General features: G+C 37.2%; 1 pseudogene; it reads left to right on the top strand.

Moving 5' to 3' along the window:
* The first annotated feature begins 54,131 nt into the window (after positions 1 to 54,131).
* LOC129073331 (upstream-binding protein 1-like) lies at positions 54,132 to 55,904 on the top strand (annotated as a pseudogene).
* The last annotated feature ends 16,185 nt before the right edge of the window (positions 55,905 to 72,089 follow it).

A 72,089-nucleotide genomic window follows, 5' to 3' on the forward strand; every position in this document is an offset into this window, starting at 1 on the left:
TGGCGTGGCTCAGTTGATTGGGGCATTGTCCCATAAACTGAAGTGTCGTGGGTTCGTGCCTGGGATTCGGGTTTGATAAGCATGTCCTTGGGTGAGGACTTTTAAAAGGAAAAAAAAAAAAGTTGGCTTTCTTGCAGTTCTGGAGGCTAGAAGTCTTAAATCAAGGTGTTAGGAGAGCTGGGATGTAAGAGAAGAATCTGTTCCAGGCCTGTCTCTTTTGCTTGTAGATGGACATCTTCTATCAGTACCTCTTCAAATCTCTTCCCTTTTCTCTGCATCTCTATCTTTGTGTCCATATTTCCCCTCTTTAAAAGGACACCAATCATATTGGATTAGGACCCACCTTAAAGGCATTACCTTAACTAACTGCAGGCATACCTGGCTTTATTGCACTTTGCTTTATTGCATTTCACTGATGTTGCATGTTTTGTTTTGTTTTTGTTTTACAAATTGAAGGCAAGACCCTTCACCAGCAAAAGTGATTACGACTCGCTTTGTTGCAATACTTGCTGTTTTGTGATGGTCTGGAATTGAATCCCCCCTATCTCTCAGGTAAGCCTGTACATCTGCGATGACCCTGTTTCCAAGTAAGGACACATTCTGAAGTACTGGAGTTTACGATTTCATCATGTGAATTTTTAGGGGACACAATTCAACCCATAAGACTCCTAAATATAGTTACTCCTAAATATAGTTCTTTTCTACTTAGGTATCAGACTTTAAAATAAAACTATCAAGGCTCTTGGAACTGTTTTCTAGTACAGAGGGTGAGCTATATTCAAATCCTAGCACTGGCAATTGTTAGCTGTGTGATGTAAACAAGTTGCTTATCCTTTCTGCGCTTCAGTTTTCCCATCTATAAAATGGGAATAATAATACCTATTGAATATGGATGTGGTAAGGATTAAATGAAGTAACAATGAAAATACATTACCAGCTTCAGCTTATAAAACAATTTGTATGATTTTTTTTCTTTACTCTGAAGTAAGAGTGAAACCCAACTGATTGGAATTAATCTGGCAATCTCTCTGAATAGTTACTAAAAAGTACATGAAAACATACGCTTTTAAACTTTCTTACTAGTGAGAGATGAAGCTTCTGCTGATGTTCAGAATGGTTTTTAAAAAAAGTGTTCATTTGGCTGATGGAAAGATAGTGCCACAAAAAAACCCCAACGAAGTCTTGAGTTCTATTCTATCCTGGGCAATTAGCTTCACTCATTATCTCCATGGTTTAACTAATTGAGTGAATCGGTTACAGACCAATTGATATAGATATCACCCATTGAATATACTAAAAACTTTGAAATATAAAATCAGCTTTTTAGTGTTTATAGTAATTTTATCTCTTGGCGCTCCTTGTTTTACAAACAGAAAGCATACTTCACTTCTGAAGAAGAAAAAATGTAACTAGCAACACATTAATTTGATTCCAGCAGCTAAAATTTCAGTTGAATGCACAATTTCTTTATAATTACAAGCAATGTGATGTAGCTGGTCCACCATGCCTTCCTGTGAGTGATAATCTTCCTGTACTGTAATCATATTTTGAGGATCAGTCTGTAGCTAAAAGAAGAGTGATTTGTATTGTTGATGTAATAGAATTACTGTGTGAGTGTAGCAAATTGGAGCTTTTCATTATGAACACTATCATAATTGATCATTTTAGCTATTGGTTAGGGTAACTTAAATATAACCTGTAATTTCCACAACTTGAAGTCAATGGAGTACATTTATTTTTAATTAAATGGATACCAAAATAAAATCTAGAGAAAATGTGAAAATAAAAAACAATAATTTAGTTTTAAGTACTGCATTAGTTGCCTATTGCCATGTAACAAATTACCCACGATCTTGTAGTTGAAAGCATTTATTTTCTCACACTTTCTGTGGGTCAGGAATCTGCGTATGGCTTAGCTGGATCCTCTGCTTCAGGGTCTCTTACAAGGCTTCAGTCAAGGTGCCTGCCACGGTTAGAAACTGATAAGAAAGCTCCGTGGTGGAAGGATCCACTTCCAACCTCACTTACATGGTTATTGGCAGATGTAGTAGGCAGAATAATGTTCCCTAAAAAAGTGTGTGCCCTAATCTCCGGAACACGTGAATATGTTAGGTTACATGGCAATGGGGAATTAAAGTTGCAAATGAAACTAAGGTTGCTAATCAGCTGAGTTTAAAATAGGGAGATCATCCTGGATTATCTGGGTGAGCCCAATGGAATCACGAGGAGCATTAAATGTGGAATTGGGGGGCAGAAGAGGAATCAGTGTGAGAATGATGAGATGTGAAAAAGACTCAGCTGGCCATTGTTGGCTTTGAAGATGGAAAGGGTGAGGTGCTAGCCAAGGAACGTGGGTAGTCTCTAGAAGCTGAAAAAGGCAAGGAAATGGGTTCTTTTTTGGAACCTACAGAAAAGAATGTACTACTACTCATCTCTTGATTTAAGCCCCATGAGATTCATTTCAAACTTCTGATTTTCAGAACTTGTAAGATAATAAATTGTTGTTTTAAAAATGCTAAGTTTCTGCCCTGGCTGGTGTGGCTCAGTGGATTGAGCACCGGCCTGCAAATCAAAGGGTCGCCGGTTTGATTCCCAGTTAGGGCACATGCCTGGGTTGTGGGCCAGGTCCCCAGCACGGGGTGCTCGAGAGGCAACTACACATTGATGTTTCTCTCCCTCTCATTCTCCCTCCCTTCCCCTCTGTAAAAATAAATAAATACAATATTAAAAAAATAAAATGCTAAGTTTGTGATAATTTATTATAACAACATCAGGAAACGAATGCAGCAGGATTCAGTTCTTCAAGGGTTTTTAGGGTGAGGGCTTCAGTTCCTTGCTGGTGGTTGGCTGCCTGGTGGACATCTCTAGCTCACTCATCACAGCAAACACTCAAAGAGTGAGGGCCAGAGAGAAGGTGCTAGAAGATGGAAGTCACAGTGTTTTCTAAGGTGTGAGAGTACTTATGATAATAACAACTCATGACTTTTGGTGTATTCCATTTGTCAGAAGCAAGCCATTAGGTCAAATTCACAATGGAAGAGATGGGATTACACAAGGTTGTGAATTCTAGGAGACAGGGATCATTGGGGGCCATGTCAGAAGCTGCCTACCCAGAAGTACTTTTATAACACTCACAGCATTTTCCTCATGCTTAAAGTCGTGAGAACTTCCTGCTAGCTCACTGTTTTTACTTTATTTAGTTTTCTTTCTCATGTGCTGTAATTTCTTTTGAAAGATTTTAAAATATGTAATATGTATGTGAATATTTAGAAACATGAAGAGAAAGTGAACCAAATAATGAATGTTGTGATCTCTGGTGGAAGGATTTTAAGAGATACTTTCTTTAAATGCTTTTTAAAGTTTTACAATGAATATGTTTTACTTATACAATCAAAATGAAAATTAATTTTATAAAACTATTTGAAAAATTGAAATATAAAACTTTTCACATCTATGACTGCCCCTTACTAATATTGATGTGTGTATTGGGTTCGTTCTTTTTGTTGAGTACAAGTCATATTCTGTATTCAGTGAACCAAGTGTCCCAACACGGTTTTTCATTGCATAATAACTTGATCATAGGTTTCATTGGAAAAATAATTAAAGAATTTAGAATGAATTGAAAATTTGTTATGAAAACACAGAAACCTCTTATGAGATACATAGTGACAGAATTTTGAAATAATAAGCTGATTCTTAAAAACCACATGCACAGGGGTCTTACCTGTTTCTAAGACCTTCAGCTATTTTTTATGGAGTTTATCATGCCCTTCAGAAGTTCCATATTTAGACATATAGAAGCAACTCTCAACTGAAAAAAAAGCCACTTGCCCCCTGATTTGTTATGAGTAAGGAGATTTGTTGTGAGAACACTGAAAATGAAGGATACACTCTGAAGTTTCTCTGAAAGAAATGACAACTTGGCAGTGATTCAAATTAGATATGCGTACGGGGTCGCTTTGAGTGGTCTCGGGGACTGTAGTCCAGCGCAAGCTGGGGACTGGGAGAGGCCCCGTAAGACTTGGCCAGAACACTGGTAATGCGTGATAGGCAGGACCGGGTAATAACTCTGAGGGCCCCTGGGGGAAATCAGGCCTGGAAGTAAATTACACTCCTTGAAGCACGCTTTGTTTCTCCCTCAAGCTCTGGTAATCTTATATCAGATAACCAGCTCAAGGCTGGGAAAGAAATTTACAAAATTCCTGGACCCTGACCCAAATTCCATCTGGCGCCATAATGTTTGCTCATCTCAGACTCAAGCAATTCGGTGTGTTCCTGACATTGTCTTCTTTAAAGGTCACCTGTTTTCTGTAAGCTTAAGTTACTGACGTATTTAGATTACCTATACATTCCTGCTACCTATCCTCTCAATAAAAGTCATTGAGTGCTGGGGCTTGGGGCATTCTCCTTTAGAGAGGCTCCTCTTCCCCTTTCCTTGACAGGCAAACGTGTGTGGAATGACTCATTCTTTCATCTGCTGTGAACCGGGGGACTTCATGGGCCGGAGTCCTCCATAGACAACCTTTTGCCTTTGTCAGAAAAGTAAAGTGAACATATTGATTTGATTTCCTCATATTAATGAGTTACATGGCCAGTGAAACACTAGCAAAGAATAATTAACACTTAATCACATTCCATCCCTGGGTAAAATTTTGTGCTTTATGAAGCTACTTTGAGCTAAGAAAATATTGTTATTTGGAAAAAATATATTCCCAAAATGGCTTTTTGTCATATTTCTCACTTTAAAAATCAAGATATGGTATACATTACTAGATTGGAGTAAGTAACTCACCTTTTCTTCTGACTGCAGTTTGGATTTACACATTGTTTGCTCTATTGTTTGATTAAAATAATTTATAATTGTGTGTGATCTCTCATGTGTAAAATAGATGAGAGACAAATTTTTTTATGAAGCTTAAAATCATCGCTTCTGACCAGAAAAAGTGACCAAATAAACAAATGACTCTATCTGCTGTGGCATTTTGCAAATGCACATAACATTCATTTTCTCTTAATCCCTGTTGACACTTGTAATATTCTGTGCAATGTTATGAGGTCAAAATAAAATGAATACTGCCCAATAATAATGATGAAAAAATGACTGAAGAGATATTTGAAAATATGTTTATCCTCTATAGCATGAGAAACAACATATGATAAGACTACCTTTTATTTTTACCTTTAAAAAATAAATGCAAATATGGATAACATTACTGACGTAAGAGAAATATGTATACTGGAATATTTGTGTCCTCTCGTTGTTACTATTTTCTGTTAACTTAAATGTTTATAGCTGTGGCTTTATACTACACAAAACATCACTCCTAGGAATCATTATAAATATATTCATTTATGTAGATAAAATTTATATTTTGATCACCTAATAGTTTTTAACAAGATTTTTTAAAAGATGTTATTTATTTACTTTTATAGAGAAGGGAAGGGAGGGAGAGAGGTAGAAAAACTGGAATATGCAGGAGATAGGTGGATTGGTTGTCTCTCATGCCCCCAACTGGGGACCTGACCTGCAACCCAGGCATGTGCCATGACTGGGAATCGAACAGGCAATCTCTTGGTTTGCAGGCCAGTACCCAATCCACTGAGCCACACCAGCCAGGGCTGAACACCTAATATTTTAAGTATCTATGTTTTCTGATGATTACATGGTATGATACGCTTTGATAGCAAACTATGCTATGAGATATTAAAAGTTCCCTTCCTACCTAGTGGCTTTACAGTTATTTTCCAGGAGCAGTGATGGACATGGCTAGGAATGTAACAATTAATATCATTAATATCATGATTACTGGAACCAGCTATTTTATTTGGGGAATTTTTAAAACTCTGTTTTGAGCCCTGGTTGGTGTGGCTCCATTCATTGGGCTTTGTCCTGCAAAGCAAAAGGTCACTGATTTGATTCCAGGTCAGGGCACATGCCTGGGTTGCAGGTTTGGTTCCCTGTCAAGGCCTGTGTATGAGAGGCAACTAATCAATGTTTCTCTCTCACATTGATATTTGTCTCCCTCCCTTTATACCTTCCTCCCCCTTTCTCTTAAAAACAAAACAAAACAAAACAAAACTGTTTTGACAAGTGGCCTGGCAAAACAGACAACTGACAGGAAAGAACCTGTTACAGGGAATTTGTAAACTAATGATAAAAAATTCAGTAGTGGTTTGGTAATCCAATTTTTGGTGAATTTACATATTGTTTTTGTTGTTTTAATAATTGAGTAATCTACAGCCTCTTATCTGAATGTTCCTAAGGGTATTTTTCTTTACGATTAAAAAGACCAGTTTGCCAAAATGGGCAGTATTTGAACTAATTGTGCTCATTGCCAGCTACCAAACAAGTAGAACATCTGGATGTCTGCAGCCAACTCAAATTTGCTACCAGCAAATTGGTCTGCAATTAGGAATTCAGGTTTTATTTATTGAAAACCAAAATAAAAAGTGAAAAAACAATCTGCCATACCTTTAGTATTTTTTAAAAATATGTGAATGCAACTATACAGGTATTTTGAAAATATTCAGGTGAAATTTTGTTTCTTTTAATCTTTTAGGCATCAGAGAGATATATCAATTTCATCTAACTACCTGAAGTTTATCATGGATTTTATTATACTTATTTCTTTAAAATATACATCTCTACTACAAGTTTCATGGTTGCTTTATGCCAAAGAAGTATCAACTAATTAAGACATACATCGTTTTAATGTGTTTTGCTTTATTGCCCTTCACAGATGTTGCATTTTTTTTTTTATAACAAATTGAAGGCAAAACTCTTCACCAGCAAAAAGATTCAGACTTGCTTCATTTTGATTCTCGCTTTATTGTGGTGGTCTGGAAATGAAACCACAATATCTCCTAGATATTTCTGTATGTATCATGTAAAAGGTTTAATGTAAAGATTTGCAGTCCTGTGGTATTTTAATATTCTTATTCTTTATTATTGTTATTGTTGTTGTATAGAAACAGTCTGAAGGCTACAGAATTAAGTATAACATATATAGTATCTATTTTTTAAATTATTTACTTTGGAAATTGGCAAGGACCTTAAAGGTCATTGGACATAAGAACATTCTGATGCTTTAGTCCTCTTTGCAACAATTCTCAAAATGATTGTTTGATTTCTAAGTAAACACATCCCCATTATACCCAGGAATTTATAATCTCCAAAGGCAGCAAAATTTCTCTTTATACCAAGATGAAATGTGGTAACTTCTACCCAACAGTCCCAATTTTTTCTTTTAGCAGTTTCCTAAAATAATTTAATATCTTCTGTTGGCTTCTGTTTTTCAGATTAACCATTACTAGTTCCTTTACCTATTCTTCATATAAATTGGTTTCAAGTTCTTTTATCAGTTTGACTGCTTTCATGTAAGTAAATTTTTAAATTAGGGCTCACAGCACTGAACATCATACTCAGGGGTGGTCTGAGCAAGATTATTGACTCCCTTCTTTAACATACGATGCTTGTATTAATATCACGTAAATTGTAATCCTCTTTTTGAAGGCTGATTCGTTTTATATTCATTTTAAACTAAAATGTCTAAGTATTTTTCTTTTCTTTCTTTTTTTTTTTTTAAATATGTATTGTTCCTAAGCCAAATTTTTCCCATGCTGCACTTGTCTGGTTGTCTTTTTGAATCCAAATCAGGACCTTACACTTATCACTATAACAATTCATCTTATTAGATTTCATCTGTCATTTGCCAAACCTTTGATAACCTGTAGAGATCCTGATTTTTTTCATTGAAAGCAGTTTCTCCTTTACCCAGATTTGTGACATCTACAAATTTGCTAGATATACCATTCATACTTTCAGAGAATTCACTGTTTAAATTATTAAACAGACCAGAGACCAGAGATCTTCTTTGGCATGTTGTTGGAGATCTCCTTTTAGGTTAACATTATTCCCTTTTAGGTTCATGGTAGTCTGTTAAATTACATCCTCTGCTTTAGTTATTCAAGTAGTTACATATTTTCTTAACTTTAGCATCACCTGGCCCACATTTCTCTATCCTGTTAAAAATCTGGCAAAAATCTGATATTTAGAGACACTGTTTTGGGGTATATCCTTGGTCTACCAATTATTGACCCTTCCATAAGAAAAAATGAAAATTAAAATGAAGTTTTCTTTTCCCTAAATTTTGTTGAGCCCGCCCAATTTTATTTTTTCTGTTGGCTGCTTTAAAACATGGTTCTTAAAACATCAAGGCGGTGTTTCACTTGTTATTTCATTGCTTCGTGAAATCAAATCAGCTGTTATTTATTGACTGCTTCCTTTATTTAGAGTCATGTGATAGGCAGTAGGAAACCTAAAAATAAGTATGTGATCCTCTTTATGGAAAAACTTACATTGTATTTTCGTAGTCACAGATTACCCTGCTCCAGTGTTAGCTGGTCACCTCATACAATTCTGTGGCCTAAGCACAAGTGGGGCTTTTTGGGAGAGATTACGAATGGCACATTGTGAACACATCCTAACTGCAAAAACCAAAACCAAATCCCAAACTCTAACGTAATGTAGTCCTTTTCAATTTTCTTTTTAAGCACAAAAGAAATGCATTTTTACCTCCATGCCTACACACATGAATATATACGTGTATATATGTATATGTATATAATCATACATGCATATGTGTGTATATAATGCCAAAACAAATATTTCACAATACAGTATTCACCCTCATTGCTGGGTGTTCTAAATTACTTATTTATTAAACTTATTTAAAATTTTTATTTGGTGGCCACTAAATTGCTTTTCTGATCCACAAACAGTATGTGACTGTTCTAAGGTAGAGTTTCTAATGATGGTAGGCCTGCCATATCATCCTTATTCTCGAGGTGGGGAGACATCCACTCAAAGGTAGCAGAGATATATTCTCAGCCTAAGCACTGTGAGAATTTACAGCCCTCCAAATTGTCTAGGCCACCATCTCCTCTATGTGATCTACGTTATGGTTCTTTGTAGATTAGGGCAGTCCAAGGAGAACATTTGTTTGTTTAGTCTCCTTTGGACAAGGATGCAACTGAACGTTGATAAAGTGCCTACCAAGCACTGTTTATGGTATTTGACAAATTCTGTTAATTTGGCCTTCAAAAAGAAGTGAGGCTCAGAGACTGTAGTAATCTTCCCTTTATTAGATTCCTTTAGATTCTAATCTAAAGGATTAGATTCCTTTAGATTAGATTAGATCTAATCTAATTAGATTCCTTTGTCTAAGAAACCTGAATTTAGGCCCAGTCTTTCTGATTTCAAAGCCCATGTTGCATTATCTTCCACTTTAAAATCTGACTTGCTTTTAAGCATTTGAAGCGCACCTTTCTTCCCACCTAATTCATAAAACTCCAATTGCCTTTCTAGCAAGATTTTTCCTTTGGAATGCAGTTTTATTCCAAGTCTCTTCTGTATTCCTTGAGACTCAGATTTGTGTAGTGGTTAATAGCACAGAAACTCTGGAGACTCTGGAGCCAGATATTCTGGGTTTAGATATCCTGGGTTTGTATCTTGGCCCTTACACTTTGTCAGCTGTGTGAACTTGGGCAACTTATGTAGCCTCTCAGTGCCCAGATTTTTCCATCTGTAAAAAGAAGATAGTAGTAGTTCCCTCATAGATTTTGTGTGAGGATTAAAATGAGTGAATAAGGTAAAGCACTTAGATGGTATGCCTTATACAGAGTGCTCTACAGTATAAGTGGTAAGTATTATAAATGCCCTATGTGCTTATGGACAGGGTTCATTTTGTCTCAGAAAAATAGCTAGCTGCCTCTGTGGTACGCTGTGTGAGATACTGAAAGGCCCAACTAGAAGAAAGCTGTCTCTCGTAATGCACTTCACAGTGTCCCTTCCTGTTTGGGTCTGAAATTCTAGTGATTAGAGTCACAAAATGGGAAATACAATGAGGAGGAGGGGCACTACCTCCAGAAGAATGAAGAACGCAGCGACAAAGGTTACCAGGAAACTACTCTCATGTTCTTTGACATTAAACCACACTTACATCTATCTGATTAAACTGGGGACTGGTGTACGATGGAGAGGCCCAGCAGTAGGAGTTTGGCTCCCAGCCCCTGGCCCTGCTTCAAGCACAGGGCTCTTTGCCTTCTCGGCTCCTACATTTTCAGAGGCAAAATTGGCAACCCTCCTCCCCCTAATCAAAGTTAATGACCAAATAGTCAGTTTGACCCATATAATTGAGAGTTGACTTTATTACTCCCATTTTAAATATAAGGAAGCTCAAAAAGTGTAAATCATTTGCCTTATATCAGAGTTTCTCAACCTGGGTATCATTAACATGGGCCAGATAATTCTTTGTCTTAGGGGACTATCCTATGCATCGTAGGGTGTTTAACAGCATCCTTATTTTCTCCCCTATAGCTGCTTATTGCACTCGCCAGCTAAAATAGCCTAAAATGCCTCTAGACATTGCCAAATGTCTGGGCTTAGGGATGGGAGGCAGGGTATAAAATAACCTCCTATTGAGTACCACTGCCTTAGATCAGAAGCTTGTAAGGTGGGGAGCTGGGATTCGAACTCCAGTCTCCCTGCTTCAGAATCACATGACTTGCAACATTATGTGAAACTGTCCCTATAGCATGTGATATAAATAAGCCCTGAATGAAAAGAAGAATAAAAGGGTGAAAGCTACGGAAATTCAGGTCTGGATGTCAAATTGTACCTAACTCACAATTACTGGAAAACTCATCATAAATGGCTTCTTAGAACCTCACACTGCTACATGAAATATAATAAGTGTGAGGGTTCGAGGTTCTTTCTGAAGTGAATGAAAAGAGCTTCAGGACATTAGGCCCTTTAACATTTGCTCCAACTCCCCAAAGCATTTGAAGTAATTCTGCAGGGTTCTGACATGGACCAAGATACCTGGATACATCCAGTCTACTTTATATTTATGCACCAGAGGGACAGTACTGGAGGAACTGAGCGGGCATCTTTAAATTTACTTGAAAATATTAGGGATCTGAAATTCTCCAGCTAATATGCTTAGTTTCTAGAGATAGTTGTATTCTAACCCCTTTCGGTCTTCGAGAAACACTAAAAACAAAACAAAAAACAAAAAGAAGGCACATTTTTGAGCCTGGAACTCTGCATCAAGGCATCTTCCACATGATTTACTGCTCACAGTGCAGGATACAAATAATGGCCATGCCAGCATGTGAAAGCTTAAAATACATTCTAATGAATATCACATTGTGAGCATTGCCAAGGCAGAATAAAATGCAATCAGGATTTAAATGTGGCTAAAATAATATCTCCTTGGATTCAAGCACACTGATTAATGCCAGAGACACTTATGAAATGCTGTCGTCTGGTCATCAGTGTTATTTTTCTTTGGAACACTTTGTACTAAAAGCAATAAAGGAGGACTAATAAACTAAGAAGAGAATACCTTATTCTATAAAATTAACATGGCTCAGGTGAAGTGCTTTAGTTATATATGATTTATGTTCCAAGATTGACAGGTTATCAGCATAACTTATTTTGAAATATGCATATTCCAAATATTTCTGAAATATTCACCTTTCACAGCAGATTCTCTTGCTTTCCTCATGTCTGTGTATAAATGTAAATTTTGTGCTTATTGTATACTCAGCTTTTTTTTAAATTTGAGGAGCCAGAATTAGCTTTAAAGATGTCACTCATATCATTTGATGAGGAAAATGTGCCTAAACTTAAAAAGAACATTGAAGCAGCTCGTAAGCATTTCTGACTTCAATTTCATAACCTAAGACAGTAATTAAATAAACACATGTCTACAAAGACTGACGTGCTTAAAAGAGTGGGTTACAAGAGTTAGTGGTAAGAGTGCATGGTAAATGCTCTCTATTACTATACCTTGTCTGAAACACAAAACAATAATAAGCACAACAGCATAAAGCCCGTTGCGTGCATCCCTCCCATCTCACATACACCCTCTCTTTCTTGTGCACTTAGAGTTGTTAGGGAGCAAGCAGGAACTTGTTTGTACTCATAAAAACAACTACTGGAATGACCACCCATTGCTAAGAAGGAATTGAAATTGATAAAGCTGTTCGCTGTTGCTCTTTTCAAATAACACTTTCATGTAGCTGATACAGTAAGAAAAAATGCTGGTCATGATGAAATTTCTGCATAGTAATGCAGCATTAACTGTATCTCTACTAACCAACTATATCCCCATTATTACCGTTGTGTGGCACAAAGAGGAAGAGCTTAGGAACCAACAGGTAGATGCTAGCCCTGGCTTTATATCTGTTTACACTTTTACTCTGCTTCCATCATTGTAAGGTAAGGTTTGAGGAAGACAAAAGGAGGAATGTAGCTAAAATGAATACATGTAATATTGTAGGAACAAAACAATTGGTAGAACCTACTTATAAAATTATTAATGCAACTAATAGGTTTGGCCTGTTGTGGTATAGTAGGAAGACTACTAGACCAAGAACCAACAGACCTAGATTCTAGTTGTGGTTCTGTCACTAATTAGCTATGTGATTATAAATAGTTCATTTAGTCTTTTCCTGACTCAACTTCTTCATCTTTAAAATGAAGCATCAGGCCCTGGCCTGGTGTGACTCAGTGGATTCAGCATTGGCCTGTGAACCGAAAGGTCACAGGTTCGATTCCCAGTCAGGGCACCTGCCTGGGTTGAGGGCCTGGTCCCAGTTGAGGGTGTGCGAGAGGCAACAGATGGCTATATCTCTCACACACTGATGTTTCTCTCTCTCCTCTCTCTTTCTCCCTCCCTTGCCTTCTCTCTAAAAATAAATACACAAAATCTTCAAAAAAAAAATGTAAAATGAAGCACTGAATCCAGAGGATCTAGGTCCAAGTTTCCTTCCTCTCACACATCTTACATTTCATATAGGAAGGCCAGGTCTTCGTCTTCTAGCTACACACCACTCTATTGCCATTCATTGTGAAATTACTACTAGACTTTAAATGAATTTTTAAGAATTAGCCCCATATATGTGACATATAAAATATTTCAGCATGATGCTCACTGGTAAAAAGCTGAGTATAGCTGTCCTGGCAACATGATGTATTGAACTAGTGAACATGCCCTTTTTTCACTTGTTAAATGAGCCAAAGACGGCCTCTGCATATCGGCCCCTAGGCTGTTTATTCCTACACAGCGGGCTGAGATACCTTAGCCCAAATGCCCTCTGGCACCAAATTCAAATTGGTATGCATCCAATTGTTTTAAACGTACCCCAAATAAACAGATTTTTGGCCATTTAGAGTCTGCCTACTTTGGATACCCTGTGGAACTGCAAGACATCTGTTAGCTGTAGATAAGATAGACCCTGTGGCTATGAAGACTCCCAGTCACTGCTGCCCTTCAGAGCTCTGACCCAGAGACTCCCCTCAGTGCTGCTGAGGTACATCACCTAGACACACGAGCCCCAACTTTGATTCCTCCCCTCGAAGTTCCCTAACCCTCACCTCCTTCTGGATGGTAGCCAGTGCACCAGCACCAAAGCCTTTGTGCAGTATTATGCTGTGAGGAACTTCCCCATGTGCATGCAAACCTGTCAATATGTCACCCAAATAAAGCTTGCATGCGCAACTGCCATACGTGAGAATTTTAAACACCTGAAGGATGAAATTTCTGAATAAATAACGTTCCAAAGAAGAAGCCATTACTGAGATTATAAACTAAAACGTGTAGAATGCAGAAAAGGCAATATTTAGAAGGATGTTTATCGCCTAAAATGAATACATTTGAAAAAAAAGATTGAAAATTGAAGCAAGCATTACTATTGGGTTGGCCAAAATGTTCGTTAGCTTTTTTTTCCATAAGATGACTCTATTAGCGTTTAGTTGTCTTTAACTTCATTTGGAACAATTTTGTTAGATTGTATTGTGACAGTTGTCATATTGGTGTGCATTAAAAAAAAAACTTACCAAAACTGGTAAATTTTTTGTGCAGCCATTTTTATATTGAAGATGGAAGAATATACACCACATTTGTGGCATATTATGCTTTATTATTTCAAGAAAGGTAAAAACACAACTGAAATGTAAAAAGAGATTTGTGCAGTGTATGGAGAAGGGGCTGTGACTGATTGAACATGTCAAAAGTGGTTTGCAAAGTTTCTTGGTACTATTGACATTTTGGTCAAATAATTCTTTGTTGTGGGGCTGTCTTATGCATTGGAAGATGTTTAGCAGCACCTCTGGCCTCTACCCACTAAAGTCAGTAGTGGAAGACAGCCAACATACTCAAAATGTTCAAATCAATAAATTTATTGGTGAAAATGAAAAATTTGTCTTATGAAAAAAACTAAACGGACTTTTTTTGCCAATTCAATAGAAATAAACATAGAAAGCCTAATGCATTCATTTTTTTTCCTGGTTCAAGCTATGTCTGAAGGCTGATGCAGTTCTGCATTTCCCAATAAAGTCTTTTTATTTTTTCTTTTTATTTTTTAAAAGGTGAGCCCTGAATGGTGTGGCTTAGTTGGTTGGGTGTCATCCCACAAGGTGTAAGATTGCTGGTTTGATTCCCGGTCAGGGCACGTGCCTAGGTTGTGGGATCAGTCCTGGGTTGTGGGTTTGTTCCTCAGTCATGGTGTGTATGAGAGGCAACCAACTGATTTTTCTCACATCAATGTTTCTCTCCCTTTTTTTCTTCTATCTTCCCCCTTTCTCTAAAAATATATAAATAAAATCATTTTTTAAGAAAGGTGTGCCAGGAATACTCTGGCACTCTCAGGAACTGAAGGTATGCTTCAGGTTTAGTAATCTCAAACTCTATAACTGGATTACATTAATCTGCATTATTATCTCAAAAGCAAATGCAAATTTGTGGAGGAAGATGACATAATCCCAGGCCTCAGTATATTTTTTAATGATATTAATATACAATAGTCAGTTCTCAATAGAAAACAAACCAGGCACATGAAGATGAGGAGACAAGGTGACCAAAACCAAACAAATTAACAAAATGAAAAAACAATAACTGTCTATCAAAGAATATAAACAGAAAACATAAACAAAAAACTGAAAACTACAAAAGAGAAAAAATTTTAAAACTGAAAAATACAATGAATGAAATTAAGAACTCAATGGATGAGTTTAAGAGATTAGATTAGGTTGAAAAGTTACCTAGGGAAATTGAATATGTTAGAGTAAATATATAGACTGAAGAGCAAAGAGACAAAACAATTTTTAAAACACATAAAAAGAATATAAGGGGCAAAAAGGATACAGGAAAAAGTCTAATACATATGGTAACTGTGCTTCATATTGTGAACAAAAATAGAATGAAACAGAAACAATTTTTGAAGGGATAATGGCAGAGAAATTTCCAAAACTGATGAAAAGCATCAAACCATAGACTTTAAAAGCCCAACGAAAGAACCCAAGAAAGCCCAAGAAAGCCCAAGAAAGCTTATTTGGAAGATTCACATTTCTCCATTTCAAAACTTACTATACACCTATGGTAATCAAGACAATGTGTAACTAGCATAAGGATAGACATATAGATAAATGGAGCAGAACTGAGAGTCCATAAATAAACCCATGCATCTATGTTCTGAGTTTTGATGAGGGGCTAGGACTTTTCAGTGGTATAAGAATAGTCTTTTCCACAAATGGTTCTGGGACAACTGTATATCCACATGCATAGGAATGAATTTCTTTTTCTTTTCTTTTTTTTTAACTTTGTGCTATACTGTATTTAAGTTTTGTTGAGTTCAGAGATCAGAAAGTTAAAATACCTTAAATTCTCTTTGGAACAAGACATTTTCTATAATATGTACAAATAATTTTTTTTCTCTTTTTTCTCATTTCTTAATATATTTGTCTCTGCCTCCCCCACGCCCCCACCACCACTTTCCCTTGTGCCCTCTCTCCTTCCCTCCCTCAGCTCTTCCCCTTTGGTTTTGTCCATGAGTCCTTGCTATATATTCCTTGACTTTCCCCTTCCCTTCCTTTTCCCCGCACCCCCCACCTCCTTCCCTCTTGTTCTGTATTTTTTTGCTGGTCTTTTTTCTTGTTGTTTTTAGGTCCGCTTAGGGGAGGTTGGTTTTTTTTCCCCCCGTTTTCTCTTAACTTCCCCCCCCCCGGGCAGTTTTTTTTTTTCCTTTCATTTTTTTTTTGATCCAATCATCTACTGATGGGCATTTCGGCTGCTTCCAACACTTGGCTATTGTAAATTGTGCTGCTATGAACATTGGGGTGCATAGGTTCTTTTGGATTGGCGTTTTGGGGTTCTTAGGGTATAGTCCCAGCAGGGGAATCACTGGATCAAAAGGCAGTTTCATTTTCAGCTTTTTGAGGAAACTCCACACCGCCTTCCACAGTGGCTGCACCAGTCTGCATTCCCACCAAAAGTGTACTAGGGTTCCCATTTCTCCACAGCCTCGCCAGCACCTGTTGTTTGTTGATCTGTTTATGATGGCCATTCTGACCAGTGTGAGGTGGTACCTCATGGTGGTTTTGATCTGCATTTCTCTGATGGCTAGTGATGCTGAGCATCCTTTCAAATGCCTCTGGGCCCTCTGTATCTCCTCCTTGGGAAAGCGTCTGCCCAGGTCCTTTGCCCATTTTTTGATTGGATCGTTTGTCTTCTTGGAGTGGAGTCGAGTGAGTTCTTGATATATCTTGGAGATCAAACCTCTATCTGATGTATCATTAGCGAATATTTTCCCATAGGGTTGGCTCCCTTTTCATTTTGCTGATGTTTTCTTTGGCCGTGCAGAAGCTTCTTATTTTGATGAGGTCCCACTTGTTTATTCTTTCCTTTATGTCCCTTGCTTTAGGAGACATATCAGTGAAAAAATTGCTCCGTGGGATATCTGAGAGTTTCCTGCCAATGTTCTCCTCTAGGACTTTGATGGTGTTGTGACTTCTATTTAAGTCTTTGATCCATCTTGAGTCCAGCTCTCCCAACACCATTTGTTGAAGAGGCTATTATGGCTCCCTTTGATGCTTCTGCCCCCTTTGTCAAATATTAGATGCCCATAGAGACCTTGGCTTATTTCTGGGCTTTCTGTTCTGTTCCACTGGTCTATGGGTCTGTTCTTGTGTCATACCAGATTGTTTTGAGTATAGTGGCTTTGTAGTAGAGTTTGATGTCTGGTATTTTGATCCCTCCTACTTTGTGTTTCTTTCTCAAAATTGCTGAGGCTATTCGGGGTCCTTTATGGTTCCATATAAATTTTTGAAATGTCTGTTCTATTTCTGTGAAATATGTCATTGGTATCTTAATAGGGATTGCGTTGAATCTATACATTGCTTTGGGTAGTATGGACATTTTGATGATATTAATTCTTCCAATCCATGAGCACGGTATATGCTTCCATTTATTTGTGTCTTCCTTAATTTCTTTTTTCAATGTTGTATAGTTTTCTGTGTACAGGTCTTTTACGTCTTTGGTTAAATTTATGCCTAGGTACTTTATTTTTCTTCTTGCTATATCGAATGGTATTTTTTTTCTGATTTCCTCTTCTTCTAATGCATTGCTGGTGTACAAAAATGCCTTTGATTTCTGAATGTTGACTTTGTATCCTGCTGTGTTGCCAAATTCACTTATTAGGTTGAGGAGTTTTTTGGTAGAGTCTGCAGGGTTCTCTATATACACTATCATGTCATCTGCAAACAATGATAGCTTTACTCCCTCCTTTCCTATTTGGATGCCTTTTATCTCTTTCTCTTGTCTGACCGCTGTGGCTAGGACTTCTAATACGATGTTGAAATATAGGAATGAATTTCGACTCCTACATCACACATACCACAAACTAACTCAAAATGGACCTAGATGTAAGAGTTAAATCTATAACATTCTTAGAAGAAAACACATGTAAATATTTATGACCCTTGATTAGCTCACAGTTTTTTACTTATGGCACTAAAAGTACAATCAATAAAAGAGAACAATAGATAATGTAATTGAAAGCCTGTGTGCTTCAAAGGACATTATCAAGAAAGTGAAGACAACCTTTAGAATGGGAGGAAATATTTGCTCATGATTTATTTGACAACAGACTTGTATCCAGAATATATAAAGAACTGTTACAACTCAGCCACAAAAATACAAACAACCTAATTATAAAATACACAAAGGATCCAGATAAACTTTTTTCCAAAGGAGATTTATAAATGACCAACAAGCATATGAAAAGATGTGTAGCATCAATAGTTGTTAGGAGAATACAGATTTTATCCTCACCCGAGGATATTTTTCATTGTTTTTGGGGGGGAGGGAGAGAGAGAGAGGCATCGATATGAGAGAGAAGCACTAACTGGTTGCCTCCTATTCATGCCCCAACCTGGGGTCAAACCTGCAACCTGGGTATGTGCCCTGATAGGGAATCAAACCTGTGACCTTACAATCTATCAGATGAAACACCAAGCAACTGAGCCACACTGGCCAGGGCCAGATTATTATTTTTTTTTAAGGAAAATAAATGTTGGCAAGGATGTTGCAGAATTTGAGCACTCATACATTGCTGGTGGAAATGTAAAGTGTTGCAGGTGGTTTGGAAAACAGTCTGGTTAAACACTGAATTACTTCTATGGTCTAGAAATTTCGCTACTATGTATGTACCAAGAGAAATGAAAATATATCCACACACAAAGTTGTACATGAATATTCATAGCAGCGTTATTCGTAATGGCTGAAATGTGTAGAAAACCCAAGTGTTCATCAATTAAGTAATGGATAAATACAAAGTCGTATGTCCATACCATGGATTGTGGTTGTTATTTAGCTATAAAACGGAATCAAGTACTGATGCCTACTACAACATGGAGAAACCTTAAAAAAACATGTTAAGTTAATGAAGCTAGCCGCAGAAGGATACATATATTACTCTATTCATAATTTGGGAATAAATACTAACAAATATGAGGTTTAAGTTTGGAATGATGAAAATATTCTGGAATTAGATAGTGGTCATAATTGGACAACATTTTGAATCACTGAAAACCATTGAAGTGTGCATCTTTAAATGGAGAATTTTTTGATATGTGAATTATGTATTTATAAAAATGCAATTAGAAAAAAGTTAATGCAATTCCAATTGAATTCCAATAATTTTTTTACTAGAACTTGACAAACAAATTGTAAGATTTATTTTGAAGTACTAAGGGCCAAGAGTTATACAACAATGTTGAAGCTCAGAAGACTTGGTCTACTTGACATCAACTTCCATTTAATTTTTTATTATTTTAAAAAATATATTGTATTGATTATGCTATTACAGTTGCCCCAATTTTTACCCTTTGCCCCCCTCCACCTGGTATTCCCCATTCCTTCCAGCAATCCCTCCCCCTTAGTTCAGGTCCATGGGTCATGTATATAAGTCTTTGGCTTCTCCATTTTCTATACTGTTTGTAACATCCCCGTCTATCCTGTACCTACTGATTTGTACTTCTTAATCCCTGCACCTTTCCCCCATTCTCCCCCTTCCCCCTCCCAGCTGGTAACACTCCAAATGATCTCCGTATCTATGATTCTGTTTCTGTTCTGCTTGTTTGCTTAGTTTGTTTTTTAGCTTTAATTGTTGATAGTTTTGAATTTATTGCCATTTTAATTGTCATTGTTTTGTTCTTCTTTTTCTCAGATAAGTCTCTTTAACATTTCATGTAATAATGGCTTGGTGATAATGAACTCCTTTAACTTTATCTTGCCATTCTAAATGATAGCTTTGCTGGATAGAGGAATCTAGGTTGTAGGCCCTTGCTTTTCATCACTTTGAATACTTCTTGCCAGTCCCTTCTAGCCTGCCAAGTTTCTTTTGAGAAATCAGCTGACAGTCTTATGGGAACTCTTTTGTAGGTAATTATCTGCTTTTCTGTTGCTGCCTTTAAGATTCTGTCTTTATCTTTAGCCTTTGACATTTTAATATGATGTGCCTTGGTGTGGTCCTCTTTTTGTCCATCTTGTTTGGGACTCTCTGTGTTTCTTAGACTTGTCTATTTCCTTCACTAAATTAGGGAAATTTTCTTTCATTATTTTTCAAATAATTTTTCAATTTCTTGCTCTTTCTCGTCTTCTTCTGGCACCTCTATGATTCGAATGTTGGCATGTTTGAAGTTGTCCCAGAGGCTCCTTAGCCTCTCCTAGTTTTTTTGCATTCTTTTTTCTTCTTGCTGGTCTGATTGAATGTTTTTTTCTTCCTTATGTTCCAAATCGTTGATTTGATTCTCAGCTTCATCCCCTCCACTGTTGGTTCCCTGTAAATTTTTCTTTATTTCTCTTAGTGTAATCTTCATTTTTGCCTGGGTGGTTTTTATGTTGTTGAAGTACGCAGTGAGTTCCTTGAGCATCCTGATTACCAGTGTTTTGAACTGTGCATCTGATAGATTGCTTATCTCTATTTTGTTTAGTTCTGTTTCTGGGGTTTTGTTCTCTTCTTTCATTTGGGCCATATTTCTTTGTCTCCTCGTTTTGGCAGCCTCCCTGTGTTTGTTTCTATATATTAGGTAGAGCTACTTTTACTCCCTATTAGTAGTGTGGCCTATTGTAGAAAAGCATACAAGTAACTTCGATGGGATGGAGCCTTAGGTAATTGCCAGGGTGGGGCAACTTGTGTAAACCAGGGTGATGGAGTCTCTGATATGGTGTTACTGCTCTGTAGCTCTGTGTGGTAGAGGGCTCAGAAAGGCGACAGTGTCACTGCTTGGTCTCTGGAGTTTTGTCCAGGAGGAAACTATCCTCCGGCACTTGCCCTGATGCCGGGCATTGCAGTTTCTCCCCGTATGCCACCGGTACCTTTCCAGCTGCTGCCCTGGTGCTGGAGCCCAGAGGGAGTGAGTCTACATAAATAAGCCCTAAGTCCCTTGCAGGCCCTTTTAAGAGGAGAGGGCTGAGAATCCCACAGTTTTTCCTCTTCCCCAACCCCCACTGGTCTGTACAGCCAGAAGTTATGGGGACTTATTTCCCTGGCACTGGAACCCTGAGCTGGGTGGTCTGGTGTAGGGTTGGGTTCCCTGGCTCCCAAAGTATCTTTCCCGATTTTTACCCACCACACATGGGTGTGGGACCACCTGTTCTGTGTCTCTGTGCATCTCCCCATGTCTCCGCCTCTCCTACCTGTCTGGATGAATGTAACTTCTTTAATTCCTTGGTTGTCAGACTTTCATACAGCTCGATTTTCTGACGATTCTGGGTAATAGTTGTTTTGTAGTTTAGTTGTAATTTTTGCTGTGGCTGTGTGCAGAAGATGAGCTGTGTTTACCTACACCTCCATCTTGACTTCAAGTCCCTTGACATCCATTTTAAAGCTACAGTAATGAAGACAGTATAGTATTGGCATTGGCTTGGACAAAAAGACAAGTGAAACAACGGAGTTGAAAAACATACTTACATATATATGGGCAAAAGAGATACTGTGGAGTAGTGAGGAAAAGACAATATTTTAACAACTGTTGCTGGGTCAATTGAATATCCATTTGGAAAATAAGTAATCTTGGTGTCTCATAACATAGGCAAACTCAGATTCCACATCTAAAAATCAAAGACAAAACTACAAAATATCTACTGGTTAACAGAAAATTGTCTATATGAACTTCAGGCTAGAAAAGATTTATTAAAGAGGACTGAAAAGCACAAATATAAAAGAAAAACATGATAAATATACACTGTTAATAGAGTGAATAGCCAAGACAAAATGTTAAAAAAAGTCATTTATAATTCATGTAACTGAAAAAAGGTTCATATCCAGAACATATAAAGAACTTATACAAATAAATAGGAAAAATATAGGCAACCTACTGAAAAATAGATGGGGAACCCTGACTGGTGTAGGTCAGTTGGTTGGGCATTATTCCACAGAGTGATGGGTTGCCAGTTCAATTCCCAGTTCAGACGCATGCCTGAGTTACGGGTTTGCTCCCCAGCCATGTGCGTACTAGAGGTAACTGATTGATGTTCCTCTCTCTCTCTTTCTCCCTCCCTTCCCCTCTCTCTACAAGGAAAAAAATAGGTGGGTGTTTAAACTGACACTTCACATAAGAAATCATTCAAATAACCAATAAAAATATGTAAATGTGCTCTTCATTAATAATTAGGAAAATAAAAATTAAAGGCACCATAAGATTTTACAACAGAATGACTAAAATGAAAATGATGGGAAATACCCAATATTAGCAAGAATGTCAAACAACCAGCAGTCTGTTGATTAGACTTAAATTGGTACAAGCTCTTCGGAAAATACTTTGGCAGTGTACACTAAATTTCTTCATAGTCATGTAACTCAAGATTTTCACTTTTAGATAAATACCATAAGGAAATATGTGTACATTTGCATCAAGAAATATGTATAAGAATGTTCAAAACCGCATCATTCAGAATATCCCTGAACTTGAAAGAATGCCCATCAAAAGTAGAATTGATAGAGATATTATGCTATATTCACATAATGAATAGTATGCAGTAATGAAAATGAATGAATGACAGCTGCATGTAGCCAATCAAATGGATAAATCTTATAAATATATGTGTGAATGAAACACACCAGGCACAAAAGAATAAACAGTATATTGTTAGAGTCAATTTATAAAAACTACCAAAATATTGAAAAAAACTGTAATGGTTAGATATTAAGAGTGCTTAAATTCTGAGAAGAATGGAGGTGTAGTGATTGGAAAGGAGTAGGATTTGAAGAGATCTGGATTGGGTAGGAGCTAGATGTTCACTTTGAGAAAATTCATTTGAGTTGTTCATTTCTGTTTTGTGCACTCTTGTCCAGGTGTTTTAACTTCACATTAAAAATAAATAAAATGGAGCAATTCAACGTCTGACTATATATATAAAAGAATTGAAAACAGTCTCAAAAGAGGTATTTGTATACCCATGTTCATAGCTGCATTCTCTGAAGTAGCTAAAAGGTGGAAGCAACTCAAATGGCAATTGATGGGTGAAGGAATAAACAAAATGTGGTATATACATATAGTGGGATATTATTCAGCTCTAAAAAGAAAAGAAATTCTACTACTGGATGAACCTTGTAAACGCTATCCTAAGTGAAATAGGCCAGTCACATATACTGTATGACTCCACCTAGAGTAGACAAACTAAAAGCAAAATAAAAAAATAATAATAATGATTTCCAGGGGCAGGGGGAAGAGGGCTATGGGAGCTGTTTAATGGGTTTTAGTTTTAGTTTTGCAAGTTGAAAATTTTCTGGAGATCGGTTGCACAATGTGAATATACTTAACATCTCTAAACTGTACACATTAGTATAGTTAAGATGGCAAATTTTATGTTATGTGTATTTTACTACAATTATAACTTTTAACAATAAAAAAAAATTTAAAATGGCATAAATGGCATTAATTGCCCTGACTGGTGTGGCTCAGTGAACTGGGCGTTATTCTGCAAACCTAAAGGTTGCTGGTTTGATTTCCAGTCAGGGCACATGCCTGGGTTGCAGGTCAGCTGCCCAGTTGAGTGTGTGTGATAGGCAACCGATTGATGTTTCTCTCCCACTCTTTGCCCCTCCCGTCCCCTCTCTCTAAAAATAAATAAGTAATTAAAATATTTAAAAAAACAAATAAAAATACAATGGCATTAGAGGAAAGGCTGGTGAAATTCAATGTGTTTAGTTTAGCTAGTAGTATTATACCAAAGTCAATTTTATAGATTTGATAATTTTATTATGGCTATGTAAGATGTTAACAAGGTGAGTGAAGGCATTAAATATAACTATGTAGTATTTTGGTGACTTTTCTGTGAGTCTAAAATTACTTCAAAATAAGAAGTAAGAAATAAATGAAAATACATAGTTGGTAAATTTCCATGCTGAATTGTGGAAAAAACCTGAACTTGTAAAGCTAGATAGGTTATCTTAGCACTAAAACCTCTTATTTTAGCTTATTTTCCTCTGTTTTTCTCAAACAATGGGGAAATGTTCCAAGTTCCCAAGATCCCCAACAGTAGAATCCAATCACAGTATCCCATTCCGACGAATGATCAGGGGGTTCCTGGATATGAAGTGGAATTATTAAACAGACCGCTTCATTTTCTCCTGAGCCCACATTTTCTTCGGCTATTTCAATGTTCTTATCCAAAAAGCAACACAGTGCTTGCTACTCCATTCCCATAATAGAATCAATAGAGAAACTAGTGTTGTAAGGAAATGTTCTAAATTCTATAATGTGATATGTGGTTTTCCCCCCTGTTTTTTAGCTTTCCTTCAGTGCAAAGAACATTTTGTTTTTCCCTGATATTGGTAGAACTTTGTGACCAAATTTACTGATGAATAGCTAAAAATCTTTTGTTGGAAGGAATAATTGAAAGCAGATATACTCAGGTCTTCAACTAACTAAAATCCTAAATAGAGTCTTAATTTCCGGTCAAATAATGGAGTAGATTTCCATTTATATATTTTAAGTAAACATTATGATATCTACTGCATCTAATTAGGTGCTTCTCAGCAAGATCAAGAAAGAAGACATGTATGTCTTACATATTATGTAATATGTATGCATAGGTATGTATACACACGTATGCTGTATAGAGTGTTTAATTTTTTCTTCCAAAATGAGTAAGGGAATAACAGTGTGTATACAAGGCTTTTGACAAATAATCACATTTATTTATGATAATTTCAATAATTGTAATTTTATAGTCATAGCTCCTTCCCGCAGAAGTCTTTTTAGAGTTGACTTTGTGAAATAACGTGATATTATTACATCAATTTTGTTTCAGTTCATTTCAGATTAAGTTAGTTATACCTAAGATGAATAGACACACTGTTAGCATTTTAACAATTAACTGTTTCTTTAAATAAGTTATTAGATTTACCCTAAATATATTCCTGTAACAGATCACCTTCACAGAAATCTCATTTTGGTTTTCTCTAGTTTTGGCCAACCAGAATGTCTATTACCAGGTGTTCCCATACTTGGTCATTGAATTATGACCTTGAAAAATTGCAAAATATAGGCTTGCTTTGGAATTGTCATGCAGCTTCATTTTTAGCATCAAGCATAGTTTATTGAAGCAAAAGTTTTTGAGTTTGTGATCTGTGTATGGCATATATGGTGATATTATATTAGTCAAAATGATTAATATGAATATTCTATTCTTCAGTGATTAAAAAACAGCAGGTAATATTTGTTGTAATCATTTACTTTCTTGTCTGTTTCCCAGCAAAAATAGAGCACAATGTTATCCATCTTTGGATTCTTGGCCCTTAAGGATAGTTTATGATGTATGTTAATAGAGGTAGTAGTTAGTAGTGGCAGAGGCAGTAATGTTAAGAATTGACATTTATTGAGTACTTACTATATGATAGGCCCTGTAATGAGTGTTATACCATTATTAATTAATCTTATAGCAGATATGCAAGGTCTGTACCATTAGTATTCTCATTTTACAGACGAGGAAAGTGAGGCACAGAGAAATTAAATAATTCTTCTAATGATACACAGCTTTTAAATGAGAGTCAGGATTCAAACCCAGGCCGTCTGGTTCTAAAGCTTATGCCCCTTCTATTTTAAGGTTTCTCTTAAGAAAAGTTTCCTGCAATAATTATGTAAAGCTCCATTAATTCCTTCTAGTGTTATTAGAATGTATCATATTACTTTAATCTTATTATTTGCCCTTTTAACTCATATTATTTATTCAACAATTACTGAATGCCTACTGTGTTGTGGGATTGTGTTAGGTAAAAGTCACAGCTCTCATGAAATTTAAATCCTACTTAGGGAAACAAGCGTTAAATATTTCTTTATTTCATACAGTATTTAAGTACTATTGTAATCCGATATGGCTTATTCTAAAAGCTACCCAAATCATAAAATGGCTGTGGATGCCTCAGTCAGTTGCCCTCTCTTTCTTCTATGAACTCCTCCAGGACTCTAACACTTACATGGTAGCGAGTATGGTTTGCCTTATATTGCAGCTGTTTGGACATTTGCCCTTTATCATTTTCTAAAGGTCAAGTTCACTGACAACTGAGATTGCTTTTTTTTTTTTAGTTGGAATATTAACAACCTGTTTATGTACCTATTCTTTTTTTCCCAAGCATTTCTTTCTTTCTTTCTTTCTTTTTAAATACCTTTGTTTCTGCCTCCCCCCCAACACTTTCCCTTGCCCCCTCCCTCCTTCCCTCCCTCAGCCCTTCCCCTTTGGTTTTGTCCATGATTCCTTGCTATATGTTCCTTGACTTTCCCCTTCCCTTCCCTTTCCCTGCCCGCCCCTCCCTCCTTCCCTCTTGTCTCTGTTGATTTCTTTTCCTTTCAGTGTTGCTGGTCTTATTTTTCTTGTATCTTTGTATTGTTGGTTAGGTTCCGCTTATAGGTGAGATCATATTGTATTTGTCTTTCACCCCCTGGCTTATTTCGCTTAGCATAATGCTCTCCAGTTCCATCCGTGCTGTTGCGAAGTTTACTAGTTCTTTTTTCCTTTCTGCTGCGTAGTATTCCATTGTGTATATGTACCATGACTTTTTGATCCAATCATCTACTGATGGACACTTAGGTTGCTTCTAACACTTGGCTATTGTAAATTGTGCTGCTATGAACATTGGGGTGCATAGGTTCTTTTGGATTGGCGTTTTGGTGTTCTTAGGGTATAGTCCCAGCAGGGGAATCACTGGATCAAAAGGCAGTTCCATGTTCAGCTTTTTGAGGAAACTCCACACCGCCTTCCACAGTGGCTGCACCAGTCTGCATTCCCACAAACAGTGGACTAGGGTTCCCATTTCTCCACAGCCTCGCCAGCACCTGTTGTTTGTTGATCTGTTTATGATGGCCATTCTGACCAGTGTGAGGTGGTACCTCATGGTGGTTTTGATCTGCATTTCTCTGATGGCTAGTGATGCTGAGCATCCTTTCAAATGCCTCTGGGCCCTCTGTATCTCCTCCTTGGGAAAGCGTCTGCCCAGGTCCTTTGCCCATTTTTTGATTGGATCGTTTGTCTTCTTGGAGTGGAGTCGAGTGAGTTCTTGATATATCTTGGAGATCAAACGTCTATCTGATGTATCATTAGCGAATAAATTTTCCCATATGGTTGGCTCCCTTTTCATTTTGCTGATGTTTTCTTTAGCCATGCAGAAGCTTCTTATTTTGATGAGGTCCCACTTGTTTATTCTTTCCTTTATGTCCCTTGCTTTAGGAGACATATCAGTGAAAAAATTGCTGCGTGAGATATCTGAGAGTTTCCTGCCAATGTTCTCCTCTAGGACTTTGATGGTGTTGCGACTTATATTTAAGTCTTTTAACCATCTTGAGTTTATTTTTGTGTATGGTGTCAGCAGATGATCCAATTTCAATTTTTTGCATGTAGCCGTCCAGCTCTCCCAACACCATTTGTTGAAGAGGCTATTATGGCTCCATTTTATGCTTCTGCCCCCTTTGTCAAATATTAGATGTCCATAGAGACCTTGGCTTATTTCTGGGCTTTGTGTTCTGTTCCACTGGTCTATGGGTCTGTTCTTGTGCTAGTACCAGATTGTTTTGAGTATAGTGGCTTTGTAGTAGAGTTTGATGTCCGGTATTGTGATCCTTCTTACTTTGTTTTTCTTTCTCAAAATTGCTGAGGCTATTCAGGGTCGTTTATGATTCCATATAAATTTTTGAAATGTCTGTTCTATTTCTGTGAAATACGTCATTGGTATCTTAATAGGGATTGCGTTGAATCTATACATTGCTTTGGGTAGTATGGACATTTTGATGATATTAATTCTTTCAATCCATGAGCACGGTATATGCTTCCATTTATTTGTGTCTTCCTTAATTTCTTTTTTCAATGTTGTATAGTTTTCTGCATACAGGTCTTTTACGTCTTTGGTTAAATTTATGCCTAGGTACTTTATTTTTCCTCTTGCTATATTGAATGGTATTTTTTTCTGATTTCTTCTTCTTCTATTGCATTGCTGGTGTACAAAAATGGCTATGATTTCTGAATGTTGACTTGGTATCCTGCTGTTTTGCCAAATTCACTTATAAGGTTGAGGAGTTTTTTGGTAGAGTCTACAGGGTTCTCTATGTACACTATCATGTCATCTGCAAACAATGATAGTTTTACTTCCTCCTTTCCTATTTGGATGCCTTTTATCTCTTTCTCTTGTCTGACCACTGTGCTAGGACTTCCAATACGATGTTGAAAAGAAGCGGTGAGAGTGGATATCCTTGTTGTGTTCCCGATCTTAGTGGGAAAGCTTTCAGTTTTCGCCCGTTGAGTATGATATTGGCTATAGGTTTTTCATATATGGCCTTTATTACCTTGAGGAATGCCCCATTTATTCCCATGGCGCTGAGTGTTTTGATCATAAATGGGTGCTGTACCTTATTGAATGCTTTTTCTGCATCTATCGAGATGATCATGTGGTTTTTGTCTTTTCTTTTATTTATGCGATGTATCACGTTTATTGATTTGCGTATATTGAACCATCCCTGCATCCCTGGGATGAATCCCACTTGATCGTGGTGGATGATCTTTTGAATGTATTGCTGGATGCGGTTTGCCAATATTTTGTTGAGGATTTTAGCATCTATGTTCATCAGTGAAATTGGCCTGTAGTTTTCTTTCTTTGTAGGGTCTTTATCTGGTTTTGGGATCAGGGTGATGCTGGCCTCATAGAAAGAGTCTGGGAGTCTTCCCTCCTCTTGGATTTTTTGGAATAGTCTTAGAAGGACAGGGGTTAGCTCTTCCTTAAATGTTTTGTAAAATTCTCCTGGGAAACCGTCCGGCCCTAGGCTTTTGTGTGCTGGGAGTTTCTTGATGGCAGCTTCAATTTTCCCAGCTGCTATTGGTCTGTTCAAGCTTTCTGTTTCTTCCTCCTTCAGTGTTGGAAGATTATACTTTTCTAAACATTTGTCCATTTCATCAAGATTTTCAAATTTCTTGGCATATAATTGTTCATAATAGTTTCTGACAATCTTTTGTATTTCTGTGGTATCAGTTGTTATTTCTCCTCTTTCATTTCTGATATTATTAATTTGGGTCCTCTCCCTTTTATTCTTGATGAGTCTGCTTAAAGGCTTGTCAATTTCATTTATCTTTTCAAAGAACCGGCTTCTGGATTGGTTGATCCTCTGAATTGTTCTTTTCATTTCTATGTCATTCAGTTCTGCTCTAATCTTAACTATTTCCTTTCTTCTACTTGCTCTGGGATTTATTTGCTGTTGTTTCTCCAGTTCTTGAAGTTGTAGTGTTAGGTCTTTTATTTGAAATGTTTCTATCTTTTTTAGGTAAGCCTGTATTGCTATGAACTTCCCTCTCAGGACTGCCTTTTCTGTGTCCCATAGGGTTTGGTCTGTTGTCTGTTCATTTTCATTTGTTTCCAGAAATTTTTTGATATCTTCTCTTATGAGATTGCTTTTTACGTATCAATGACCAGTAGACATAGTGTACAAAGTAGGTCTTCAATATTTATTGATTGCTGAAATTAAATTAAGAAGAATGAAATCTTCTTGCGTTGTTAGAAGGATGAGGATGATGAGTAGATTTAATCATCACCAAGCCCTTATTGTATGAAATGTTAAAGGGACTTATCTAAGAAAAAGAAGAAGTTCAAAACTATGAACAGTAAAATGACAACAAACTCACAACTATCAACAACTAAACCTAAAAATAGAAAAAAAAAACACCTAAGCAAACAGCTAGAACAGGAACAGAATCACAGAATTAGAGAATGAATGGAGCATTATCAGTGGGGAGGGCAAAGTGGGGAATGGGGGAAAAAGTACAGGGAATAAGAAGCATAAATGGTAGGTGCAAAATAGACAAATAGACGGGGGGAGGTTAAGAACAGTACAGGAAATGGAGGAGCCAAAGAACTTATATGTACATCCCATGGACATGAACTAAGCAGAGGGAATGCAGGTCGGGGGTGGGGGGTACAGGGCAGAGGGAAATAAAGGGGAGAAAAAAATGTGACAACTGTAATAGCATAATTAATAAAATATACTTAAAAAAATAAAGTGCTTAGCATTTAGTTAGGCATCTTAAAAAAAAGACAAATTTTCACTTACTCTCATATCAATTGCTTAAGTAGTTTCAATAGGCTCATATTGGGATCATCTCTTGTTCTTGCTAGCTGAATTATCTGAGCGTAATAAAAGCAGAAAAGGCGCTAAATTAATGGATTGCCACCGATAGCCATTGTTTTCACCATGAGAGAATCATTCCCAAAGCACACAGAATCTTGAACAAAGAAACATTGCTTTTTAAAATAAATTATTTCCTTGGTCTGTTATTTTGCTTGACAGACTAAAGAAATGGGAAGCTTGGAATTATCCACCTTTTATGTAAGCCAAAAAAAAATTTGCAAAAAAAAAAAGAGAATGACTTTATAGCAGCACACAGTTAGTGGTGACGTGGTGTGCCACTGAAATGATATCAAAACAGATTTTGTGGTTTAAAACATAAAATGTGTTTTAAAATTCACCGTAAAAATATTGTATTTTGCCCTGGCTGGTGTGGCTCAGTGGATGGAGCGCTGGCCCGCGAACTGAAAGGTCAGTGGTTTGTTTCTGGATCAGGGCACATGTCTGGGTTGCGGGCCAGGTCCCCAGTAGGGGCTGTGTGATAGGCGACTGATCAGGGTTTCTCTGGCACATCGATGTTTTTCTCCCTCTCTTTCTCCCTTCCCCCCTCTGTAAAAATAAGTAATTAAAATCTTTTCAAAATGTTGTATTTTATGTTTTGATAATAGGGCGTATAGACAAGTATTGTACATCAGTAACAGAGGTTGTTAATCATGACCATACACTTTTAAATGTTGGAACACTTATCTTTCATTTGGAACACAAATTCTGTCCTTTTCAAAAATGGAGGCAAAATTATTCTATGAACTAATTACTTATAATAAAATCAAAAGGAGAAGCTGATTAGCTTTGTTAACAAAGAAGTTGGATATTTATTTATAAATCTGGATATTTATAAATCTGTAATGATGTATAATTTCTGAGAAATACTGAATTCAGGTTTTTTTCCCCATTTCTAACCAGAAGACCAGCAAATGGGTAAAGAAACATGTCAAATTATTTCTAGTACAGTAGCTGCTAAATAACATCTTGTTTGGTTACTGAAATCATCTCTTCTGTTTCCAATAGACACATGACTGAATAAAATGCATTTTATTGCTCATAAAGTTATCTTTACTTAAAATGACTGTATTTTGGAAACTTAAAGAAATGAACATAATACAGCTACAGGAGGATTTTTGAAAGGTTCTGAAGTAAAATAATAAAATTGCTGGATAACATTTCTGGGTATTCAAAAAGGTGAAATTGGGATCTTGAGATATGTGCACTCTCGTATTCGTTGCATCATTATTCACAATAGCCAAGAGTTTTAAACCACCTAAATGTCCATTGATGGATGAAGACATAAAGGAACATGGTACATATATACAATGAAATATTATTCAGCCTTAAAAAGGAAGGAAATCCTGCCTTATCCTACAACACGGGTGAAGCTTGAGTACATTACCCTCAGTGATAAGCCAGTCACAGAAGAACAAATACTGCATGATTCCAGTATGTGAGGTATCTTAAGTAGGCAAACTCATCAAAGCAGAAAGTAAAATGGTGGTTGTCAGCAACTGGGGAGAGGAGGAAATAGGGAGTTTCTTTTAATGGGTGTAAAGTATCAGGCATACACAATGAAAAATTCTAGAGATACACTATACAACATTGTGCTGTCAGTTAAGAATGCTGTATTGTACACTTAAAACTTTAAGAGGGTAGATCTCATGTCATGTTTTTTAACAACACCAACAATAACAATAATAAATAAAGGAGGCTTAAATGGTTTAATTACTGAGATAGAATATTATTTCTTCTTCCTGACTCCTCGAATGGAGAATAATGTTTCTGTCATGTAAATATTCTTGGGACCCCAGCCAGTGAAGTTTATAAACAGCACATTTCCTTTTAAAAAAAAGTTGATTTCCCTTCTCTCTTCCTGTCTCTCTGACTACCAGAATCTTTAATGTCCACAGCTTCAGAGAATAGAGCAAATATCAGACTTTTGTCTTTTGTAGAGAAACAAAAATCTTTGTAATGCATACTATTTTAAATATGTTATTTAAAATTTCTACAAATATTATTTTCAATTTTGAAAATCAAACTCACTTGATTATAGAAACGTCACACAGCACCATTCAGTATTGCACACATGACAAGCTTGACATTTTAAAACAAAATTATTTTGAATCATTTAGCAGTGAGAAAAGTACATAAAAAATTTCTGAGCACCTAGAATGTATGTTTTAATTTAAATTGACTACAAAGAGCGACACCTTTTCCCAAAGCCTTTTAAAATAAATGAACAGTTAGGCCAAGAACAGCCATGAAAAGTTTTAGCTTCACAAATCTTTTTGTTAGAAATAAAAGCCTTAAAATTTTGTGCTTATAGTCTAGCTGCCTTTTTAGCCTTAATTATAGCATTCATGGTGACACTTTATTTTCTGACATGACACACGTTTAAATGTGTTTTTATGTTAATTCCCTTTTATAAACACGCTCTTGAGTTATTTAAGAAGCAACTGTGATAACAAATGTCCTGAAACTAAAGATTGACAATACATTTTAAGGGGAGTGAGGGTGGCAGACCAATATTTGCACTGTGAGGTACTGATCTTCACTTCTGCAACTTTTAAGCTATGAGTGTATGCTGTGTCCATTATATTGTTCAGATATGATATCTATAAGAGTAATATGAGCATTTTTTTGTCACTAGGAGAAATATTTTCATCTAGATGTTTGTAAATTGAATAACACTTAACTATAGGCCTAATGTGTACAGACACAGTATTAGAGATACAGAGACAAAACATAAAGTCAGAGTCCTCAAGGAACTCAGTGTAGAGGCATCATAGTCCATATATAAGTTCCTTGTTCCAAGTGAGAGATTATAATGAAATCTGTAACAGGCTTGTGACACAACATCTAAATAAAAACAGGTGAAATAGAGGAAATAATTGTATAATTGCCGTTGAGAATTGGCAGACATTTATTCATCAAAGATTTATGATGTTTAAAGTACTAGATATGATGAATGAATATATGAGATGTGGTCTCTGCCGTTAGGGAGCATGTAATGGTGGTGGCGGGGTGGTCAGAGAAGAGACACTTGCATAAAAAACTAAATATAACGTAAGATGGAATAAAATAAGTTGAAATAAGTTTTATGGTGGCGGTAAAAAGCTGATACAGAGTACAGAGGAAGGAATGATTGAAACCAAGCTTTGTGGATAGGGTGAAACTTCAATTAAAGCATGAAGAGTATCTTTTTGATAAAAAGAGAAGGGAGAAATGGGCATTCCATAACAGAATCATGACAGAAGGGATGAGGCCTTGGCTAGAACATAAGATGTATGTTGGTGTGCAGTCACTGATGAAGCTAGGAGGTTTGTTTAAAGCCAGATGCTGACAGATCCTACGTGTCATTGATAGGCATTTTGAATTTCATTCTGTAGGCAAAGTGACGATGGGTGGGCGAGATAGAAAGAGAGAGCAGTGAAGATTTTTGAGTAGTTTCTAGAGATGCTATTTCTAAGTCCTTTTTGGTCACTTCAAAGTGATAGTGCTTATGGACTAAGATTTTTGAATGTTCTACAATAACAGTTTTATACAACAAATGCTTCTGTGATCTCTGCACGTACATCAACATTACATACCTCTACTTAAAAATCCATTTTATGTTGCCTTGTATTACTGTTAGGTTTGTTTCAGCGCGTGTCTCTTCCATGCTAGATTCAAAGTTCCCTGAAGGCAGAGACCATGTCTATATATTCATTTATCATTTATATATAACAGACATTTAATAACGGTGCCCATCTCTCTGGGTTTTTGTAAAGGTTAAATAGAAGAAAACACACGAAAGGCTAAGGGTAGAGTGGTTAAAAAGTTTGAACTCAGAGACCCCGCCACCTGAGTGTGAATTCTAGTTTCGTCACTTGCCAGCTGTGAAATCTTGAACAAGTTACTTAATCTTTAAAAAAAAAACTTTTTTGAAATATATTTTATACCATACAATTCACCCATATAAAGTTCATGATTCAATTCACAGATAGGTGCGACCATCACCAAAGTCAATTCTAGAACATTTCTCTTGCCACAAAACAAAACAGAGCTCCCATACCTATTAGCTATCGTCCCATTGCCCTCCATCCCCTTTCCCATGGCCCTAATCAACCACTAATCTACTTTTTGTCTCTGTAGGTTTCCCTGTTCTGGATATTTCATATGAATGGAATCATATTATATGTGGCCCTTTGTGACGTCTTCTTTCATTTAGTATAATATTTTTAAGACTCATTCATGTTTTAGCATGAATCAGAACTTCTATTCCTTTTTATGGTAGAACAATATTTCATTGTATGGATGTATCTATAGTTTTTATTTATCCTTTTGTTAGTGCATGAGCATTTTGGTGGGTTCCATGTTTTGACTATTACAAATAACATTGCTATAAACACTGGTGTACAAGCTCGTGTGCGGGCATACGCTTTCATTTTTAGGGGGTGTATATCTAGGAGTAGAATTGCTGGGTCATGTGGTAACTCTGTATTCAATTATTTGAGGAACGGCCAGACTGTTTTCCAAAGTGACTACACTGTTTTACATGGTACTCCAAAGCTGCCTTAGGCTTTTAATTTTTCTACATCCTTGTCAATACTTTTTTTTTTATCTGACTTTTTCATTCTAGCCATTCTAGTGGGTGTTAAGTGGTGTTTCACTCTAGTTTTGATTTGCATTACTATGATGAATAATGATGTCATTTTTATAGCCTCCTTTGAGAAATGTCTATTCAAGGCCTTTCCCCCCACCCTTTTTTTTTAACTCTGTCGTCTTTTACTATTGAATTTTAGGTGTTCTTTGTATTTTCAAGATATAAGTCCTTTATCAGACATATGATTTGCGAATAGTTTCTCTCATATTGTGGGTAATCTTTTTACTTCCTTGATGATGTCCTTGAAGAACAAAAAATTTTTAATTTTGATGAAGTTTAACTGTTTTTGTTGTTACTCATGTTTTTGGTGTCATAAGTTACTTAATCTTGATGTTTCAATATCCTCATCTATAAAATTGTAATTATTGTGCTGATACGGTTGTTCGAATTAAATGAATGTAAGTAAGCACTTAGAACAGTGATTTTCAACTTTTTTCATCTCATGGCACACATAAACTAATGACTAAAATTCTGTAGCACACCAAATATATATTTGTTGTCAATCTGACAAAAAAAAAGGTATCTTTTTGATTCATTCACACCGGACAGCTATAGTCGTGTTGGTTGTTGTCATTTTTTTAATTTGACAACCTGAAGGAAAAGAAGTCAGTGCCCCTGACTAAATAGTCAGGTTGCATGTTTTAAAAATTTTTGCAGAACACCAGTTGAAAGTTGCTGGCCTAGAATAATACTTGACATATAGTAAGCACTCATTAAATGTTATCTGTCACTATTAACCTACTAATGTAATTATTAGTATTATATAAAGCAATTAAAACAGTGCCTGGCACATTATAGGGATTCAGTAATGTTAGCTCTTTTTATGTAACAATACTTTTTTGTATCTGATATAACAAAATGTGCATTGAGCAGAAAGTAAATGTAAATATTTTGGGAGGAAAGGTTTTTAGGGATATGAGATCTTCAGGTATTCAAGGCCCATTTTTACAGTCTTTGTTGAGAGTTTCTGTGGTTTCCTTTTTCAATAGTGCTTGGATGAAAACAGTGCTTGTCCTCTATCCCAGCCAGCTGCTCAGATTCAACCCTTCGCCACCTCCTCACAGCACCCCGGACCACCCCAAGGCACCCACTGAGGCCCCTGCACCTCCTGCCTTGACGACCGTGTCGCCTCACAGGTGCGCCAGAACTACCACCAGGACTTGGAGGCCGCCATCAACCGCTAGATCAATCTGGAGCTCCAGATTCCTACATCTACCTGTCCATGTCTTACTACTTCGATCACAATGATGTGGCTTTGAAGAACTTTGCCAAATATTTTCTTCACCAATCTCATGAGGAGAGGGAATGTGCTGAAAAACTGATGAAGCTGCAGAACCAGCAAGGCAGCCAAATCTTCCTTCAGGATATCAATAAACCAGACCATGATGACTGGGAGAATGGGCTGAATGCAATGGAGCGTGTATTACACTTGGGAAAAAAATGTAAATCAGTCACTGCTGGAATTGCAGAAATTGGCCACTGACCAAAATGACCCCCATTTGTGTGACCTGATTGGGACGCACTACCAGGATGAGCAGGTGAAATCCATCAAAGGAGTGAGCGACCACGTAACCAACTTGCGCAGGTTGGGGGGCCCCTGAGTTGGGCATGGCAGAGGGTCTCTTTGACAAGCACACTCTGGGAGACAGTACAGAGAGCTCAGCCTTAGGCTGCCTTCCCACAGCCACGGGGGTGGGGGCACTTCCCCCGTCACCAAAGCAATATGTGCATGTTGGAGTTACCTTTACCTTTTCTATAACTTGTACCAAGTCATCCACTTATGTTTATCATTTGTACCATTCCTTCAAATAAGGTAATTTAGTACCTCCCTAATAAAGGTCCATTTCATTTAAAAACAAAAATCACAAGGACATAATTCTAAATATTTTATCTAAAGTTCTTTATATTAAAAAAACCAAACTGGGACAATGATGAATCGTTTTAAATTTTCCTTTAATATGGCGCCTTTTATTCTGTCTTTACTTTTGACTCGGGTGATCATCAGGGATAATTTGGATTTTATGATAATGGAGGAAATTGACAATTCACTTGTGAAATATTATGGCAATAATGGCTTTGTACTAAAGATAAATCCTTTATCTTCTCGAAAGTAATATGATGTGTCAATAAATGTGAAGTGAAGATGACATACATATTTGTTTAGCCAACAACCTTTAGGGAAACTTGCCATGCATCATAATAAAACGGTTTTAATAATTTCCACTATAGACAAAAGAAGTTTGGAAAATAGATCAAAATTTCTTTCTGTTTTTCTTCAGTTTTAGTCATAAGCATGTATGCTATATAAACATTCATTCAAATGAAAATATAATTGTGTCAATATGAAAAAAATTCTACAACCAGGAGAAATGTGCATGGAAATTATATACACAGGAGAGAGAAATAGAAATGGAAGATCCATAGCTAAAGAAGAAATTGGGGCTCTCATTAAAGAAAGAGCAATTAATAATTCATTAATTGATTATGTTCATACTAATTTTTCTTTTGTCCACCCCAATTCTTGCCTGCCCATCACAAGCCTCCTTGTTTACTATGTGGCAGTAATTGCTATCAGTGACAGTGTTTCTGAACATTACAACTACGTAAAAATTGCACACTTTCTTTCTCAATCTGGGCCCTTCTCGTAACTGAAGTTATCAGAATGGCCTTGAGGACACTATGAGCTAAGGAATGATTATTTTTTTTCACTTCAAAACCAAGTAAAGCTGAACCTGTGAGGCAAGAGAGGAGTCTGCTTGTTACAGGTTTTGCTTGTTACAGGTTTTGGTATTGCTGACTAGACAGGGAAATGGCTGAGGCTGTCCTTACTCATGTGAAAAGTTCATAGGAAAGCACCTGGTTAAGGCTCTGTTGAGAAAAGGACTCTGCTCTTGGCCACCTCACTCGGGAACTTTGAAGAGATCATTCATTCTTTGACTCTGTTCTTCAAGCCAGGGGATCACAGGGGCAATCAAGCTTTTTTTCACCTCAGTTGCTATTTCTGAGCTTTCTATTTTCTTTTTTCTTTTTGTTTTTAATATAAAGAGAAAGGCCTTTGCTTAGTTCTTAGTATCCCTTCTTACCACAGTGGAATTAATGTTACCATTTAGCTATTTTATCATTTGCTTCATTTTATTTTTTCATTTCTAGAAATGTCCCCAGATCCTTAAGTTTCATGCATTTTTGAATGGCGAAGAAGGGGTAGAGTGTCAAACTAGGCCTCTACCACTTAGGCTGTCTTTAATATTATGAAAGAGGCACTTTCATAATATTAAAATACACCTCTGTGCCCACTTTGAAGTGGACCTCAAGAAAGGTTCTAGCTCTATGCTCGAGGTCATACTCCTTGAGAACTTTGTTAAGTTGCAGGCTAAAAGATACTCATAAATTGGACCCCAAAATAATTCAGAAGAACTTCTAGCAGATTTTTCTTTTTTATTTATTTCATAAAAAATTTATTATTTTGCATTTGCAAGGAATAGGGATCTTTACTCTCAGGGGAGTACAAAGCTTTTTCTGCAGAAAGATAATGGTTTTAACTTTTCTGCCCTTTCCTTGGATTTGAGGGATTAAAAAGCAAAATAAGTGAATGCAGGTGGGTGATCCCTAGGATTGTAAAGGGCCACAGTGAACCTCTAAGCCTGCTCTGATATTGCGCTGCTGCTGGGGTAAGGTAAGACCGAGGAGTCTCAGAAGCTGATGTTTGTGCGGATAATTACTTTTAATGTGAATGGTGGAAAGACGCCAGCTGAGAGACAGTGACTAGCAGAGTGGCTAAAACAAGACTCACATATATGTTGTTTATAAGAAACCAAGTGTAAATATAAAGGCTCACATAGCTTACAAGTAAAGAGAAGGTAAAACATATACTGTGCTAACACCAATCAGAAGAAAGAGAGAATAGCTACATTAATTTCAGATAACGCCAGCTTCAGAATAAAGAAAATTATCAAAATTAAAGTTGGTCATTTTCTTACAGATTGTCTCTGTCCTGTATCAATATCAACAGTCATAAATTATGTTGATAGTATGTACCCTTGATATGACATAATGAAAATGTTACTGTAACTATGTGATTGTCCTTCTCAAAACACATAATCTCAATCTGATCATGAAATAAACATCAGAAAAATGTAAGTAGAGGGGCTCTAGGATGTGTATGACCAGCACTTCCACAAATTATCAAAAGCATCAAAAATAAGGAAAAGTTGAGACCCTGACATTGTTAAGAGATACATAAGAAGACATGAAGATAAAATATAATGTGGTATTTTGGTTGGGGTCCTAGAACAGAAAAAGGGCATCTGGTAAAAGCTAAGGGAATGGACTTTAGTTTAATAATAATGATTGAAATTTGTTCCTTATGGTAACAAATGTGTCATACTAATGTAAGATAATAATAGAGGGAACTGGGTACAGGAGATACATGGGAATCTCTCTAGTATCTGCTCAATTTTTCTGTAAATCTAAAACTATTTTAAGATACAAACCCTGTTTAAAAAAAAAGTTAAAAGTCAGTAATAAAACATGTGTCCTTGAAATGTGTTCATTTGGTTATGTATTAGTCGGGGTGACCTTGACTTGCTTGCTTATGTTTCAGTTATCAGGAATATCTGAGAATAAACTCAAGAATTTTATGTAACAACAACAAAAACCCATTGAGATCTATTTATTCATTCATCAAAGATACAGAGACAAGTCATGTTCTCTGCCATCAAAGGGGCTTTTGCTCTAATGAGGGAGATATCTGTATAAATAAATACAGTACATGACTTATGTGCTATGATAGAAATATATGTAGGTATAGTGGGCCACAAAGAGGGGAGTGGAAAGTATCATCTTGGTGACAGTAAAAAAGGCAAGAAAAGATTTTTAAGAAATATGCTTTCCCCTTCTTTATGGAATACCATCTCATTATTATCTGTATGGCAAATTTCCTCTACTGCCCTTAGAGTCAGCTGAGTTTTTCTCTTTTCTAGGAAAATTTCCCTGACTCCTCCTCCTCCCTTCTCTATGTTGCCCACTTCTCTGTGTATACCTCCATTCAAGTAATTACCATATTGTATAGTATTGGAGTGTTCACCCCTTCTCCATCAACCTAAACTATAAGTTCATTGAAGGTAAGAATGATGTTTTCAAACCAGTTGTCACTAAATACTGACTACTTATAATGGGCAGTCAATAAATATGTATTCAATAGTTTAAACACTTACGTATCAACATTGTTTCAGTTTAAACACTCATGCTAAGTTTGGCAGGTTAAAGATACCTACAAATTATTTGGCATTCCTTTTTTTATATCTGGGCTGATTTATGATTGACTAACAGAATAGGATGGCATAACCATTAAGAGAAGCTTCCACGATTGTCTCAGAACTCTGAACTGTCATGGAGCAAGTCCAACTACATGGCTGGAAAGATCAGTGAGAGAGCCCTTGACACAACATAGGAAGAGAGAAGGTCCCAGCTATGCCCAGGCTTCTCACCAATCCTGCAAGGTACCAAGTGTGTGACTAAAACCATCTTGGACCCACCAGATAAATTCAGATGCTAAGCGAATATTACAAAGTAATATCCCAGTAAACAACATGTGAAGTAGAAAAATATTCAAGCCAAGCCCCATCTATATTCTTGACTCCCCAAATCATGAGGTAAAGTAAAATGGTTGTTATTCTAAATTACCAAGTTTTGGGACAGTTTACTAATTAGAAATAGATAATTAAAAGACCAAATCTCTTCAACTCTATGTTTTTTCAAGATTTTACATGAAAAATTTCAAACATACAGAAAGTAAAAGGAATTATACAGCGAACACCCGTATACCACAATCAAAATTTGACAATAAAAATTTTTGCCATATTTACTTTATCACATATTTATCTGTCTTATCAACCCTCTATTGATACATCAAATTATAAGATTCAAAATAAGTTGACATCAGTATACTTTATCCCTAAACATTTCATCATGGATCTCATTAACCAATTTCAATATGTGGTTATATATATATATATATATATATATATTTTCTTTTGAGAAAAAATTGACATACAATGAAATACACATATCTTATATGAACATTTGCTGAGTTTTAACCAATGGGTACACTTGTGTAACCTTAACCGCCATGAACATATAGAATGTTAATATTGCCTCAGAAATTTCCTTCATGTCCCTTCTAAGTCAGTCTCTGCATCTAGCCCCCAAGAAGGTATTTGCCTGATTTTTTCTCTATCGTAAATTTAGTCTGTTCTAGAACTTCATATAAAAGTTCCTGTAGATTTTTAACTCTTTTATGTGAGTCCTGTTTCATTCAGATTACTGTTTTTGAGATTCATCCATGTTGCACTTATCAGAAGTTTATTCCCTTCTATTACTCTTACCAAATACAAAGAGTTCCTCACCTGGCGCTAGTGAGTCAAGCATTAACACAGAATTGCGGTGGAGAAATCAGTCACTTCATTTGCAGAGCATTAAGCAAGAACAGTAAAATTATCTAAAAAAAAGTTTGAACCCCCTGAACCAGGGTTTGGGGTGGATTTTAAGGGGTTTGGGGAACAGGTATGTGGAAATGCTGGTGGGGCAAGTTTTAACTGGGGCAAAGGCTATTTACAGGAAGAGGCTTAAGCAGGGACCTTCCTGATAACAGACTCCTCACTTCCAAAAGGTTCTGGCGTTCAAATTCCGATTTGTCCTTATCCTTGGGGGTGGGGGGTGGGGGGTGGTGTGTGGTGTGTGGTATGTAGTGTGTGGTGTGTGTGTGTGTGTGCGCGTGCGCGCGCGCGCGCGCGCGCCTTGCTTGGGGTTGGGGTGAGGGGAGACTTTGATTCCTGGTGCAGTTGGAATTCAAAGTCCTCTGGGCTGCAAGACTTGTGGTCTTGGTCTGTTATCTCTGAAAAGCAACTCAGTTTTGAGCAGTTACAGTCCTGAGAAGAATTTCATTGTATGAATGTATTTCAGTTTGTCTATCCATTTCTCTGGTCACGACACCTAAATTGATTTCAGCTTTTAGTTATGATGAATAAGAAACTGCCCAAAGCTTTTTCTAAGTAGTTATATCATTTACAACAACAGTGTTTGAGAGTTAGATGTTGTCAGTTTTTTAATTGTAACAATTTGATGTTGTCAGTCTTTTAATTGTAACTATTCCAGAGGGTGTGTAATGGTATGTCATTTTGGTTTTAATTTGCATTTGCCCAATGATTAATATATGTTGAACATTTTTTTCATGTGCTTATTGGCCATTTCATATCTTTCTTGGTGAAATGTCAGCTTGTCTTTTGCTCATTAAAAATGCTTTTTGTCTTTTTATTATCGCGATATAGGAGTTCTTACATATTCTGGATGAGTCTTTTATCAGACTATGCTTTGCAAATATTTTCTACCAGCCTGTTTTTTTTTTTGCCACTTTTCTTAATTGTGTCTATTAGTGAGCAGAGTTTTATATTTAGTATTTGTCGTGAGGAAGTAACTGCCTGAGCTAAAGCCGACCCTGAAGTTTTATATTTAATGAAGTCAAATTAGTCACAGATTTTTTCTTAGTGTCACTGCTTTTCATGTCATGTCTAAGAAAACCTTGCCAAACTTCAAGTGAAAAATTTTCTTCTGGAAACTTTAGTTTTAGTTTTTACTTTGGGGCTATGGGCCATCCTAAACTGATTTTTGTGTGTGATATGAGGTCGGTTGTTCTAACAGCATTTATTGGGTTGCTTTGGTGACTGTGTCACAAATTAAAGCACCATATAATGTGCATCTAGTTCTGGTTTTTCTATTCTGTTCCTTTGATATGTTTGTCTATCCTTATGCTAGTTTTATATTGTCTTGATTCCTGTAGTTTTATAGTAAGTGCTGAAATCAGGTAGTATATATATCCTCCAACTTTATTCTTTTTTTGCAAGATCATTTCAGATAGTTTACATATTAATATTTTGCAATCCACATAAATTTTAGAATCAACTTTCCAAGGCTACAAAAAGCCTGGGACAACGTTATCCGTGTCTGTCTATATATCTAGGGTAATTTTCGTTACATTCCCTCCTTGACTCAAAATGTATAAAAGAAATGGCAAAACCGTCATTCTTGGGAGCATTTGAGATCTTGCTTCCCAGCATGTCAGTTTAGCTTAAATAAACTCATAAAATATTTCTACAAGTTTGGATATTTCTAATGTCAACAATAGGTATAAAATATTATACTAATATATTAATAAATAAAACTTTGAAGGAATTGGCTCTTAAGCATATGTGGTCTTTCCAATCCACGAGCATAACACATTTCTCTATTTTTTAAGATCTTTAATTTTTCTAAGCAAAGTTTTTCAGTTTTCAGCATAGAAGTTTTGAATGTCTTTTGTTAAATTTATTCCCAAAATGTTTTATGACACTTCGTAAATGAACTCGCATTTTTAAAAATTTTGATTTTCTAAATGCTACTAGTCTATAAAAGTGAAATTGATTTTTATAATTTAGCCTGGTACCTTGTAATGATGCTAAATTTACTATTTAGTTCTAATGATCTTTTATGCTATGGTTGTCATATGTATTACCTCTGTGTGTGTTATAAATCCCATAATATATTAGTACAATTTTGCTTTAAACAGTCATATAATTTTAAAGTAATTAAGAGGAAAAACAATATTTTATATTTACTTATATATTTCACTCTCTGATGCTCTATTTCATTCTGAAGATTTAAATTTCTATCTGGTATCATTTCTGTTCAACCTGCAGAATCTTTTTTAAAACAGATTTGGTTTCTTTTTGTTTGCCTCAGATGTCCTTATACTATCTTCTGCCTTCATTGTTTCTCATGAAAAATCAGCAATAATTTATATAAATGTTCCTTTCCATATAATTTACCATTTTGCGGGGTTGTTTTCAGGATTTTCACTTTATATCTGTTTTTTAGCAAAATGACATGTTATGCCTGGTATGTTTTTTCTTGTATTAACTTGTATGTCATTTGCTGATGAAAAGTAGAATTTGTCACCCCAAAATATGCCTCTTTGTAAATTATTTTAGGTTGGTTATTTTTAAGAAACAGCAGAAAAGGGAAAAGCTCTGAAAACCAAGTGGAAGTAGCCCTTTGTAAAGGGCATTTATAATTTTAATGGAAATCTCCATCTGTGGTGTTTCCCTCAGCGGAAGGGAGGGCGGCCTTCACTATCCAAGGAGAAGGCCTGGGTTATATCTGCATAACAATGTTGCTCTTGTTTACTGTGTTTTTCCATCCTGGTAACCTCCCTTAACTGTTGGTCTGGAGCACCTGTTTTTCCAGATAGTCTTTCCTAGTAAATCAGCATTCCATTCTGCTTGGGTCATCTGATTTGGGCCTTAAGAGCTGAAAACTTTGAGCCACCTGTATGATCCTGAGTCCTGTAGGTGACAGTGGCACTGAGACAGAACAGAGAGCCAACACAGGTGACTATGCTATCCACCTGGACTTTATTAATGCAGATTCAATTAGCTTTTATTAATGCAGATTCAATCCAAGTCTATACTAACCTAATAACGATATTAATTACTCAGAAACAATCAGTAATAACATCAGAAGAGAATTGGGGGATAATGAACCGGAGTCCCAGAGTCTCAGTCTACCAGTCAGGGAGACGGCACGGTACGTGGGGGAGCCATCAGTGTCCTACAAAGCAGAATTTCCGGAGTTGGGTAGACAGCGGCGTCCAGCAGGGCAGAGCCTCTGGCACCAGGGCAGTCAGGTGATCATCATGTGCGGAGTTACAGTCTCAGCAGTAATCTGAAACCTACCTCGGTTACACCTGAAGGGTGGTGTACTCCACCCCTTTGGGTCTATTGATAAGTGTCTTGGGACCCCTAGTGGCAAGTGGGGAATTTTCCCAGAAGTGGATCTGTGGGCGGTCCTACACCGTAGGCATTTCTGTTCTCGTCACATGTGCAGATATCTCATCACGTGTGCAGTGTCTCTTTGCCAGATGTGTCTAGCATGACTTAGGTAGTTTCCCTCTTGAAGCAAAGTGTCACGGCTGACCGGCAGTCATGCTGGTTGACATGAGTGACTCCACATTGTTTTATATACTTTATGTTATCTTGACTGGACCAATGCCATTTTATTGATCCTGCTTTCCACACTGTCTTCACCTGCAAGGTCTTCTTTTGTGTTTAGGTGCAGGTGGTATTTTTGGTGCTGACTTCTACCATTTTGGGGAATTACTCAGTTTTCCTGGGTCTTTCATATACAGGGTGAGGGAAAAATACATTTACAGTTGTTTGTATGGAAAATAATACAAACATTAATAAATAAATACATAACACACAAATAAACTCTGTTTTGCATACTCGCAACTGTGAACCTACTTGCCCTCCACCCTGTATACAGGAGGTATACTTGTTATTAAACTCTAATTTGCTTTTCTTCCGTTAATTTGTGCTAGTTTGATTATTAGTCTAACCAGAAGCAACTTGAAGGGTAGAGGATGATTTTTTTTCTCCCTACACTGAGTTTTGTGAGTCTTTAAATTTATGTTTTTCACCAAATTTGAGAAAATTTTAGTCATTTTTTTCTACAGATGTTTTGATTCCCCAACCCATTTTCTGTCTCTCTTCTCCTTCTGATATTCCATTTACGTACATGTTTAACCTTTTGCTATTATCTCTCAGGTTATTGAGACTCTACTGAGTCATTTTTCTCTCTGTTTTTCAGATTAGGTAATTTCTATTGATCTATCTATATGCTTACTGATGTTTTCTTCTTTCATCTCTCTTCAGATAGTAAATCCTCCAAGTGGATTTTTCAGAAGTTGTATTTTCTTAATTTTCCTTTAGCTATTTTGTATAGTTCTATTCATTTGCTGAGATTTTATATAATTTCTTATAATCATAAAATGTCCTTTATGCTTTTGAGCATAGTTACCATAGCTACTTTAAAATTTTTATTTGTTAATTTCAACACCTGGGTCATCTTGATATAGTCTCAATTGATTCCCTTTTCATTTATATGAGTGACATTTTCCTGCTTCTTTATATGTCTAGTAGTCTTTCATTATATCCTGACATTACAAATGATACAATCCAGAAATTCTGAATTCTGTTATATTCCTCTGAAGGGTATTGATTTTTGCTGTTGCTGTTTTTGTTATAACAGGCAGTTAACTTTGCTGGATTCGTACTCCTACCTCTGTCTTCTCTGTGGTGGCCAGGAGTTGAAATCTGTTTAGTTATTTTAGTCATAGCTGGGATACTTACAATCTGTTTCACACCTGTGTTATTCAGAGGTCAGCTAGCTATTCAGGATGATTTTACACACTGAATTTAGACGCCCCCCTCCGTGGCTCTCTTCCTTATGAGATAATTGCTTTCACTCTCCAGCTGCTGCCATTGCTCCTAAGTCTCTTACTTGTTTCTTCAAGTCATTATGGTTTGGGGTTTTCTATTCAAGTGACTGCAAGGGCCTTCCCTTCATGCAAAAAACTCTAAAATCAACCATGCCCTTTTATCCTTTTAAGTGTATCTGCCTGCTTCTGCTCTCTCTCTGGTGCCTTCAGGCATCCTCCCCCCACCAAACTGCTATCTGTAGGTGGTAGGGGAGTTGGTCTTGTAAGAGTTAATTCTCCATTGTCAGACAAGGAACATACAAAATTTGTGATTTTAGAATAAATATGTAAATAAGATAGTGAATGATACTAGATGATTCCCAATCTATCTTTTGTTGATTATTGTGTAAATATAACTTTACTTCAGACTTAATATAGCAGGAATTGAAGATATGTACATATATACATAAATATATATATAGTTTATTTTAGTATCTCCTGATTTCTTATGTTTGCCCCTTTTTGTTGTGTATTTTGTAGAAAGCAAAATTAAGTATGGTTTTTAACTTGTATCTTTCTTTCAGTGACCTTGATATTTCAAAATTTTGTTATATTTTTGATTATTGGACAGTTTTTTTCCTACTAAACAAGGATGAGTTTAGATACATAAAAATTATAATATTAAGGGCAAAAATACATGTGACCAAAGATGACATGTTCACTATAAATGATAAATTTAAATAAAAATTAACAAAATTGCCCTAGCTGGTATGGCTCAGTGGATTGAGGGCTGGCCTTCAAACCAAAGGGTCGCCGGTTTGATTCCCAGTGTAGGGCATGTGCCTGGGTTGCAGGCCAGGTCCTCAGCTGGGGGTGCGTGAGAGGCAACCACACGTTGATGTTTCTCTCTCTCTCTCTTTCCCCCTCCCTTCTCCTCTCTAAAAAATAAATAAATAAAGTCTTTTAAAAAATTAACAAAACTTACCTGTCTTAAGAAAATGAAAGAGCAAATCCAAAGGTTTGACTTGACTTTTTAAGTATTGTCAAATCAGTTTTAAAAAACAAAGGTGATATTATTACCATAGCATTTTTCTACAGTTCACATTTTAATTCTACGTTTGTGGAATTTAGAGTATGATTCTAAAATAATCTCAAATGAATGCATTGTAAATTATAAATTTCTGGTACATTGTAAACAGGATGTGTTGTTTACAGCTGTTTAGATCTACTAAATATCTGTAGATTTGCTTCCTCAGCTAGAGCAGGAACTTACTGGCTATAACTCCCTGCCTTGTTCAATAACTTCCAGTAATTATCAGGAAGAAAATGCAATAAATTTATGTAATAGACTGCCCCTTTGCCATAATATACAATCAGAGGCGATCAATGCTTCTTACAATAAGGAGAAGAATTACAACTGTGTTTTATTTTATAGCTTTGGTAATACAGCTTTGCAAACCACCAGAGGGAGTAGAGTTAAACTTCAGTGGTCAAATTCCATTGCGGTAAAACATAGCCTCAGGCTGACATTTTTACAAAGTAGCAACACAACAAGGGGTTGTGTACTTCTTAGCAGACTATTTTATTTGTTCACCCATCCAGCTAGTGGAAAACTTCCGTGTACTGCTGCTCTTTTAGTTCATATGACTGGAATCATGAGAACTTCTGAATGTAATAAATAATAATCAAGTTTAACCTTTGGCCACTTCATTTCAAGAAGGGAAAGATAGACATAGTTGATAATGAAGCTTCCAGTGTTCCAGCAACCCACAATGGCTTGTTCATTACAAAGTTATATTTGTTACGGTTTTAAAAATATACTTTTATTGTGGTTTAAATCAAAGGGCATTTCCGAGCTCTGCCTAGTTATGCTTAAAGTATAATTACACGCTACGTATCTTAGTAAATAAATGAAAGCTTTTTCTTGGTTATTTGTTATAAATTTTACTTTGCCTGTAGCTAAGTGAAGGCCAGTCCTCTAAAGTGTTTCAAGTATAATGCACAGTGAATATAAAACAGTCCATTAATTGGGATAATAGGTCCCAGCATGTAATTGCATTTCTTAGGTACTATGGATAGCAACTGAGTGAAGTGATATTTATTCAAGGTTGTTAGTCACCCGTGGATAACTTTATTTGTCCACTGATGCTTAAATAAATGCCTCATCCATCAGTAAGAATATTTATAAAGAAATTAATAACAAAAATCATTATTGCATCTCAAATTATGAAGGGAAACAGTATGTAAAAGTTACTGAAGAATGCCACAATAAAGTCAGAGACAGTGGCCAGTACTTCAGGTTACTTGTTTTTATGTTGGTGGACAGTAAAATATTGTAGAAACTCCAGAATAAATATAAACTTAACATGATAAATTTGCTTTATATTGTTTTAGCCATCAAATTATCTGTAGTAAATTCCATCAGCAATTTCTAGCCACAGGTACTTACACAGTTTTTCAAGAAAAAAAAGAGTTTGCCAACAATCTTTCAATGTGCCACAAACCTTTGCAATCTCTCAGATTGTGTGTGTGTGTGTGAGGTTTGCGTGTGAGGTTTTGTTTCCAGTTCCAAAAAATTTCCTTTAGTTTTCATTTAATACGTTGTTGTCTATTTCTAAGATATTAAAAAAACACATGTTCTATTTTAACATGTGCAGGCTTCTCTAACTCATTCAGAAAGTCAAGAGGGTGTCCCAGAGATCCATGAACTCAGAATAAGATTACTTTCCTTATTAGAAATCCTTCTCGGTCCTTGGTGCGACTGAGGAGAGGGCCTAGAACTTTGTCCCACTACCCTTTTGGACCCCTCAGTGACTTAACCTCCCCTGCACTGTGTGTTCTAAGACTATCTGGATGAAGTCCATGGTATCCCCTGCTCTGTTTACATTAATTCCTGGAAGAAGTCTAGGGTTCCTAGAATCCTACATCATCTTAGTCTTGACTTCCCCATGAGGCTCTGAGGCCTGTGAGTCAACCTCTACTTTTCTACCACATCACTTCCTATTTTTTTTGCTTCATCCGTCTCCATACCATCTACCAACTTTTCTTTTATTAAATAATTACTTATCTTTCTATTTTCTATCATACCAGATGCATTAAAAAGAGTGTATTATGTGACATGAAATAAGCCCGGCGGTGAGAGACAAATGCCGTGTGATCTCACCTATAACTGGAACCTAATAAAGAGAACCAACAAATGAGCAAAATAGAACCAGAGACATAGAAATAAAGAACAAACTGACAGTGACCAGAGGGGAGGAGAGAGGGGGATAACAGGGGAACGATGGGGAAGGGGCAAACCAAGGAACAGGAATAGAGGACTCATGGGCACGGGCAATGTCGAGGATTGACTGGCAGTGGGCAGGGGAGAGCAAAGGGGAAAATGGCAGGACAACTGTAACTGAACAACTATAAAAAAACTATTTCTTAAATGGCTGACTGAATGAATCTTTCTCTTTCCTTTGGATTCAAAATAGACATTTCTAAAATTGAAACAAGGAAAATGTTTAATTGAAAAGGGAGGATTTTATGTAGCTCCATAGGACAGTGTATAACATCTTCTTGTGTTATTGAATAACTCTTAAGAAACAGAAATATTTTTCTTACATGGACCAAAAATTTTTTTGTGCCCATTTATGTTACTGATCATATTATGCTCCTAAATATGAGAATGGTTTTGTTTATTGACATAGGAAGTCTTTGCTGCCTCTGGTATCCCTGTTAGACTATTAGTAATAAGTACTATGTGGATTTTCCTCAACTGTATTTATGTATAATCTTTCATATAGATTTAGATATGTATAAGGTATGACACATGTAAGGAGTATTTGGTCTAGGGACTTTTAAAATTTAAATTGATATATTGTAGTAGCTTGTTGATTCAGATCAAAATTTTAAATTGTTCCCATCTTCTCAATAGTATTAAACCTTTAGAATATTGCTATGAGATCGTAAGGTTATTTGGTGAAGAGCTGAAAATAGAGAAAAAGTCTGTTAAGGGTTGTATCAATTTCATTGGCAAATTCACCCTTACATACAAATTAGCCAATGTTTTAAGAGTCTTGGTATTTTCCTTTCATTTACAAAGAAATATGAGACACAAATTATTACTTTATCCTTAAAATCTTGCAGATGCATTTTGTTTCTGAATGGAGACATTTATTTATTCTTCAGGTTTTTCTAGGAGCAAAACACTTTTTAATGACAAAGAACATATAAGTATTCTTTTATTACATTGGATATCAGGAAAAATAGAAGATTTAAATAGGGAAGACAAAAATTAATAATCTTGAAATGAGAGCTCATAGATAATATAGCATAATATCATTGTTAACTAATATTGATGGGTGTTTAATATATTTAATATTTCTGTACTTTTTACATAACAAGTCAGGGAGGGGAAGCATTATGTTTACATGATATCCACCTAATCTTTGGATCAGCAATGTCATATTTTTGGAAAATATAGTGAGATTTGCTGTTTTTTAGAATCTTATCTGACATGGTCATTAAAATGAGAATAACTGTGTTTTTCAGGGATTCAGTCTGGATTATGTGTCCATAATGACATTTTATGACACATAGTAGGGTACATTGATGTGTAGTGTTATGGTTGAAAAGAATAATGTATTAAAATGATAAAAGTAAGATGCTCTATATTTTGATGTGGTATACCTAAATAAATTTTCAGTGAGAAGATTGCATCTATTCTGTCCCCAGATCATTCTTGGGAAAAACAGTCAAGCAAAAATTGTTAAATAATATATAGATATCTCTCATCTTAGCACAACTTCTTCTCTGCAGATCTTACTTCCATTATCAAGTTTCTTTATTTTTCTTTGAAATATAAGTTGACTTAAAATCTACTATCTTAAGAAGTACCAGTGAAGGGCTTGAAATGAGATTTTCTTTAATAATGTATATCTCTGGATATATAAGAATCAGTTTAAACTTTATACTATATACCTCTCTTCAGAGTACTATCTATTTGCATGTGGAACAGTGCCAATTCTATGAACATGTACCTAGTACAGACTAGAAATTCTACTTACGGTCAACTTAGAGGTGTATCAAAGAAGGGCTCAGCAGCTGCAGATAGTGACTCAACTGCAGAGAATAGCCCTGTCTGAGATCATGTCCTTCAGAGGCAGCCCATGGCCAAAAACCGCTTGAGGGGGGGTATAAAGGCCCAATTATTTAGGTCTACTGTGGGACAAGTCCGAAGGGCCATATTGCTACAGAGCTTCTTGTGGAACTGACAAAAAATTTGTAGGTCGCGTCACATTTTGACTTTACCCTGTTCCCAATTTTGTTTCCTCTTTCTTCCTTCCAAATGTTAGAACTTGGTTCCAGAAATCCCCAAACTGCAACATTACTTGCTTACCTCTAAATTCTCTTCCAAATTTGACTAGACCTCTGATATATTCTACATATAGGTTCTCTGGGAAAAATACACACTTTCCTCTTAGCCCTTCATTACTAATATTACAAAAACAAAAGATGATTTGGCCTCCAACAACAGGAACTATCATGAGACTCACACCTGACAAACCTCTTTATATATTAACCATAGTGGGGATGCTTAATAATTGGTAAAATAAAGTACAAGCAAAGATAAGTCATATCACCTTTGATCCTTATAGCTACTCTCCTTCCTGACCATATCCCATCACCCATTTGCTACTTTCATAAAATGATAAGAGAATGAAAATGGTGGGTGAGGGAGCTTTAAGGGCCAAATTCTCCAAATAAACACTGAAAAATGAGTGAAAACTGTCAAAAATCTTTTTTGGAACTCTGTTAAATAAGCAACAGTTTACAGAAACCAAGAAATAACTGAACAAAGCAAAAGGTGACTTAAACATGGATGTAGAGCTTTCTGGTGTTGTTTTTTAAAGCTTTTAGGTATTTATTCTTAGAGAGAAGGGGAGGGAGAGAGAAAGAGAGGGAGAGAAACATCAATGTGTGAGAGAAACATTGATTGGTTACCTCTTGTGTGCACCTCCACAGGGGACTGGGCCCGCAACCCAGACATGTGCCCTGAGGGGGAATCCAGCCAGCGCCTTTTGCTTTGTGGGACAACACCCAACCAACTGAGCCACACTGGTCAGGGCAGTGTGATGTTTTAATTAGCCTTTTCCTACTCCTCTCCCTAACATAGCACTTGTTTTAAAGTTAGCACTCACATTCTTGATGTAGGTACCTGTTTTCAGAGGGAGTTGAGCAGAGCAGAGCATGTTTCTGAGAACTTTTATGTGTCTGCTTTGACCTAACTGAGGTTTCCTTAAGGCATGACACAAAGTGTTTTTTTCCTAACTCAGAACTCTCTCAGGGTGGAAAAGTCCTAAACACAGGGTGTTTGTCAAAAACAAACAAACAAACCAAAAACCGTAAGGCAAATGAACAGGCTACTGCTGCCTGGGGCAAAGTATTACAGTTGGAGAAAACAATAGACACATTGAAAACCTGAGTAGAAAACCTGGAATTGGTTTATTTTGAAGAATAAGAGATAGAAAAACTCCCATAAGTAATAGAGAATCTGAAAAGTCATGTTAATAGACAGGGTAGAACAAATGCTCTTAGAAGACTTGTGTAGGCCTTAAGTTTTCACCTGTAGCTGATCTTTAGGCTCAGCCCAACTAGGAAGTGAAAGCTAAGGAATTGTTGTTAAGAGAGAAGTTAAGTATTGAAAAGTGTCCAACACAGATTCAATTTGCAAAGATCAGGAGAGCCTTTTTTCTTCCTTTCAAAAAAAATTATTTTTCAGTTATAGTTGATATACAATATTATATTAGTATCAGCTGTACAACTCAATGATCTGATGTTTATATAACTTATGTAGCGATCGCCCTGATAAATCTAGTACCCAGTATTATTGACTACATTCCCTATGCTGCACTTTGCATCCCCATGACTATTCTGTAACTACCAATTTGAACTCCTCAATCCCTTCACTTTTTTCACCCAGTCCTTCAACCCCCACCCCTTTGGCAACCATCAGTTTGTTCTCTGTATCTATGAGTCTGTTTCAATTTTGCTTGTTTTTTACTTTGCTCTTTAGATGCCACATATTAAGTGAAATCATATGGGACTCTTTTTTTTTCCTCTGACTGACTTATTTCACTGTGTGTGATACCCTCTAGGTCCTTCCATGCTGTCACCAATGGTAAAATTTTATTCTTTTTTATGGCTGAGTAATATTTCATTGTATTTATGTGCCACAGCTTTTTTATCCACTCTTCTTTTGATAGAGACCTGGGTTGCCTCCATATCTTGGTGACTGTAAATAACCCTGCAATGAACATAGGGGTACATATATTCCTTCAAATTAGTGTTTTGGATTTCTTTGGATATGTACCCAGAAGTGAAATTGATGGGTCATACGGTAGTTTCATTTTTTATTTTTCAGGATCCTTCATACTGTTTTCTGTATTGCTTGCACCAGTCTGCATTCCCACTAACAGGGCATGAAGTTTCCCTTTCCTCCACATCTTCACTGACACTTGTTTATTGATTTATTTATTATGGCCACTCTGACAGGCGTGAAGTGGTATATCATTGCGATTTGAAGTTGTATTTCCCTGATGATTAGTGACGTTGAGCATCTTTTCATATGTCTATGGGCCATCTGTATATCCTCTTTGGAGAAGTGTCTATTCAGGTCCTCTGTTCATTTTTTGATGAGATTTTTTTGTGTGTGTGTGGAGTTGTATGAGTTCTTTGTATATTGGTACTGAAGCCATCCTCTGTGCCTGCAGAGTAGGTTGGAGGGGTTGGCCAGGGTGGTAGAGCCTGGGTTGGCAGGCCAAGTCTGGGGGTTGAGGCCAGGGATCTGGTGATAGGTGGGCTCAGCCCCTGCGTGGTTGTTGGAGTAGGCTGAACTCCTGCCCCAGTGCAGTCCTGGAGAGGGGAGAGCAGGGGCTGGGATGAGTCTGGCAGCAGTTGTGGCTGCATGAGCTTCAGGGCTGGCGCCTGGGAGAAAGGAGCTGCCTGTGGCCCTGCCGCTCCCAATGGAGCTTCTTGCTTTTCCCTGTCTGCGGGCCCTGGCGCTCTCATTCAGGGTGCTGCTCTGGTCTCTGCTGGTGACCACTCGCAGAGCTGCTGGAGGCTTCACCTGCTACCTGCCCCAGGATGCTTCAGCGGAGACTGGTCTCTTCGTCCTGCTTGCAGTAGTGCTGTGTGCCAGGCGATGAGGCTGGAAGATGGCCTGGGAGCTCAAGATGGACGATGCGATTGAGTCCAGCCTGGTGCATGACTTTGACCCCAGCCTCTCGGGCATTGGGCGGGAGGTGGGCGCTGGTGCCTACAGCATGAGTGATATCTTGGCATTGCCCATTTTGTTTCTCTTCTTTTTTTTAGTCTGCTTTAAAAAAGATTGTACTCATATATTTTTAGAGAGAGTGGAAGGGGAAATAGAGAGAAGGAGAGAAACACCATGTGAGAGAGAAACATCTTGTTTGATTCTTGCACAGCCCCAAGCACACTCCCAACTGGGGACCTGGTCTGCAACACAGGTATGTGCCCTGAACGGAATCAAACCTGTAACCTTTTGCTTTGCAAGAGGACACCTAACCAACTGAGCCACACCGTCAGGATGGCATTGTCCATTTTCAAGCAGAAAGATTCCAGCTTCCATTGGATGATGAATCTAAAAACCTGCTCTTTCATTCCATAACTTGTACTGCAATGTCTCCAGCAGTAAAACTGCATGATAAAATGCTCACTTACCTGAACCAAGGTTAGCCTTATGAAATTCAAATGCTGAATAATCGGAAAATGGGAGATATGCCTGAGATGACTAGAAAATTGGTAAAGAGCATCATAAGAGTTGTATTTAATGATGGACGGCTATAGTATTTAGAGTATCTGCAACTTCAAGGTTGGAAGTAGAATTGTCCAGGACACAGACTTCTTTCTTCATTTAGATATTCCAATGTCTGTGGGAATAATTGACAGAAGGGCAAATCCAGGTCAGTTAAATGCAGTTGAATTTCTGCGGGACCCTGCAAAATGCATATCTGTTTTCATTCAGCTACACTGCATCAGCACAGAACTTACTGCACGGAAGCATGGGGGTGAAAAGGGAGTGCCTTTTAGGGTCCAGGTAGACACCTTTAAACAGAATGAAATGGAGAACACACAGATCATCTACACTCAGCTAGCTACCCAAATCAAAAATTTTAGGCCTAAAAGTACAGACTGGAAAAAAAATTGAGCAAGAGAAGATGGAGAGGAAAACTGGTCACGAAAATGAAAACTATCAGCAATCCTGTGATACCATAAGCCTCTCAGAGCATTCTCCGTGGCCCCGTATCCTCACAGCCTATGTGAATAAAAGCCCCTGCAGAGCGACCACTTTCACCTCTCCACAGCAGAGCCACTTACAGTGTCCCAGACAGCAATTCTTCTTCAAATCATCAGGGAGATGGAGTTTCACAGGTCTTTAGTGAACAACTTCAGCCATGACCCAGGAAACAGCAGTGGCTGCTCAAAAACAGATTCTCTTCCTACACAAGACTTTTTCCAATTTTTCAGATGCCAACTTATTAAAACTGACAAAGGAAGATTTAGTACGAATATGTAGTGCAGCCAATGGATTTCAGCTCTATAATTCACTGAAGTCAAGGTTGGTTATGCCCTGCTTAACCATCTGTGTCTGCCAGGAGAAGCAGGGCAGCTCACTGCCCAGAGGGCAGCAGTAGGCTGCATGTAGTTGAGCTGAGAATGGCGGTGCAACATTCTACGTTTATCATACAATCTATCTGGAAGAAATGGTTGCCTCAGAAGTTGCTTGAAAACTTGCATAGGTGTTTAATATTGCTTTCCACCAAATTAACCGGGTTTACAGAAAGGGTCCCACTGGTATTAGTATTGTTAGTGATCAAATGGTTCAGAACTTCCAAGATGAAATTTGTTTTTTACTCTCTCCAGTAAAAGTTGAAAATAGTGGTGGTATCCACATAATCTTGATGTGATGTCTCGTGTAGTCTGAACTATGAGTATATTCAGTACCAAATGAAGTCACACTTCGAAGTGTGTGAAGACTGAACCTAAGAAGTCCTGGGATTGGATTTTATTATATGAAGTGTTTCATATTGAAAACACAAGATGAACTTTCTAATTAGCTATATGAGAGGTGACTCTCCTTACTGCCATAGCCAAGCATCCTCGTAAGAGTGAGCACATTGGCACAGCATGCCCCTTCTGGGGGTTGCGGTGCAGGCAGGGGGCCGCCTGCTTCTCTGGTAGAGGTCAGCAGATACAGTTCCTAGAACCAGCTTTGCTGTCCTTTTACACTGTATGCAGTTTGGAACTGAATGTAAAAAACGGCCTGTGGGCATTTACCTTTCTGTTCCGGTTTGGACTTTATTGCCTGAGTCGTCTGCGGACCAGGGGCTAGGGGACAGAGCTGTTATGGAGCCAGCATGGAATCTGTCTGCAGAGAGATGCAATGTGCCGACACAGTGATTGTGGACAGGTAAGAGGCTTGGCACCTTCTCAGAAAAATATCATGTCTATGAGTGTGCGTCTCATGTAATCATTGCCAGATTGGGGAAGAGCCCAGCAGGAAGCAAGCTGCATTAAAAAGAGTACCTTGGTAAGAGGATCAGTGTAATTCCTAATAGCTACAAAGACTTTCTGTTTTTGCTTTGTCACAGATTTATTGAAAACCTTTGTTGCTGCTTCCATTTTTAGTGTTTTGTTTCTGTTCTTTTAAATATAATTTATTGATTATACTATTAGAGTTGTCCCAATTTTTCTCCCTTTGCTCCCCCCCCATGTAGTACCCCCATTTCCTCCAGCTATCCCCCCATTTAGTTCATGTCCATGGGTCATGCATATAAATTCTTTGGCTTCTCCATTTCCTATGCTGTTCTAACATCCCCCTGTCTATTTTGTACCTACCATTTATGCTTCTTAATCTGTGCACCTTTCCCCCATTCTCCCCCTTCCCGCTCCCAGCTGGTAACCCTCCAAATGATCTCTATAACTACGATTCTGTTACTGTTCTAGCTGTTTGCTTTTTTTAAAAAAAAAATTCAGTTGTTGATAGTTGTGAACTTGTTGCCATTTTAATATTCATAGTTTTGATCCTCTTCTTTTTCTTTAATAAGTCCCTTTAACATTTCATATAATAACAGCTTGGTGATAATGAATCCCTTTAGCTTTACTTTGTCTGGGAAGCGCTTCATCTGCCCTTCCATTCTAAGTGATAGCTTTGCTGGACAGAGTAATCTAGGTGTAGGTCCTTGCTTTTTATCATTTTGAATACTCCTAGCTAGTCCCCTCTAGCCTGGAAGGTTTCTTTTGAGAAATCAGCTGACAGTCTTATGGGAACTCTTTTGTAGGCAACTGTCTTCTTTTCTCAAAAAAAAAATTGTTTAGTTTTAGGCAGAGGGCAAGGGAGGAAGGAAGAGAAGGAGAGAAATATCAATGTGTGGTTGCCTTTCACATACTCCCTACTGGGGACCTGGCCTGCACCCAGGCATGTGCCCTGACTGGGAAATGAGCCAGCAACTCTTTGGTTCACAGGCTGGTGATCAATCCACTGGGCCATACCAGCCAGGGCTCTCCTGCTGCTTTTAAGATTCTCTCTTTATCTTTAATCTTGGCATGGTACTCTTTGGGTCTAACTTGTTTGGGACTCTGTGTTCTTCCTGTACTTGTATATTTATTTCCTTCACCAAATTAGGGAATTTATTTTTTCAAATAAGTTTTCAACTTCTTGCTCTTCCTGTTCTCCTTCTGGCACCTCTATGATTTGGGTGTTGGTACATTTGGAGATGTCTCCAAGGCTCCTTATACTATGCTCATTTTTTAAAAAAAATTCTTTTTCTTCTTGCTGTACTGGTTGAATGCTTATTTCTTCTTTATGTTCCAAATCATTGATTTGAGTCCTGGTTTCATCCCCTCCACTGTTGGTTCCCTGTAGATTTTTCTTTATTTCACTTAGTATAGCCTTCATCTCTTCCTGGATCTTTTTTTTTCAAAAAAGACTTTTTGTTTATTTTTAGAAAGAGGGGAAGGGGGGGAAGAGGGAGAGAAACATAAATGTGTGGTTGCTTCTCATGCGCCCCCAACTGGGAACCTGGCCTGCAACACAGGCGTGTGCCCTGACTGGGAAGGGAACCAGGGACTGTTGGGTTTGCAGGCCGACACTCAATCCACTGAGCCACACCAGCCAGGGCTCTTCCTGGGTCTTTTTCATGTTGTTGCCATACTCAATGAGTTCTTTGAGCATCCTGATCACCAGTGTTTTGAACTCTGCACCTGATAGGCTGGTTATCTCTGTTTCGTTTACTTCTTTTTCTGGAGTTTTGTTCTGTTCTTTCATTTGGGCCGTATTTCTTTGTCTCCTCAATTTGGCAGCCACCCTGTATTTGTTTCTGTGCTTTGATTCCCTGTCTTAGTAGTGTTGCCTATTATAGAAAAGGCACCTGTAAATTGTGTAGATAATCACCAGGGTGGGGCAACCCACTTCACTGCTTTGTGGTTCTGTTTTGGGGGAGGGCTCGGAGAGTGGACAATGCTGCTGCCTCGGAGGTTTGCCCGGCACTCTCTGTTTCCAGTAAATTCACTTTTTTCTATATGCAACTGGTGCCCTTCTAGCTTTTGCCGTATAGCTGAATCTCAGAGGGGCTGGGTTTCCGTATGTTCTAAGCCCATGTGAGTCCTTTAAGTGGAGTTTCCTGAAAACCTGGCAGTTTCTTCTGCTGCCCCCACCCCCACTGATTTTTATAGCCAGAAGTAATGAGGCTTTATCTTCCAGGTGCTGGAACCCTGGGCTGTGCTCTTTGACCTGTGGCTGGGATCGCTCACTCCCAAGGTATCCTTCCCAATTTTTAACCACCACACATGAAGGTGGGACCACCCATTCCACCACTGCTGCTTCTCTGTGCCACACCATGTCTCTGCACCTCTTCATCTGTCTCCACATCTCTACGTCTCTGCCCCTTCTGCCCATCTGGACAAATGTGGCTTCTTTAAATCCTTTGTTGTGGGACTTCCATACAGCTCTATTTTCTGATTTTTCTGGGTGTCCTTTGTATTTGAGGTTTAGTTGCAATTCTTTTTGTGGTTGCACGAGAGGAGGCGAAGCTTGTTTACCTACACTTCCATCTTAACCGGAAGTACCTGTCTCTGGTTTTCATTTTTTAAGCCCCATTGCCTTTTTCCCCCTTTGTCTTATAAACTTATGTGATTTTCTTTCGCTTTTTTCTTCCACCCCTCTGTCTTCAACTGTCCTGCACCGCCCCTTCTTAAACATTTTTAAAAAGATTCCCTCTCTCCCTCTCTCCTTTCCTTCCTTCTTTCCCTCCCTCCTTTCCTCCTTCCTCCCTCCTTTCCTCCTTCCTCCCTCCTTTCCTTGCTCCCTTCCTCTCTTCCTTCCTCCCCCTTCCTTCCTTTCTCCCTTCCTCCCTTCCTCCCTCCTCTCCCCTCCCTCCCTCCCTCCCTCCCTCCCTCCCTCCCTCCCTCCCTCCCTCCCTCCCTCCTTCCTTCCTTCCTTCCTTCCTTCCTTCCTTCCTTCCTTCCTTCCTTCCTTCCTTTCCTTCCCTTTCTTTTTTACCTTTCTTTCATTTATAGAGAGGGGGAAGGAGGGAGAAAGAGAGGGAGAGAAACATTGATGTGAGAAAGAAACATTGATCGGTTGCCTCTCATGTGCACCCCAACTGGGGACGAAACCTGCAACCCAGGCACGGGCCCCGACCAGCTATTGAACCGGCAACCTTTTGCTTTTCCGGATGATGCTCAACCAACTGAGCCACACTGGTCAGGATCCCTTATTAAACATTTTTAAAGCTCTACCTCAGACATCACAAATAGGTGACCTAAGCAGTAGAAAAAGTATAGTTTCTGATTTGGTTTTAAGGGGTCGTCTTTATCAACAGATTGAAATTATTCTTGGAGCACTAGACATCATAAATCAAACATTAAATTGTACCATGAAAATTCCTTATTGAGCTTTACTCAATATTGAGCTTCAGTACAATCCTGTTTAAGCATTCTGGTGATTACTTAGAGGCTTGTTATATACCACATAATAATTTTTCTATGAAAATTATTCACAAAACCAAATGCTTGTCTGCTACTATACTTTTCAAAGGAAACCCACTGTTTTACAATTTTCCCTACTATCTCTTCCCTTCACCCAAATCCTTTTCCCCAAATTCATCAGCAAGCATTTTTGAGGCTTGTGGTATAGCACATCCAGTTTGTTTTTAATTCCATTCCATTTTAATTATAGCATCTTTGTCCATTTACCCAGGTCTTGGTTGTGAATGTATTATTTAATCCTTATCTTTGTTCAGGCAGAAATAGGAATGCATCATTTTGAATTTAAAATCTCTCCCAGAAGATAAACTACTTTAGCGGATAAAACCTTTGACATTTTATTTTATTCAGAAAGGGGGTTGTCTGATACAAAGAAGCAATGTGTCTAAATATTTTCATCTTCAGTGCAAAAATACCTGTACTTCTTATAGACTGTAAAGCAGGAGAACCTTTGTTCCTGTCATTTTCCCTTTGCTTCTGTCATTTTCCCTTTGCTTTTCTATGACCACATGCTTCCTGTACCAGCCACTGGGAAAGGAGTGAGCTTCAATTAATTATTTTAGTTTTTCTTGTCTTTTTAGCATTCCTTTTTGAGTGTCAAGATTTATGGAACAATAAATGTCATTTAATGCAGTATGCTATTCTGAATTCCTCATAGGATTTTAGAAGTGGCATAAAAATAATTAAAAGCTCATCAAACTTGAAATTACGCCAGTGGTGTTGATCATTAGTCTGCCCCAGTGAAATAAGTTAAGTTATGGCACCAACAAACTTGTTACTTTATTTTTTTTTTAATTGTAGGATGTATAATTTTCAGTATAATGAATGTTTTCTGATTGCTTTGCAAGAAAAAAATTTATTTTGGATATTAACCTTTTATCAGTTGTATCATTGGGAAGTATCTTCTCCCATTCAATGAGTTGGCTTTTTATTTTGTTGATGGTTTCCTTTGCTACACAAAAACTGTTTCGTGTGATGTAGTACCATTTGTTTATTTATTCTTTTGTTTCTCTTGCCTGAGGAGATATATGAGATAAAATATTGCTAAGAGAAATGTCTGAGATTTTACTTCCTATGGTTTCTCCTAGGATTTTTATGGTTTCAATTCTTACATTTAAGTCTTTAATCCATCTTGAGTTAATTCTTTTATATGGTGTAAGAAGGTGGTCTAGTTTCCTTCTTCGTACACATCTGTACAATTTTCCCAACACCATTTATTGAATAGGCTGTCTTTATCCCATAGTATATTTTTTCCTCCTCTGTCAAATATTAATTGACCATAAGCCATGGGTTTAATTCTGGACTGTTTTATTTCATTGATTTATATGTTTATATACCAGTACCACATTGTTTTGATTACTATGAACTTGTATAGTATAATATTTTGATTCCTTTAACTTTGTTCTTCGTTCTCAAGATTGCTGTGGTTATTTGGCATCTTGTGTGGTTCCATTTAAATTTTGGGATTATTTGCTCTAGTTCTATGGAAAACACCATTGCTATTTTGATAGGAATTAAGTCAAATCTATAGATTGCTTTTGGTATTATGGATTTTAATGATGTTAATTTTTTTATTCATGAGCATAGTATATGCTTTCATTTCTTTGTATCTTCTTCAGATTTTCTTCAGTGTCATAGAATTTTCTGAGTACAGGTCTTTTACTTCCTTGATTAAATGTATTCCTAGGTATTTTATTTTTTGAGGCAATTGTAAATGGGATTTTCTTAGTTTCCTTTTCCGCTAGTTCATTTTCGGTGTATAGAAGTACAACCAATTTCTAAATATTTATTTTTTATCATGCTACTTTCATGATTCATGTATCAGTTATAGTAGGTTTTTGGTGGAATATTTAGGGTTTTCTATATACAGTTTCATGTCATCTGCAAATAATGCTCTTTTACTTCTTCCTTTCCAGGTCAGATGCCTTTTTTTCTTCTTCTTGTCTGATCTCTGTGACTAGGACTTTCAGTACTACGTTGAATAAAAGTGGTCAAAGTGGACATTCCTGTTTTGTCCTTGATCTTAAGGGAAATGCTTTTAGTTTTTCCCTGTTGAGTATAGTGTTAGCTGTGGGTTTGTCATATAAGGCCTTTGTTACATTTAGATATGTTCCCTCTATTTTCACTTTGCTGAGAGTTTTTATCATAAATAGGTGCTGGATTTTGTCAAATGCTTTTTCTGCAAGTATTGATATGATCATATGGTTTTTATTCTTCATTTTGTTTATGTGATGTGTCACATTTATTGATTTATAGATACTGTAACAACATTGCATCCCAGGAATAAATCCCACTTTATTATGGTATATGATCTTTTTTGTTTTCTTTTTTTAAATATTTTATTTATTTATTTTTAGACAGAGGGGAAGTGAGGGAGAAAGAGGGAGAGAAACATCCATGTGTGGTTGCCTCTCATATGCCCTCTACTGGGAACCTGGCCTGCCACGCAGGCATGTGCCCTGACTGGGAATTTAACTGGCAACTCTTTGGTTCGCAGGCTGGCACTCAATCCACTGTGCCACACCAGCCAGGGTGGTATATGATCTTTTTAATGTATTACTGAATTCAGTTTGCTAATAGTTTTGCAAAGGATTTTTCATCTGTATCCATCAGCGATGTTGTCCTGTAATTTCATTTCTTTGATGTGATTTTACATGGTTTTGGAATTAGGATAATGCTGGTTTTGTAAAATAAGCTAAGGAGTCTTTTTTTTTTTCCCCTCTTGGGGTTTTTAAAGTAGTTTTAGAAGGTTACATGTTAGTTCTTCTTTGAATGTGTGGTAAAATTTGCCTGTGAAGCCATCTGGTCCAAGGCTTTTTTTTTTTTTTTGAGACATTATTTTAAACTTGTTTCTTGCTCTTTGTAAATCTTGTCATGATGTTCTTGAATTTGGAGATTGCCAAGAATGTCAATAGTCTAGTAACATACCCTTAATATGAAAACCTGGTAACCTGGCAGGCACTTTTGGGTCTTGGATGCAGGTACCATGGCTTAGATTGAAACGATACTGATCAAGTCCTTACTAGAGTCTCCTTCACTTACCCTTTTTTACTCTTTCTTATGGAAGCAGAAAAGACACAAATAAACAATATCCTAAAATATTCTGTTTACTTTAGCTTTCCAGTAGTATTGGTTTAGATAACAATATATGAAATAATCCTATGAGGGAAAGTTAAATATGATTTTTTATAATTAGTCATGGCATAATATAAAATGTAGGAATTCAAAATTGTATTACATTTGTAAAAACACATTATTATTCTGTTTGATGCCTTTCTCCTAGGAGAACTTACCAGGCATGTGCTTATTGCAAAAATTATTTTTGTGTTTGTTTTGGATATTTTCAAAATATAAAAATGTAGAATGAAGAAAATATAAATCAGCCATAATTTGACTTTGCTTTCCTGTGGTCTTTTTCTTTTACAGAATTGAGGTCGAACTCCATATGCAATGTTGTATCTTGTCTTTGTATATGTTCATGTTTTTAAAAGTAAACATAATCAAGGATTTTGTTAATATTTAGACTGCTTTGTCATTAAACTACACGGAATATTGAAAAATCAGGCATGAGACTCATAGAGCAATAGCATGGATCAAGAAATGTGTCAGAGCTTGCAATTTAAATAGAACCTTTAGAACTTAGAAAACATTTCTTGACTGTTTTATATTTTATTGTCAGTGGGACTATAGGATTAGAAGAGTACCTAAGTATTTATCTAGACCAATATGTCTTAACTTTTAAAACATGAAGACCCTTGTTTTTTAAATATATTTTATTGATTATGCTATTATGGTTGTCCCATTTTTTTCTCTCCTTCATTCCTCTCTGCCTGCACCCCGCTCCCACCAGCATTTCCCCCTCTTAGCTCATGTCCATCGATCATACATATAAGTTCTTTGGCTCCATTTCCTATACTATTCTTAACTTCACTCTATCTATTTTGTACCTACCATTTATGCTTCTTATTCCCTGTACCTTTTCCCCCATTCTCCCTCCTCCCCCTCCCCTCTGATCTCCATTTCTGTGATTCTGTTCCTGTTCTAGTTACTTGCTTAGTTTGTTTTTGTTTTTGGTTTATTTAGGTTCGGTTGTTGGTAGTTGTGTTTGTCATCATTTTACTGGTCATAGTTTTTGATCTTCTTATTCTTAGATAAGTCCCTTTAACATTTCACATAATAAGGGCTGGGTGATGATGAACTCCTTTAACTTGACTTTATCTGGGAAGCACTTTATCTACCCTTCCATTCTAAATGATAGGTTTGTTGGATAGAGTAATTTTGGATGTAGGTCTTTGCCTTTCATGACTTGGAATACTTCTTTCTAGCCCTTTCTTGACTGCAAGGTTTCTTTTGAGAAATCAGCTGTTAGTCTTATGGGCACTTCTTTGTGGGTAACCGTCTCCTTTTCTCTTGTTGCTTTTAAGATTCTCTCCTTGTCTTTAATCTTGGGTAATGTAATTATGATGTGCCTGGTGTGTGCTTCCTTGGGTCCAACTTCTTTGGGACTCTCTGAGCTTCCTGGATCTCCTGGAAGTCTATTTCCTTGGCCAGCTTGGGGAAGTTCTCCATTATTTTTTTCAAATAAGTTTTTAATGTCTTGCTCTTCCTCTTCTTCTTCTGGCACCCCTATGATTTGGACGTTGGAACGTTTAAAGTTGTCCCAGAGCTTCCTAAGCCCCTCCTCATTTTTTTGAATTCTTGTTTCTTCATCCTGTTCTGGGTGAATGCTTATCTCTTCCTTCTGCTTCAAATCATTGATGTGAGTCCTGGTTTCCTTCCCTTTACTATTGGTTCCCTGTATATTTTTCTTTATTTCACTTTGCATAGCCTTCACTTTTTCCTCCATTTTGTGGCCATATTCAACCATTTCTGTGAGCATCCAGATTACCAGTATTTTGAACTGTGCATCTGGTAGGTTGGCTATCTCTTCATTGCTTAGTCCTGTTTTTGGACCTTTGATCTGTTCTTTTATTTGGGCCATATTTCTTTGTCTCAGCACACCTGTTAAGTAGTAAGGGGTGAAGCCTTAGATATTCACCGGGGTGGAGCAAGCCAGGTTGCTGCGATGTGATGCCATGTGTGGGGGAAGGGTCCGAGAGGGAACAATGCCTCTTACTCAGCTTTCTGTTGGCTTTCAGTCACTTCCCCACTACCCACAAGAAAATTGGGCCCCTCTAGTGCTGATTCCTGGGTGAGTGGGTTTGTGTGCATTCTAGGACCCTGTGGGTTTCTCCAACAAACTCTCCTCTGAGGCTGGGAGTTTCTTCTGCTGCTATATCCCCCACAGGTTTATACAGCCAGAGGTTTTGAGGCTGCCTTTTCCTGCACTGGAACCCTGGGTTGTACAGTCTGTCTCGCTCCCCAGCTATTCCTCCCGGTTTACCTGCATGCAAATGTGGGACCACCTGGTCCACCGGCAGCCGCCTTGCCACATGTCCTCTCTGCCCCGGCTGCCCTTCTCTCTGCCCTTTCTTCCAGCCTGAATGAATGTTTCTGCTTTAGCTCCTTAGTTGTCAGACTTCCATACAGTTTGATTTTTTGGCAGTTCTGGTTATTTCTTGTTTTTAAATGTGTTGTCCTTCTTTTGGTTGTGTGAGGAGACAAAGTGTACCTACCTATGCCTCCATCTTGGCCGGAAGTTCCAAGATCCTTGTTTTTTACTTCTATTTCTCCTCCTCCCCTCCCCTCTCCCTCCTCCCCTCCTCTCCCCCTCCTCCCCCTCCCCTCCCTCCCCTCCCCTCTCCCTCCCTCCCCTCCCTCCCCTCCCCCTCCCTCCCCTCCCCTCCCCCTCCTTCCCCTCCCCTCCCCCTCCCTCTCCCATCCCCTCCTCTCCTCTCTCCTCCCCTCCCCTCCCCTCCCCCCTCTTCTCTCTCTTCTCTCCAGAGCAAATGATTATAATTTGCTTCTAGGTTATATCCCAGTTACAACAAATAACTTAGTTGCTCAGGAGTTTATGTTTTACAGGTTTGGAGCCAAACTTCTAGGTTACAGCCTTTACCAGTAAGCAGAACTGACCTTCATCCAACCAAGGAAAAAAAAGAATACAGGAATGAATTGTTAAGGTCTCAGTTCTCCAGCCTTGGGTTTGGGTTTGGATACTTTCTGATTAGATGTAGATCATGCAAAAAGACCCAAACTTTATGAATAGAAAACAATATATAGAGTCATCTGCTTTCATATTTAGTAGAGAAACAATCACTAGAAATTTATTGTGCATTTAGAACTGTGCTAGATGCTATGTTAGGAGAAAAAGATAACCAAATCAAAGACAGTGTCCTTCCTTTCTTGACTTTCCAACTCTGAATTCCTAAATACATCAAAGTAACATCTCTCATTTGGCAATAAGCTATATTAATGCCTTGAGTACAGATACTTTTTATTTTTGCAAATTTCATTGTTTGCATCAGTCCTAAGGCAGTGAAAAGCAAAATGAGTCTATCCCAGGTACGGACAATGGACAGAAACCTCATTCAGTGGCAGTAGGACAGGAGAGGAGTTCTTTGTAATCACAAGATCACCCAGCTGCTACATAACAAGCACTAAGAAACTGTTGTAATTAAATTAGAAATGATTTCAGGGAGGAAATCACAATGATTTTCATGTGTGTTCCTTGCTTTAATCCTGGTTTTAAAAGAGGGATGAAAACCTTGACTTCCAGGGCTGGAAGTATTCACCTGCTGTAGGAATATGATGTTGCCATCTGAAGTTGTAGCTAATGTTTGCTGCAAAAGTTGTGATGCAACTTTCTGAAAATAGTTGTAGAGACTGATCAAATTTTCTAATGTTTAATTTTGCTTTTATTTTAGGTTGTCAGGTTTCAAATTGAAAGGGAAAGCCCAGCACTGAATCTAATTTTTATAAGTGGTTAACTGAATCCTAACTCTCCAAGAGATAATCCATAAAAATATTTATTAAAATGTTAAGCAGAGGTCTGTCCTTATTCAAGGTGGTTAATTACTCCAGGTGAAATAAATTAATTATAATACAATGGTAGAGAATAATTACAAAACAATCTTGAATTTATAAATTGATTAGTAGATTGGATGATTCTTTCTATCATCTATTATTGAGTTCTTTTGTTTATTTCATGGGTTCATTCCTCATTAGTGTCTGTGAGCACATGTAACAATAAAAGTACAAAGAAATGGTTCGTACCCATCTATGACTTTCCTTACTTGCTCTCATTCTTACAAATGCACATTTTCCTCTGTTTAAATAAAACTCCAATTTCTATTTAAACATGTGTTTGTGCATTATCCACCTGCTATCTTGCTCTTTTAAGTCATTTACCTCCTGTCTCACAGGTTCCTTAGAAACATTTTAGGAAGTGGTATTTAAACTCCCCTACCTGGCTCTCCTTTTATATTAATACTTTTAATTCTCATGACTCACAATTTTAGTCTGGAGTGAGGAAGATTGCGTAGCCTACATTTCTCCAATTTGACTCATTTTTACACCATTTTCCCATGTGATCCATAGTAACCTTCACACAGCTTGGATTTCTTCTCAATGAAATTTCCTTTTTGGCTGTCTGTTTTCCATGCCTGGCAGAGGACAGGCTTTCTTGAAAGCATTACTGCTTGCCATTTATCCGTGCTTATTGGTGACCCCAAGAAAGGGTGTGTTTTAATCATCACTTATTTACTCCTTTAGTGGGGGAGGAATTTCCACCCTAGGGTTATGAGTATGACTAAACACATGGCACCTAATACTGGACAGATGATATTGACAGTAATTAAATTAGTCACATATACTCACAGACCAGGCGAGGAGGACCCAGCATACCACACATAGCCACACGGGGGTTGTACTTGAGAACAGAGTAAACAGCCATGGGTTGTGGGAGGCAGGTTTCATTGCATTAAGAGGGTGTGGTGCTCCCCAGGTTTCCACAGGAGGCTGTGCTTGGTTTGTTTGAATAATTCTTTGAGCTGGCCAGGAACTGAAATCCACTACTCAGGGATAAGCAGGAACTGTGCCGGGCCTCCTTGATAAAGATGGTTGTTTGGCTAATGGGGGCCATATCTGTGGGAAAATACTAGGGAGGGGAACTTGGAGTTAGACCATTTGAGGCATTCCTAGTTTCATCAGATGTCAAGGCAGCACATAGTATTGGGCCTTAGTTTTAAGCCTTACACCACAGGTGTAAGCAACCAAAGTGAGCAATGGAAAGGGGAAGGGTAAAATAAGGAACTGAAAAAGTTTGTTGACCTGAGATTTGACTTGTGTAGTTGAAGGCCTGAGTACAGCAATACTTTTGTGGATAGTAGCTGATCTTCATTCCTGCCATCAAGGGAGGGATTTGGGCTGCTTGTGGAGTTGGATACAACTATCCTTTTTTCTCTGGTCCAACTGTGGGGAATTAAATTAGGTGGGCTCAGAAATATAATATTAAGTCATGAAATTAACATAGATAGCCCAGCACCTAGTCTAACAAAAACATCAAATCAAATGAACTCTTCTTTGGAGGAATTAAGTTTTGGTACTGAGAACTATGGTATCCTTTCTCTGGAACTTGCTCTTTCTGACACAGTGTCCATATTGTACAACCTCAGGCTTGTAGCTACTAGGATTACCCCCACTTACCCCTTATTAAATATTGTGGTACCATCTCTTTTCTTACGTGGGCAGTCTCTCTGGGCCTCCTGAGGTGACTAGTAGCTAAATTCAGGAATAAGTTTGTGCTGATGTGCTACTCAGAGAAGGCAATGGGTTCTCCTTCCCTTCCCAGGGGGCATATGTGCATTTAAATGGTGCTTTACAGAATACTTTCTCTAGCTCCACTAATCAGATGAAGAATTAGAACTACTGTATAGTTAAATATACAGGATATGGTCTCAAGCTACTGGATTCAGATCCGAATCTATAATTGCTGTTATGGCCTTGGAAAAGCTTCTTAACACTCCCTGAGTTTCAGTTTCCACAAGTGTAAAATGAGAGTGATAATAGCTAACATTTATCAATCAGTTAGTACATGCAGATGCTGTGTATGCGTATTCTCATTTGATCCTTACAACACTTCTATGAAGTACAGGCATACCCTGTTTTAATGCACTTCACAGATACTGATTTTTTTTTGTTTTGTTTTTTACAAATCAAAGGCAAGACCCTCCACTAGAAAAAAAGATTATGACCCTCTATATTACATAGTCACCTTATTGTGTTGGTCTGGAACTGAACTCAAAATATCTCTGAAGTATGTCTGTAAGTACCATTTGTTACTCCTATTTTCACACATGAGTAAACTATTAGTATATCTAATCTTTAAAATATCATAATTGGAATAATAACTACCATTTACTGAGTACTTAACTGTATGCTAAGAATTATACTAAATGCTCTCTATACATCTCACTTAATCCTTACAACTGCTAAATGTATTTTCTGAATAATACAGCCAGTCAATTCTCCTAGGTCCATTTTCCTCATTAACAGAACAGGGGTAATAATACTCACATTTTAAGGCTGAGATAGCAGTTTTACAACCTCATAAAGCTGCTGTGCAGATAAAATGATGTCATATGGGTACATCTTAAGCACATAGTACATGCTCAGTAAATAGTAGCTACTATTTAATTCTTTGTTTCACTTTACCTGGGAAGGGGCTGGACGTGGCAATGGTTACGTGCATCCACATTTTATACATGACATTTTATTCCCCCATTCTCTATCTCTGTACAGACAAGCATTCCTCTGGCATGTTTATTAAAGAGAAGCCACAGCTCACAACTTCCACATGAACCATTAACTTGTACAACAGCTGCTGCATTTTCACTAATGGATGCAATCATTATTTAATAGCAAATTTTACACAAAATACCTGAATATATACCTTCTGAGTGTTCTAAGAATGGACCTTGGTACTGGTAGAATGTTGATGCAAGTATTTAGTGAATGTACTGTAAAATGTTACTCATGCTTATCATGGAATTATATATGAATAATACTTGAATGCTTACTATGTGCCAGATGCCATAATAAAATGTTTGACATAATTAGATGTTTATGTCTTCTACTCCTCTCAGCCATCCTATGAACTAGGTATTATCACCTTCTATTTTACAGGGGAGAAAATAGATACTTAACTAGACTAAATAACAATCAATCTTATAAAGCCTGTAAATGGCTAGAAATTCTGTCAGCCACAAAAGACCAAGCAACTACTTCTCTTCCCTCTATTCCACTATTTGCTTGACTCTGATCTGCTTTCCAAAATATAGTATGTACCGGCATGAACTCTCACAAATAAAATAAAATAATCATTTTTTAAAAACAGAATAAATATAGTAAGAAATTTCCCTCTCACTCTCTGGGAATATTGTCAAAATTTATTTTCAAGCCTATAAATTAAGAATCACAAAAGGGAGCCCTGGCTGATGTGGCTCAGTGGATTGAGTGCCAGCCTGAGAACCAAAGGGTTGCCGGTTCGATTCCCAGTCAGAGCACATGCCTGGGCTGTGGGCCAGGTCCCCAGTAGGGGGCACATGAGAGGCAAACACACATTGATATTTCTCTCCCTCTCTTTCTCCCTCCCTTCCCCTTTCTCTAAAAATATATAAATAAAAAAATCTTAAAAGAATCACAAAAGGGGTAACAGATTTTTGTTGTTCTATGTTATAAGGATTTAGTTTAGTATGTCTTAAAGAGTATTCTGAATGGAACATTACACCTTTTGAATAATTTTTGATAATGATAAAACATTTGTATGTCTAAATATGTTTGGAAAATTTGGCATACTTTATTCCCTTATTGGAGCTTGTAACATCCATTAATGTTTTCAGAGATGTGTGAAGTCTTGCACTAAGGAAATATGTTTAATTATGTATCATTTGTGATTTTTTATTTGTCTTATATCTCTTTTGTTCCTCTATTTCTGCTTTTTTTGTGTTAAATATTTTCTAGCAGACCATTTTAATTCCCTTTACATTGCTTTCACTATTTTTTCCCTTGTTTTCCTAGTGATTGTTATATAGATTACAATTAACATGTTAACTTAATCTATTTTATATTAATACCAACTTAATTTCAATAGTATACAAAAACTTTGCTCTTGTATAGCTTCATTTCTTACCCCTTCATTTGTGCTTTTATTGTTACACAAGTTATATTTGTGTGTATTTCCTGCCTGTCAAGCAGATTTGTAGTTATTGCTTCATGAAATGTCTTAATTTCTCCTTCATTTAAAAAATAATTTTGCTGGATATAGAATTCTTTGTTGAGAGTCTGTTTCTTTCAGCTCTTTGAATACGGTATCCTACTGCCTTCTGGCCTCTGTGGATTCTGATGAGAATTTGGCTCTTACTCTTATTGAGGATCCCTTGTACATGATACATTGGTTCCCTCTTTCTGTTTTCAAGATTTTACCTGTGTCTTTAGACAGCTTTATTTTGATGTTTCTTGGCATAGATTTTTAAAAAAAAGATTATCTTACTTGGAGTTTGTTGTCTCTTGGATATTAGAGTAATATTTTAATCAAACTTGGGGAGTTTTATGCTATTGTTTCTTCAAATGTGTTTTTTGATTCCCATCTCTTCCCTCTTCTTCTGGGACAATCTCCTTGTGTATTTTGGTACTTTTGATGGCATTCAACAGGTCTCTTAGGCTGTGTTCATTTTTATTCATTTCTTTTTCTTCTCCTAAGGCTGGATACATTTCATTGGTCTATATTAAAGTTCAATGATTCTTTCTTCTGCCTTCTCTATTTAATTCTTTTAAATACCCATCTCTTTACTTAAATTCTGTCATATGAGATATCATTCTCATACTTTCCTTTAGTTCTCTAGACATGTTTTTTTAAAATACATTTAAAATCGCTGGTTCAGTTTTTTAAGATGGCGGAGGAGTGAATGGGAGTCACGCTGACCTTCTCCCAAGACCAAACTGGAATTGTGACTCAATAGTGGAGAAATCACCTGGAAAACAATGGAAGGACAGAGGGAGAGGAGCCTTGGAGCTGCGGACAGACAGTGGATTCAACTCTCACACATCCCAATGGGTGGGAAGTGTGGTGGAGGCTCAAGAGGGTGGGCTGGGCGCCCATGGGCACCAGCACCAGAGGGACATTGAAATGGCCATTTGGATCCCCCTGAGAAGAACAGGGTCTGAAC

The sequence above is a fragment of the Pteronotus mesoamericanus genome, unplaced genomic scaffold (genome assembly GCF_021234165.1).
Source record: "Pteronotus mesoamericanus isolate MK-2021 breed Mesoamerican mustached bat unplaced genomic scaffold, CSHL_Meso_final contig_40, whole genome shotgun sequence".
Taxonomy (NCBI): domain Eukaryota; kingdom Metazoa; phylum Chordata; class Mammalia; order Chiroptera; family Mormoopidae; genus Pteronotus; species Pteronotus mesoamericanus.